Source organism: Podarcis gaigeae, assembly GCF_964106915.1.
Source record: "Podarcis gaigeae genome assembly, chromosome: 2".
Lineage (NCBI taxonomy): Eukaryota > Metazoa > Chordata > Lepidosauria > Squamata > Lacertidae > Podarcis > Podarcis gaigeae.
Window position 1 is genome coordinate 85,405,940 of NC_139679.1, and position 71,849 is coordinate 85,477,788.

General features: G+C 45.4%; 1 protein-coding gene and 1 long non-coding RNA gene across 7 annotated transcripts; one reads left to right on the forward strand and one right to left on the reverse strand.

Annotated features, from left to right (window-relative positions):
- Positions 1-4,765: 4,765 nt before the first annotated feature.
- LOC310839039 lies at positions 4,766-27,868 on the reverse strand. 5 transcript variants are annotated; one of them, XR_014561297.1, is made up of 4 exons: positions 27,738-27,868; positions 25,561-25,625; positions 19,358-19,479; positions 4,766-5,784 (listed from the first exon to the last, which is right to left on the reverse strand). It is a non-coding gene; the product is annotated as an uncharacterized lncRNA (long non-coding RNA). The 5 variants fall into 5 exon arrangements; XR_014561298.1 differs by lacking the exon at positions 27,738-27,868 and adding an exon at positions 27,627-27,716; XR_014561299.1 differs by lacking the exon at positions 27,738-27,868 and adding an exon at positions 27,251-27,390.
- On the forward strand, positions 25,778-42,321 carry GATA2 (GATA binding protein 2; the record flags this gene model as incomplete). Of its 2 annotated transcripts, none has more annotated exons than XM_083727179.1 (5): positions 25,778-26,006; positions 27,241-27,858; positions 31,126-31,304; positions 37,471-37,596; positions 38,473-42,321. In XM_083727179.1, 5 exons carry the CDS (start codon positions 25,778-25,780, stop codon positions 38,770-38,772), a joined length of 1,452 nt encoding a protein of 483 aa, XP_083583305.1. In that variant the 3' UTR covers positions 38,773-42,321. The 2 variants fall into 2 exon arrangements, with proteins under 2 accessions (XP_083583305.1, XP_083583306.1); XM_083727180.1 differs by having other exon boundaries at positions 31,159-31,304.
- Positions 42,322-71,849: the final 29,528 nt, after the last annotated feature.

Consider the following 71,849-nt stretch of genomic DNA (forward strand, 5'->3'; position numbering starts at 1 on the left):
GAGCCTTTGGAACAATCATGCTACAAATCAAAGGCTGAAACATACACAGGGGCTACTGTGAGCCCGGAGACTTGTGAAGCTCAGATGCCCTGAATTACTGCATCATAGGGGGTTGGACTAGATGACCCTCTGGAAACCTTCCAACTCTGTAGTTCTATGGTTCTATGCTCCGGTGGGGCTCTTATGTGTCTGTATCCGCTGCATTTAACAGCACCCAAAATCTGCCTGCTAAGGCAGGCTCTGAAAACTAAGACCCCTTTGAGGCAGTGGTTTTCATCCAGTGTGCCATGGCACTCTGGGGTGCTTTGAATGAAGGTCAGGAGTACCGCAGGCAACACTGGCCTCTGTCCCTCTCTCCTTCCCTCCCTCCTCTGATGCCCTCTCGCATCTCTGCCTCCTAAAAGCTTGCACAGCTGTTTGTTGCAGCAGCCCTGGCTACAAGCTCCCCAGGAGAATGGTCTTCTGGGGCTGGCCAGGGGGTGCTGGTTGCCAGGAGCTGAGGTAGTCTTGGAGCAATCAGGCCAGGAAGCCCAGCCAGACAGTCCACCAGCCTGTTGGGAATGGACAGACAAGTCCCAGGCCCCTGTGGGGCAGTGTGATAAGGCACCTCTCTTTGGGGCAGGGAAAGCAGCTCAAAGACCAGGGGCATCAGCTGCGGCTGCCCAGAGGACTCCCAAGGAGAGGGGAGAGGAGAGGAGGCTGAGGGAAAACTCCACAAGGGAAGGTGTTCAAAAAAGGGTGAGAGGCTGCCAGCTCTGCAGGCAAGGGGTGACACAACTGGGCTCCTGAGCCCCACAGGGGTGCCGCAGAAGGAATGCAGTTGGTCAAGGGAGCCATGGACTCAAAAACGTTGAAGACCTCTGCTTTAAGGATACAAAGATGCCACATAACTCATCTTTCAAACCAAGACTGCAGAGCCACATTTGTAGAGCACACATCAACTTGCTGTCATCGTTTGTTGTCTTTTTGCAAGTGAGTAAATTGCAGCTCGAGTGGTGCTGTGGGTTAAACCACAGAGCCTAGGACTTGCCGATCAGAAGGTTGGCGGTTTGAATCCCCGCGACGGAGTGAGCGCCCGTTGCTCGGTCCCTGCTCCTGCCAACCTAGCAGTTCGAAAGTACGTCAAAGTGCAAGTAGATAAATAGGTACCGCTCCGGCGGGAAGGTAAATGGCATTTCCATGTGCTGCTCTGGTTTGCCAGAAGCGGCTTAGTCATGCTGGCCACATGACCCGGAAGTTGTACGCCGGCTCCCTCGGTCAATAAAGTGAGATGAGCGCCGCAACCCCAGAGTCGGTCACGAATGGACCTAATGGTCAGGGGTCCCTTTACCTTTAACCCAGATTACCTTTGTTATCTTAGCTCCATATTAAAACTAAAACAAAACAACAAACAAATGAAAACCCATCCCAAACAAACCCCATGTTTTGGAAAACGCCAGTATCTTTTCCAAAGACTGACCAGTAGGTGGCGCTCCCCACCAGGAAATCAAACTGAAACCAATTATATGTTCAATATCACTAGAAATCATTGCTGTTGATAGAGATAAATGGGTAATGCACTACCTGTGTAACAATAGTTTTTTTTTTTAAGGAAAAAGAAAAAAGAAAAATTGAACTTTTCATCAGCTGCTAATCATGATTTTTTAATGCTTTGCTTTGCATTTTCTGGGGAATAAAACCTCCAGGGAGCCCACTCTTTTGTGGGAAATGAAAGGGCATTACAAAAAATGAATGTACATGGATTCTAAATATTTCAGGTTGTATGACTTTGTGTTTGACCTTAGCAGAAGATGAACTAATCCTGCAATATAATAGACTTTCATAGAGATATGGAAAATGGCTGCTTTTTTATCTCAGTTGCCATGGGAACCATCAGGGAGAAGGCCTAGCTGAGATGCAATAGAAGGTTATTAAATGTGCGCTTGTGTATATTGGAAAAATACAGCTTTTTGTCATCCTGTGTCACTCATAGGTCTTTAATACGTAATGTTTAGGTTATTAATAAACGAACACAGGTCCATTTTTAGAGGGAACAACTGTGAATGTAGCTGTAAAAAAAAGTACAAGTTGAACATTTGCAAAAAAGAAAAAAGAAAACCTCTTTAATAGAGGCAGAAGTGTGCAGTTGGCTTCCCCCCCCCCAACCTCCTTTTTTTTTTTTTTAGCTGTTGCAATTTTACTCCAATTCCCCCTGAAGTTTTTATGCTTCTCTGTAACTAAAGTAAAGAAAGATGCCACAGCAAGCCAGTCCCACTATTTAAAATAAAACTAAAACCTTTCTTTATTTCTTGGGGGGGGGGTGTTAAGATCTACAATGGACTGATTTTACACATCTCCTTCCCTGTCTTTGAACTTGCCAATGGTATTATTTACATAACACTTTTACCCGGCCTTGATGCATCTGTGTGTGCTTGAGCTTTGCTGGGAAATGGAGGAAGAAAACATCTATGGGAATATTTTTCAGCGCCAATGTTCCGTATTACAGCTTAGCTTTCCTTTCTCTCCCCTCCTCATTTTCTTTTCTTTTTTCTTCTTCTTGTAAGCACCAGATCAAGCTGATCCAAATAGTGATACATTCTTGGGGTGTGTGGGGTTTGGCATAAAACGTCTTTCTCCAGAAGACACAAGGGGTGCCATAATCTTCACCTTTCCTCTAAAATCGTGACTGTGTAGAAGGGACAAGCAAAATCCGGGTCCGTCCATCCCTGATTTATGAACAGCAGTGATGAATCTCCAACTTTAAACGTGGGTTACTGAAACTTCTAGCGAAGGACTCCGTTCAACCTTAAAGGAATTTTCTGTTTCTTTGCTCAGGAGCAACAACGTGCAGATAAAGATGCTAGGCCTCCAATGTGTACACATTTCGACACAGCTAGTATACAAGGAATTGCTTGTTGGGCTGAACCGGGAGCCTGAGTGAAAAGAGCCAGGAAGCATCGAAAGCCCAGCTTACTGCAACAACAGATCTCGTGCAATGAATAGCTTGCCTTCCACCATTGGGAGAGAAAGAGCAGCGAAGGAAACTGGGCAAGAGGACTCAGATGCGCACGATGTGCATCGTTCCCCTCTGTTAAAAGACCAAAACATTGAAAGCAAATAAAAAAACAACGGGGATAATGAAAAGTGAGGAAAGCCAAACAGGGGTCCTTCCTGTCCCCCAGGTCTGACTCTTGGTCCGGCGCCAGGGTTAATCCTGACGCAAAGCGAGCTCCGCAGGTCCCAGCAAATAGAGGGAGCCTTGAGAGATCAAGGGGGAACGAGTTCGACCCCCCAGCTCCCCAAGTGGCGTCTGCAAAACAGTGAGCTGGAAGGGATCGAGTGACCCCCTCCTGGGAGATCTTTCCAACCTGCAGACCTCTTCCCCTCCCGCTACCAAACCTGCTCTTCGCCGTGCGCCTGTATGAAACCAGAAAGGGGCTTGCCACGGGTTTGGTATCCGCACCGGCCTCCTGCGAATTTGGATTCTCACAGGCTTGCTAGCTTTTCCCTCCCAGGGGCTGATCAGATCCCATCACCTAAGCAGCCCGAGGTGGGGGTGGTGAACTCTTCTGCTTCCAGAATGACCGGGGGGAGGGGCTAGGGATAAATTTGGGGCTTCTCTGCCAACTCGGACAAGAAGAGGTGAAGAGAAGAGAAGGCTTAAGGTGGGAGTAGAAGGTGACCCACAGCAGAGTCGAGGGTTAGTAAGGCCAATGGGTGCCAATGCAGCGTGCATGGCTCTGGCGCCAAAATGTGTGGGTGCCCAGACCCTTTATGGGGAATTTTGTGGGTGCTCCGGCACCCAGGGAGCCGGTACCTATGCACTGCTGAAAGACCAAAAAGAAAAAGCTCTGCGCGCTTTATGGAGCTTCCTGGTGTCCCGTCCACAAATCTCTGGCCGGGCAGACCCCCCCCCCCCCGGGGCACCGTCTGGCTGCTGAGCAGGAGCCTAGCAGTCCCTTGCAAAGAGTGCAGGATCCATTTATTTGTTTTCCCGGGTCTTTTTTTCCTTCCCCCTTTCCCTGCATGACCCGGCAAGCAGCAAACGCCTCCTCTCCCCAGGCGATCCATCACTGCTCGGATTTCTATGAACACCCAGGAGCGGCCAGGATCAATATTTCCTGGCGAGGTTTCCTAAGAAGATCGACCTTACGGGTCTTGAGGGCAGTTCGGTGTGTGGTTTTGTGTTTTTTGTTTAATTCTGCTTACAAAAAAGAAAGATTAAAAAATCCCTCATCTTCCTCCTTTCGTTCTCTGAGAAAACTGCCTGTCGGCCTCGCCTCATCCAGTCCAGGAACCCATGGCAGTTAAGAGGAGATATATGTATATAATATAAATAAATATACGTGGCTATCCCCTCCGGAGCGCAACGAGGAGGAGACTCCGATGGAGAAGGCGGCTGAAACTGTCAGCCTCACATAGCGCGTCTCCACGGCAGGATCCCCGCAATGCCACTCCGCACGTGTGCACGCGCTGTCCCGCGGTATACGCGCACACGCGCGCTTCTTTGAAAAAGAGGCACCGTTCGTGAATGCGATTAAGGGGGGGCAGGCATCCACCCTGAGATTTTTTTTTATTTTTGACTGTTGCTTATTCCCGCTGCACCCCCACCTCCTTATTTTTCTCTCTCTTTTTCTCAACCCCCCTCCCCACCCTTTTTATTTTTTTTATTTTTTTTTGCCTATCTGCCGATCAAACGCGCGGGGATCTGCTCTGGTAAATGATGCATTAGATGCGGTGGCTGTATTTGTTGTGCGAGTTTTGAAAGGGTCCCGATAATCTGGAAGCGAGAGATAAGGAACAGCATTTATTCAGCAGCACTTTGGAACCAATTTTCAACCCTGTTCAACCCCATTCTCCTGCAGCCTCCAGGAGCCCAGGAGATAAGGATTGGACTATTCATTATCTTCACAAGGAACAAAGATTAGCTAGCAGAGATGAAAAATTACTCCTGGATAGTAATAATAAGGGAGAGAACCTCGGGAGCTGCTGAGCCCAGAGTCTCCAGGCTTTGGGAATACACACACACACTTACACAAATATATTTTTAAAAAATCAGTTTCGAAAATATTGGGCTGCCCATAATAATAATAAAAAACCTGGCATCATCATCATCATCATCATTAAGCAACTTAATGTTTATCATGTTTTCATATGTAGAAAAAGATTGTTACCGCGCGATGAGAGGGAGAAAGAGGTGGGGTTTTTCTTTTCTAGTCCCCTTACCAACACCCCACGTCTTCTTCTCTCTCTTTTTCTTTTCATAGTTTAAAGACTACATCTTCAGTAGGAAATCTCACCAGGGCAGTCCAGAGAGAGCGAAACACCATCATTTCATAATCATGGGAGAATCGTGGCGGGTGGGGATGGAAATATAGGCGGAGGGAAGACAGGGGCGGCATGGAAAGTTGGGCGATTGTTGAATTTTGAGGAGTAAGGTTGTGTGTGTGTGTGTGTGTGTGTGTGTGTGTGTGTGTGTGTGTGTGTGTTTACTGACCCCTATAAGCTTCCATACCGCTCAGAAAGTACAGACTATTACGATGGGGCAGAATATCAATAACAGCAGGGTATTAGTACTGGTATTGTTACACCACAACACATTAACCCACCCCCACCCCCCATAAGCCACTGTATCTCCCCGCAAGGTCTCCAGGCTCCAGTCCCACTATGAATTGGCAACACACACGTCCGACTTAACCCTTTCCCCGCCCAAGCTTTGCAAATGATTCCATTCACACCAGTTTGTTCAGTGGAGAGCATTTGCTGTTCTTTCCATCTCTCAGATTCCCAGTACTGTACCTGGAACTGCAAAAAAAACATGGCGGGGGGGGGGAGAGAGGGAGGAGATTTAAAACATACTTGAATAAATCTAGTTATGTATCTCATCTCCTAGAATGAAGAGTGATACAGGAGGGTAATTAAACCAGTTACTTTGGCAATGGGCTGCTTCGGACTGATAAGAATTATCTGCAGCATATCAAGGGGCCCTTTCCCCTCCTGAACCATATCACAAAGACAGACAGAAAATGCCAGCAAAATAGGATTCCACCCCCTTCTCCTTGCTATTGCTCTGGGGTGTGTGTGAGTGTTTGTATGTTTATATATATATATATATATATATATATATATATATATATATATATCCCACATACCATTATGATGATAATTCTTTTCCATTGAAACTCTCTCTCTCTCTCTCTCTCTCTCTCTCTCTCTCACACACACACACACACACACACACACACACTCCTTCTTTTACCATACATGTGAAGTTTTCCTGTTCCTTACTATGAACATAAAAATATTAAGCAGCCGTGGCGACGGTTTTTAACTTGTGGGGGACTTCAGATTCGAGAATGTAGACGCAAACCCGAGACATCCAAGGCGTCGTCCCTTAAGCCCCATTGAAAGAAAGGGGAGTTAAGACTGCAGGCTATACAGCCGGTCGTCAATCGCACCGTGGTCACCGAAGAAACACGGCCAGGAAAGGACTGGGCTGTTGGGCATTTGACTTTCTCTTATGGCTGCTTCAACTTGTTGTTCACACACACACACACACACACACACACTCCTTTTGCTTTGTCCATCCCTCATACGCTTTTTTTCACCCTCATCCTCTGCCACGCAAAGAACAGAAGTGCCCTTTTTTGCGAAAGGGACAAAACAAATTATTTGATTGGCTGCGATCTGGCAAGGTGATGGAGGAGTGTGTGTGTGTGTGTGTGCGCGCGCGCGCGCGTGTGTGTGTTAGCTAGTAAATGTGGAATAACAAACAAACAAGCCAACAAACCAGAAGAAGATCCCTAGCTAGCCCAAGATATTTGTAGGCCAAACAAGGAAATAAAAAGCTCACGATTTCGCCAACCCCTTAAAAGCGGTGGCGTCTTTGACTTCCAACCATTTCCCAACCTATTAGTTCCGGCTGACTAGCCTAATGGGCCAAGAATTTATGAATTTCAAGATCTTTTCTTCCTTTCCTTTCCTCTTCCTGCAACAATGGCTGAAGGGCGGCTCTCGCTGCCTTTTCCAAGCGTCCCTGCGCGCTCTCACACACCTAGACACAAAACACTTTCCCAGCTAGGTCTATGAAGTCCAGTTCAGAAGAAGTTAGGACCAAAAGCTTGGGCGATGGGCGGGGGGGGGGGCAGAGAGAGAAGTCAACGTGATAAAACAGGTGAGAGGGTTCGATCGAAGACTTTTCTCCCCAGCCCACGTAAGACCAAGGAGCTGAGAACTGCGGGGAGGGAGGTTGGCAACCCCCCTCCTCCCCGCACCCACCCCCGGTTTAAATCAATAGGAATAATTTTTAAAAGAGGTCTGGAATGCAGGTGATGGGCTGGGGATGTTGGTGGCTTTTTTGCTGGGGCGTACAGACTTTTGAGCTCCGACCCCCCCCCCCTCACCCCTCTTCCTTGGGACGGGGAGACTTTCGTTTGTGCGACTCCCTGCGCCCCGGAGTGGGTTGGGGGGGGGCGTGCAGAGAGGTGGCGACGGCGGCGGGTGCGCGTCTCTGGAATAATATCAGTTCATTGGGAAATATGAAAGTCAAGTCGCGTCGCCTGTGACAGGGAAGGCAACAAAAGGTGCAAGCCGCAGACAATGCGAGGCGCTTGTACAGATATTGTAATGATGCAAATGAAGGCGAGGGGCCGAGCTGGCTGATTATGTACATAAATGCGCGCAGAGGACGCGCGCACGGGCTCGCCGTGCCATCTCTGAGCGCGGGAGGAGGAGCGGAGGGGGAAGCCGGAGGAGGAGAGAAATTCGCTGCCAGGTTTTGAGCTGACTTCTCTCTCCCCCCCCCTCCTCCCCACACCCACCCCAATTCCTGGCAACCGATCTCGCTCGCCTTGCCTCCTGCCCATTCATCAGCCGCTCCTTGCCCCCTGGCGCTCCTTCTTTATTCAGATCCGCCGAGGGGAGCGTCGGGGCAGAGGCGAAAGGGTGGTCGTCGTCGTCGTCGCTCTTTGCGCGCGCTCTCCCCGCCTGTCTCTCTCAGCGAATCCAGATGTGCCAGCTGCGGAGCCCAAGTCCTCCTCGGGAAGGGAGTCTCGGTTAAAGCTGCTCTCCTCCACCCACCCCAACGGCAGAGAAAGTGTGGGGGGTGAAAGGCAAGAGAGAGACAGACAGAGAGAGACTGGGTGGTGGTGGTGGGGAACCCACACAATCCCAAAGGAGGAGAAAGAAAAGGGGCTCAGGAGCTACAGGAGCGCGCGGAGAGGAAGCACCTCGGAAGAGAGCAAAGGTAAGCGCGTGATTCCAAGGCCAGCAACGAAAAAGAGGAAATGAGAGACAGAGAGAGAGAGAGAGAGAGAGAGAGAGAGAGAGAGAGAGAGGAAACACTGGATGGCGCGCAGGGAGGAGGGCCGTATCTCAGTAGCGAAGCACCTGCTTGGCATGCAGAAGGGTTGAATCCTGGAGCTGCCTGAAATCCCGGGGAGACGCTGCCGACCAGTGCAGACAGAACTGACTTGGTATAAGCGATGCCAGAGGGGTTCCGGGCTGACCCACTCCGAGTTGGGCAGCGCAGGGAGAGGGGCTTGGGGTAAGCTGGCGGCAGAGATCCCCCCCCATCGAGGCCACCTGGAGAGGCACCTGGTGGGGGGGGGAGGGGGCGCGCTTTTTTGTTCCTGCCATGCACACTTGGAAGGAAAGCAGAGGACATGTTGGGCGCGGGGGGTGGGGTGGGGTGGGGCGCGGAGATGGACACCGGCTTCTCCCAACTCCACCCTGGGGACTTGTCTTTTTCAAGAGGGGCTAATGCCCGGTGACAACGAACGAAGCAGCTCCGGGGGCCCGAGAGAAAGAGTTGTCGCCGAGTAAGCGGAATAAAGCCAGCCTTTTTTCTTTGCTTGAAAGGGGCATTCAGTGGCGCGCTTTTTGCTAACCCTTTCGGAAAACAAATAAACAAACAAGTCCCGGGGCTGTGATTTTAAAAGGGGTTTTTAATCAGACGTGGTTTTGGGATGCCGGGGGTGGGGGGAGGGCAGATCAGCCAGGTTGGGTTATGCTACCAAAGCACGGGCTACATGCAGGAACCTCTCTCATGTATTTATAAAGGACACATTTTCTTACCTGTATAAATATGAGCATGTTGGTGTAATACGTATATGGAATCTATATTAAATAAGGGACAAAGGTGCTGCATTAAAAAGAAAAGAAAAATAAGTGGCTAAGAGCTCTCTAGAAAACAGACTTGCTGTTGGTACCTGCGAGAAGTAAATAATTTTCTTCTGCTAAAATAGCGATTTTTAGACACGAGGACGATTCACGGAAGGTGGAATTATGGGCTGGGACTCCCGGCCATCGTGTAGTTTGTGCTGTTAAGTGTGCCTGATGAAAGACACCCAGATGAAAGTGCTTTTGGCTTTATGGAGCGGCTTGAAATGAGTTTCTAATTAACAGCGTCTTAAAATCATAGGGGAAATAAAATGTCGCTTCTGTCCAGAAACCGAAGCGCATTTTACAGGCTGAGGACCCTTCTAACAGGAAGGGGAGAAAAAAAGATCCTCTTTCTTTATAGTTACACATGAGAATTTTACTAGGGAGTTCTGGAAACCAAAACACGCTCTTCTCAGCCCACCGAGCCACCCCTCCGATGGGAGAGGTGCGCAAGGATTTGTTTTATTCTATTTTATTTGTCACGGGCCAAAGCACAGAAAACAGCCAGAAGGCATCGCAGGGCGACAAGTCCTTTCAGAAACCAATCTTATGAGACCGTGTATGTTTGTGCATTATTAAAAAAAGACACACACACAAACTCGACCTTCCCACTTGGGGAGGGGGGGAGGAGAGAGAAAAAAATCAGCAAAGAGAGAAGTGGAGGGGGGTGGGAAAGAAAGTTTTAAAAAATAAAATACCCCCTGCCCTGTTTCATCTCTTCCCTCCCTCCTCCACAATCACACGCGCGCGGGCACACTTTCTCCAACCTATTGTTCTGAGATTTGTGTGCGTGTTTTAAGAGGACGGGTTCTTTTGAAGGGGGGTTGAGGGTTTTTTCTTTTTCCCTGGAAACCCCCGCAGTTCCGAGGATTCCCCCCCCACCCTCTCCCGTTTCTGGTCTTTCTGCACCTGCTTGCCCAGGGAGCTTTCTCAGTCCCGGTCCCGTGCAGAAGATTTGCACAGCTTTGCATGTTTTAGAACTATCCAACTCTAGGCGACCAGCCTCTTCCCGATTCCCTCCCCCCCATCCCCCCTTTTTGTTTCTTTTTCTTTTTTCCTGCTGGGATCAGCTTTAAAAATAATTCTTTCTTCTCTCACCGACCCTTCCTCCTCTTCTTCCTCCTGCACACTACCCTCACTTTCCTCCGTTGTCGGGATTCAAAGTCGCGGCGAATCCCCCGCCAGCGCATTGCAGGAGCTGGGTCCCTTGGAGAGGATTTCAGCAGGCAGAGGGCAAGGCTGTGATGGGAGTAGGTTTGGTCCGCAAGACGAGAAGAAGCTAAGCGGAGAGTAACCTATATATCAATGGTAAGGCTGAGGGTGTGTTTGTGTGTCTCTGCGTCTGTAAATAGCCATTTCCTATGAGACGGATGCGAGACTCCGGGCATCACACGTGCGTATGTGTGGCTAGGCAAATAGTTAGCGTATACATCTTTTACATAAATAAATATTAAAATAACAACTTTCCTCTCAAGTGTAGTTAAAAAGAAAACCCACTTACAAGCTGACTACAAAGACAAAAAATAAATTAACTAAAACGCACTAAACGCAGATAAAAAAACCGACTCAAATTGTATGCATTCAAATAGCGATGATGATGATGAGAATAATAATAATAATAATAATAATAATAATAATAATAATAATAATAATGAAAGCACCAGTGAGCAGAATGTATTATTACTATTATTTTCCTTACTGTCTTAGCTGACATTTCTAAGTCTTACCAATTTGGCTGTATCCCACAAATTACTCATAAAAGGCAACCCTGCGTCGACTCTCCTTTAGCAGCAACTAACATTTGTATGCAGACTGGAGCAGGATCCCTTCCTTATTTACGGATGCAAGTCCTAAACGCACTTACTAGGGAGTAAGTCCCGTTGAAAGAGTGCGGCTTACCTCCCAGTGTCACGCACGGGGGCTGTGGCGGCTCATTTATTTCTTGCATCTTTTATATAACCCAGGAAAGGTTGTCTCTGGGCCCATCAACGGTATCTTAAAGCAAGTCATTTTAAAAGAAAAGAAAAGAAAATGACCCGCCCATTTCTCGCTCCCCAAAGGATCCATGAATTCACTTTGATGAATAGTCCTCTGGACAAATGATGCATCTCCGTGCTGCAAAATGGCAGGATCCCATTTTGCAAAACACTCGTGGCCTGTTTCTGAAACGGACCAAATTTCCGTCTCCCGCTTGGCTCTCTTTTACAGCCTCCACCCCGAAGCGTTTTTCTCTTGGAGAAACGAGTCCGGGGCTTTGCGTGGGAAAGGAAGGCGGGCGGGCACCGCTGAACCGATGTCAACACGCATTAAAAAAAAATATTAATTCAGGACATCGATCCCTCCCAGGTTGCAAGAGCCCTTTCAAGGGGGCATTGCACGACCCTTTATGAACCCCCAGGTATGTGGGTCTGAGTTCAAGCCAACCTCGCCTTTCCTTTTTTTGTTTTGTTTTGTTTTGCAAAGTGATATTTGTAAAACTATTTTTCGATTCTAAATGGTGTGGAATGAAGCGGGGAGCTGGCGAAGCGGCAGAGGGGCGGACAGAGGAGATGGGTTGCGGGGAGAGGGGCGGGTGGCTGGTGCTTAGTGGCTGACAAATTGCAGGTTAATAAAATGTATTTGCAGGCTGAGCGTCAGGTGCATCTGGTGGTCAGGATTTGAAAGGGGAAAAGAGAGAAGACTAGGAAGGTGATACGAGAAGCAGGCTCAAAAGGGGGAGAATATCCCGTACAAATTAACAGATTGAAGGAAATGGTGGGAGGCAACGAGGACTTGGAAATACAGGAGGCTTTCCCAACATATACATACATACATACACGTATGTATATGTATATATGTGTATGTTGTCGTTTTTAACGAAGCTTAATCGGACCTGGTAGTTAAGTGGTTGATAGTTTAATTGTACAACCCCTTAGCACCCATTCAAAAGCACTGGTATCATTGGCCGTATTTGAAGAGAAACAAAAGGGAGGACAGAAGAAAATGAATAATCGTGGGTTTTTTTGGGGGGTTTTTTTAAAAACCCACTAGGGCCCGTGAAAGGGGGTGAGGAAGCAGGAAGCCTGCCTCTAGGAAGCGGGTTGCCCTGGGAAATGGGGCTAGTGAGGAATTTTGGGTGGCTCTATAGGCAGACGTGAGAGCTCTCTGGCCCCAGCTGGGCGCTGCTGGCTTTTCCCTTCGCTCGCCCTGGAAGACAGATTCACTCCTTGCCATTCTCAAGAACCCCAACCCGGAGCTAGATGTGCGCGCCTGATCCCCACCTATATGGCTCATGAGAGGCTGAGGTGTGTGTGTGCGGGGGGGGAGACGGCATCTGGGCTGGGAAAGAGGCCCCGAGTTTGCTTTCGGAACTTCCCCCTCCGTTTTCAGTCAGTCTCTCCGGCCAAGTCCGAATATGAGCCCGTGATGGCTCAACGAAACAAAGAGCCAGCAATCGGAGAGAGAGAGAGAGAGAGAGAGAGAGAGAGAGAGAGAGAGAGAGAGAGAGATGGTGCTGGACATTCCCGGATCCAGCCCTGGAGGAGAGGACTGCCAATACCTTGCCCCCCCCCCCCGCCTCCAACTGCAAACCGACGCTCTCTCTCACTGGGCGCAGCGAGGCTTACTCCCGAGTAAATACGCGCCGCGAGGGAGCGGGGGGGGGGGTCTTCCTGGCTGCTCCGCTCGGAGGGATTTACTTCCGAGAAAACGTACAAGAGGATTGGGCTGAACGAAACTGAACAGGGAGAGGCGGGGGAGGAGAAAAAGTCTGGAATGCATTGATGGGGAAACAAAACAAAACAAAAATTCTACGGGGTGTGCAGCGTGTGTGTCCCCCTCCCCGCTCTAAAGCAGCCCGCCCTTTATCTACAGCCCCCCCCCTTCCGCGCTAGTCGTTTGCAGCAGCAGAGGAGACCTTTGGAGAGGCGAGAGGCTCTTTGGCTCTCTCGCTACCTGCAGCTGCAGCGCGACTAACGCTGGGGTGCCTGCCTGCCTGGACGGCTAACCCGGAAGACGAGAGAGTGGAGTGTGTGTGTGTGTGTGTGTGTGTGTGTGAGAGAGAGAGAGAGAGAGAGAGAGAGAGAGAGAGAGAGGGAGAGAGAGAGAGTGAGTCTGACGCCACTTGTACGTGCTTCTATTTCTGTACCTGCCCTAGCCGGCTTGTTGGAGCGCTGAGCGGGGCTGGGGCTGCTGCAGCCTCCGCCTGGCCGTCGGCTCAGCCTGCGGCTCCCCCTCCCCTCCCCAGACCAGCGTTGCTCCTGGCTGCCCCTCCTCCCTCCCTCCCGCGGCTCCTCCGCCCCCTCCCGGCCGCCACCAATATCTTTCCCTTCAACCCCCTGCTGGCACTGAGGAGCTGTCTGGGATGCGGCGTCCGGGGAGACCACCCTTGCTCGCCACTGCTGGGTGAGTAGCTCTAGATTTCCCTTTTTTTGCTTCGGCGGCCCGAGGAAGCCCGTTCCTTTCTCCAGCGCTGCCCGCTGCCCTGGATGTGGAGCCGCCTTTTCATTAGGGGTTATATATATTGGCTGCTCCCTCCCTCTCTCTTTCTCTCGGAACCACTTTGCTCTGGTGACTTGGTTACATACAGGCAGGGAGGAAGGAAGGGAGAAATGGTGACTGTTGCGGCTGGAAAGGGCGAGTTTGGCGTGTGCGTAAAAGGCAGCGAGAGCTGAGCGCTGCCGCCTGCGGAGTTTGCCGTCGAGATCCGTACGGATCTCCACACAAAAGGTCTGAAGAGACGGCGGTTCAAAGGGTGACCCGCCCCGTCGTGTAGAAGATCCTAAGGCACAGAAGCGAGGCAGGTCTCAGCCCGGGTTCCCCGCTACGACGGAGAAACGTGGCGGCAGCACCCTTGGGTGCTGTGAGCCGCCTTGTGCGGAAAGGGCGCGCGGGAGCGTTAGGAGAGGTCGCTTGCTTTTATTTGCAGCGAGGTGCAAATAACTGGAATGAAATCAGACTCGAAAGTGTCGGAGCTGGAGAGAAGACCCGGTCAGCTTGTGTGGCGAAAGTTGAGGAGTGTTTGGGGTCAGGAGGAGCCACGGAGTGACACGTAGTGTCCTGGAGAGAAGCAGCAGCGAATTTAGAGGCAATTGTGGACGTGGATGAGACTGCTGTTGGTGAATAGCCAGCACAGGGAAATGCTCTCTGGGGTCAGAGCTCGTGGTGACTATGGGAATGGCTCCCTTCCTATTATTTCCTTTTTTAAAAGTCTCTTAAACTAAGATAAATTAGGAAGGGGTGGAAACCCAGTCTGGGGTGAGGAGAGAGAGGGAGGGAGAAAACGAGCAGCGCGTGTAAATAAACAGTCTTTGTTATGTCTGTTCACAATGGGGGTCTCCCCCTGCTCTTATCACTGGCACAGGTGCCTGCCTACCTTGAAAGACACAATTAACAGCTGCTTTTGTGCGCGCGCGTGTGTGTTGCGAGTGCAAACATGGTGGGAGTCATCTCAGCGAGATGGCATCGCGTGTCCCTTCAGATAAAACCACGGAGTAAAATCTGGGGAATCTCCCGTCAAAAGCAAAACTGAATGCGAGGGATAGGGAGCAGATGTGCATCTATAGCAGTACATCATTCCCTAACCGGAAATACATTTATAGCATATTAAAAAGGAGGCGGGTTGTTGTTTTTAATCCCAGGGAAGAATTTACCTAGACCAAAACTTTTGCAACTTAAAAACAAAAGGGAACCAAAAAAGGCAAAGAAGCTAGTTTGCCCAGGCGATCTCTGTCCTCGAATTATATACATTGACTAGATTAATACCTCCCTGTCCATTGGTAGGAGGCAGCTGCCAGCCTTTTCCTGGGACGAAATATAACCACCCGCGTTCCCTCTGCCTGTCTCGAACCTGCTGCTGTTGTATAAAATGCATCCCATTACTGCATCTGTAAGGAAAACAACGCGGGGTGTCTTAAAACTGTCTTCCCTTTCTGAATCTGGCGTTCCCCGCATAGAGTTCACCAAACAACCGATCGCCCCCCGAAATCCTGATGGGAGGCTCGGGGAGAGACGGCGCAGGCTGCTTCTTCGGCCCACGCAGAGATTTGTCAGGGATTGGAGCCGGCTGGCTGCTGCAGTGCCGCCGCAGTCCGCTGCCCATTCAAGCAGATTCTCTCCAGAGAGGACTTTAATAAAATTGACAGAATAGTTGTTTAACCAGCCGTGTGAAGCGGGCTGAATCTCAGCCCCAGAAAATTAGTTAAGCTGCTGCACCCGTGGTCCTTGTGCGGGTTAGTTGATGTTCCGATGAGTGAATTAATTAAATAAGAGGCCCCAACACACGATCACACGCGCGCGCGCGCGCGCATGCCTTGCTCTCCTTCGTTTCCTTACTCGGAGTAGTCGGCTGCAGCGATGCATTTAATAGCAACGCGACCTCAGAAAGCGCAGATAGAGTTGCTAGCTAGCGGAGAGGGCTGCTTTTTTGCCTTTGCCTTTTTTTTTTAAAAGAAACTGGAGACGCGCTGCTCGCTCAAGGAAGAAGGAGCCGAGAGAAACGAGTTAAGGGGGAAGAATTCACAGCTTTCACCCTCGTTACAACGAGGCACGGAGGGAGGCGGAATCCGATCTCGAGTAAATGATCCGGGGGAGTCTCTGCTGGGCAGTCGGGCGCCCTTGCTCCCTTCGCTGCGAGCAAGGATCCAGGAACAACCCCACACTTCGTCCCCAATGAAACCGCCGCAGAAAAGGCAACATTTAAAACAGTGGCGGGGGCTCCTCTATGTGCTGGATTTGAAATAAAGATTTAGAGATCTGAGTCGAAGCAGGGAAAAGAGACGAAGCGCAAGGCAAAATCACAAAACAAAAGCCATTCCTAAAACCCCAAATTTAGCCATGCTAGTGGCAGGCACTAATAATAATGCAGAGGATCTGAGGAGAAAGGGGAAGCAAGTTGCCTTTTGTGCAAAAGCCACGAGAGAATGGTAACGGGGAGGTGGAGAGGAGGAACGCGGCCGCTGGGAATGTTGCCGCGTCGCTGTTTTTGCGCGCTTCTCGGTCTGCGAAGGATGCGCGGCGGGGCGAGGCTCCCTCGGCGCGGGCGGTGGGCCGGCTGGCTCTCTCGCGGTGGGGAAGTGGCAGGAGCCGGCTGCAGGGTAACCTGACACGCGGGGCTTCAGGGGAGTTTCCTGGGCAGCCTTAGGGTCTCTCGCTCGCCATAAATCAAGCAGCTTGATTAATCTTTACAATTTGTCTTTTAAAACAAACAAGGCGAATTATCAGCTCGTTAACTGCGATTTTATCACCTGTCTAAAACAAACAGCTTCCCTTAACACCCCCCTCGGAAAAAGGGGGGAAACACCCGCAGCTTTGCTGAGTGCGGGAAAGGGCAATATTTAAAACTGTGGTTTGAACGCACAGCGCATCATTATGTATGCATTTATGTCAGCATTTCAGAGAGGTACAGGAGCGCATCTAGGGGAGCAGACAATGAAATTACCTTTTTATCCCACAATGCCTCAGCGGAGGGTCTCCATTGGGCCTCTGGGGTTTTGGAAATTTGGAAAATGTTTGCTCATTTATTAATTAAAAACATGCCCCACCTACACACACATATCGACAGGGCACGCGGGGCGGGGAAGGCTCTCAGGTAAATCCAAATGTGTCCAACTTTGTTCCCGAGTAACAAAATCGAAGCTTTTCTTTGCGTCTCTTGTCACTGGGGCTGGGGAGTGAAATAATTCTGCATGTTGCATGTCACTTTAAAATATCGTTTTGTGGTGAAGGCAAAGCTAATATTAGAACAGGAGAAAAGGTTCAGATCACAAACGAGGGGGGGGGAGCAAGCTGGTCTCTCCCTCGCTCCCTCCCTCCCTCCCTCCCTCCCGGCTGCCAGTCCTGGTGGAGCCGGAAACCCTTCACAACGCGATATTGGGCGAATATCATATTTTCTAGCACTGGCTTGACACTGAACCCCCCACGACCCCTTGACCTTCCTTTGATTTGGGAAGGTCCCCTCCGCGTTCCAGGGTTTCTTCTGTGCTTGGAGGGATCTCTCGCTGCTGCTGCTTCTCCTCCCTCCCCAGAATTTTTACCTGGGGAAGGAACACGTCCGGCAGGAGACAGAGGAGAGCCCGCGCTTTCTGGTTGCTGCTGTTTTGTTTAGATTACGCACTGTGTGCGTGTAGGAAAGGCTTTAGGTTGTGGCGAGAAACAGCAGCTTCTCTTGAAAACAAAACCACGCAAACAAAAACGAAGCGGGTTGAAGATCTGAAAAGGCCAGCAGCATCTGGGACCGGCCTGATCCGGGCGCACACTCCTGGTGGAGATGGGCTGCTTGCCCCGGTCACCTCTCGTCTCTCCGGGCGCACACTGAGCCTGAAGGACATGGGGCGCCTCCCAGAGCTCACGTCTGGCTGGGCCAGGGTCTGCTCGCGGTGCGTGTGTGCTGGGGAGAATGGCAAAGGCAGTGGGTGGGTCGATCGGCCTTGGCTCCCTGACAAGCCCACCATCTCAGCCCACCCTCCGGCCACAGGAGCAGAGCGGGAGGAGCCGTGCTGCCCGGGCCGGCTGCCCCCGCTTCTCCTCTTTCTTACCCGGATCGCCATGGCTCCCCTTCTGCTTTGGAAGAGGGTGGGCTGGGGGTCTCTCTCTCCGTCTCTCTCCTCGCAACTAAGCTGAAGAGGAAGCCGAGGACTCCCGGAAGGCATCCGGGAGAAAACAAAGACCAAACGAGCGAGAGAAGCAGCACAAGCTGGAGGGCGGAAAAGGGGGCATTGCAAGGGAGCATCGTCCTAACCTCCAGGGCCCACGGGCTGGGATGGGATCCCCGCCAGAGCCGACGCAAAGAGGGGGCAGCAGGGAGAAGGAGAGAGGGGGGAGAGGGCTCTGGGCTGCGCCTTCCCGCCCGCCTTGTTTGGGAATCTGGAATTGTTTTGTCTGGCTCGGAAGGTGACAGGGAGGCGAGGGCCGGGGGGAGAGAAGGAGAGGGGCGCAGGAGGGTGCCTCCAGCTCCCCAGAGAGCCCGCGGGGGCTCGGATGGGGGCAACGAGGGGCTGAGCAGGGTGGGCTCTGCCCACCCCCTTTGGGGCATATTATTAAAAAGTTCATTTCCTGGCGAATTTGGCAGCGGCGGGTGACGTCAGAGCCCCGGCGTCTCGGCGACGGCCCGCCTGGCTGGGTAGAAGGAGCCTCCTCTGGCCCAATTACGGGCTGTCAATCTTCCCCCTCCCCCGCCCTTCAGGAAAGTGGCCTGGCCTCCCCCTCCCCCTTCATATGGGGCGGGGGAGCAAGGCGAGGAGGCAGAGAAGCCACCCACCCACCCAGATCCCCACCGAGGGTGCTGCATCTGACCTCCGTGCCATTTTGCTCCCCTTGCAGCCTAGCCTTCTTCGCCTGTAAGGTGAGGAGGCGGCGGAATTGTCTCCCCAGCTAGGATGCTGCAAGCGCGTCTCTTTCTCCCTAACCCACCCTAACAGGTATTCACGCTCTGTGCTGTCATTTGCACCCGCCAACAACCCACGAAGAGCGATGATGCAATTTGATCGCGCACACACTAAAGTCTTGCTTTGACGCTGGAAATTCAATTTATATCTCCAGCACTCTAGGAATGACAGTCTGCTCATTATTTTTTATCTCCTCCCTCTCCTCACACAGCGCATAAGGTATATAGTTCCTTGGGCTGGAATGTGTGTGTACGTGGCAGTATTGTCTTATAAGTTGGTGCCAACACCAATTCCAAAAAATCCCTATTAGGGCAATCCCTTTATTAGGCTAACCAGAACGTCACAAAGCAAGGTGCAGACTTTCTTGTCCCCCAGAACTCTTGCCTGATGAAGAGTTCTGAAGCACCCGAAAGCTTGCTTATTGTTTTGTGTAGCATTTTGGTTGGCCTAGCAAGGGCATTGCCCTAATATGGATTTTAGATTATGGGCCGACAAAGCTACCTTCACTTCTTTTTCAAGAGCACCTAGAAGTGTATTTAGAATTCTGGTCCTATACAAGGCAGGTGTGGTTCAGGTGGTATTTTGATTGCATCAAGCATGTATGCAGCACAGCACCTTTCCCAGTTTTACAGAACCTTTTGAAGGAAAACAATGTGGGTGGGGCTTCTGCACAGCTCTAAAGCTTGCACTTTTTTGTTAGCAAAATAAATAGGTATGTTATCACTTGAAACTTTGGGGAACTTTCTTATTTGTCTTCCTGTTTCACCTACACTGCTTGCACATTATAAATAGGGATCCTTCACAAGCAACAATGACACACACAAAGGATGCCCTCCTGTCCATGCTTACAGTACCTGGCTTTACAAGTGGATCACAATTCCTCCAGGATGCTCTGCCAACTGAAGTGCCATCATCTATTCTGTTCTGTGGCCTGGATCCCGGGAAGTGTCAGGAGAAGCAAAACAACAACAAACACCTGGAACATAATAGCACCTGGGTCAGTCACAGAGGCACTCCTATATTTTCCATCCCAGTAAATTTCACTTTTGGAACTGGAAAGAAGATCTTTCCTTCCGACTCACATTTGGTTGATTGCATCCATTCTTCCATTAAATGGCATGATTTTATTTTTATTTTTAAATCTCTCTCTCTCTGTTTGTGTATATATATATATATATATATATATATATATATATATATATATATATACACACTGGAGACAGTATTATACCTTGTGGAAGAGGAGAACAGGGACATCTGGTTCCATTACCTTAGTTAATTAAACAAACAAACAAACAAACAGCCACCCTACCCTCACAACCAGGTACTTTAAAAGAAAGGAAAACTCCCATATCTTAAGTTCTTCTTGGCTAAAGTTTTCCTAAGGTGCAGGTAGCTGGAGACGGAACCTTCAAAATGTGATGACTGAATTAACGCCATGAATGAAAAGTCCTGTTGACTTGTTCCTATAGCCTTAGAACAGGGGCTTGAAAGGCAAGGGTCCACCTGGAGGAAGAGACGCTCCCCACCAGAGGCGGAAGAGCCCATGCTGCTGAACACTTGGAGAGGCTCCTTCTGCCTTGGTGGCGTCCTTAGCAAGGGCTTGTAACTGGCTCCATTCTCCCGCCGACTTCTCTAACGCTTTGCAGGGACACAGAGCCCCTTTTGGAAAAGGGGGAGTTTCTTACCCCAACTCTACCTTGGGGGCTTGTCGTTTCCAAGAGGGGCTAATGCCCAGTGACAGCTGAACAGCTCAGGGTGTCAAAGGAAGGAAGATCTTCTGGGCGTTTGAAATAAACCATCCTTGCCTTGTTGACGGGGAACATTAGTCAGAGGGGGTTGCCTTTATTTCCATCCCTTCCGAATACTATAAGATAGATTTAGCAGCGTTTGGGGAAAGGGGGGGGGGGGACGGGACAAAACGGCGTTTCGAGACGGGTTTATAATGTTTCCCGCGCACCTAGGATAACACAGTGGGCTCTGCGTAAACGTGCTTTAGGATTGTGGACACTAACCTCTCTCGCCTAAGAATCTGAGGTGAATTTAGGACCAAATTTGTCCTAAATGTATCCATCCAAGGGGCTGACCTGTATTACGTGACTAAGGTAAAAAGTACGCAAGGGCCTAAAGAGAAAAATAAATAAAATGTCTTTGGGTGTCTTTGAGAAATACTTCTTTCCCCCCATGCCCAACCTCCACCCCTCAAAAAAAGTGACATTAGAGGTGAATAATCGTTTGAGGAGACTGGAAAGAAGAGGCGGGATGCCCTTTCGCGGGTTCCATTGTCAGCCTGCGCGTTTGTGTGCGTGCGCGTTATTAAAGACCCAGAGATGAAAGTGCCTTGACTTTGTAGAAAGGTTTCTCATTAACTGCGCCTTAAAACTGAGAAGGAAAATGACGCCTCTGCTGTTCCAGAACTGATGCAGGCTGGACAGGCTGCTGTACCTTCCAAATAGGAAGAGAATTGATGGCTAAATTACGGGAGCGTGTCTCCCATCCTTCCCCACCCCCACCCCCATTCTGCAGAAAGGGCTGGGTCTGGGTCAGGGGTTGAGGATCGGTGAGGTCTCTTAGCATCCGTGCAAGCGCCTTGGAAGTCCTGGGCGGCTGTGAAGAGGAACGAATAAGGAAGAAGGTCGAAGGAAAGCATAACAATGCGAGAATCCACCAGAGCGAAAGCAGACCGCTTGGGTGTTGAGCAAAAGGGCAGGAAGGGTGGCTGCTTAGCAAGCCTGGCCCTCGGCGCAGCGGAGTTTAGGAAAGTTTAAGACGCGACGCTTGCCTGCCCTGCAACCGCAGTCGCCATCTCTCCTGTTTGTATCTGGACGCGTGCGCCCGATCCATACCTTGGGGGGGGGGGGTGTCGGGGAAAAGATCACACAGGGCAGCAATATAGTATTAGGGGGGGGGGGTCCGGAGGGCTGAGGGAAGGGGGCGAGCTTGGCTTTCAGAACTTCCTTTATCTGGTCGGTTAAATCCGACGGCGATCCTGGCCTGATTGTGCAATGCGCAACGAAGAGCCAGAAATCACAGGCGGCAACTACAGCCCGTGGTCGCTTCGGCTTCAGGCTCTGGGAGGAAATGCAGGCCGAGAATGCGCGCAGCAGAGTCGGGAGGGCTTACTTCCGAGTAGGCACGCTGCAGCAAACTGAAGCGGGGTAGGGGGAGAGTCGGGACTGCATTCGTGGGCACCCCAAAGAGAGAGAGAGAGAGAGAGAGAGTGGTGTTCCCACCCTATCTTCGATGCCGTCATCTGCACCCCCGCCCGCAGATCAAATATTTGGAGAGACGTCACTTGTCTATAAACCTCCTTCTTTACCTGCGAGAGTAGCAAGAGGGGTCTGGGGCGGGCTCCTGCTGGAGTAGCGAACTCGAGGAGACAAAGTTGGTGAGTGTGTTTCTAATCTTAACGCCTCCATTGATTTCTCCACCTGGCTTGGCTAGTTATGGCAATTGCACAGGGCTGGCTTGTTTTCCTCCAACCAGCCAGGTCATTCTCTGGTGTTGTGTGTGTCTCCCCCAGATCAGAGACACAGGTGCCTGCCTCAAATGACACAAGTGAACCGATGCTAAGGCGTGCGCGCGTGTCGCCGCAACAACGGGGCATTTACCTGTCCATCAATTTAAAACAAGCTGGGGAGCGAGTCTCAAATCCGGCGAGGGGTGGGGAAATATCTCTTCAAAAGCAGGGTGGCAGAGGGAAAGGAGTAGTATCTACAAAGTAAGCATTTTTTTATTAAAAAAATCTACCTTATTATGAAAATAGCCTTACTCCCGAAAACAGATTTAGGGAGATCAAAACTTTTACCGCACAAAAGGCATGACTATATTTAAGAGGATTCTGCTCGGAGGAGAGCAATCCGCAAGAATATCTCTCTTATCTAGACGCCGTCCATGGCATTGAGAGTTTTCTAGAAACTAGAGACACGCAGCTCGCTCAAGGAAGAAGGAGTCGAGAGAAGCGAGTTAAGGGCGAAGAATTCACAGCTTTCACCCTCGTTACAACGAGGCACGGAGGGAGGCGGAATCCGATCTCGAGTAAATGATCCGGGGGAGTCTCTGCTGGGCAGTCGGGCGCCCTTGCTCCCTTCGCTGCGAGCAAGGATCCAGGAACAACCCCACACTTCGTCCCCAATTAAACCGCCGCAGAAAAGGCAACATTTAAAATAGTGGCAGGGGAGAGGAGAGCCTTTATTAGGCTCCTCTATGTGCTGGATTTGAAAGAAAGATTTAGAGTTCTGATCCGGAGCAGGGAAGGAACCAGGCACTAGAGCAGCAGCGTCTTTAGCAAACATTTCGAATATTAAAACTCTTAAGGTTAGTCAGGCTGGCGATGGGCAACGACAACAACGCACTTAATCTGAGGAAAGGGAAGGCTCGTCGAACTCGTGTGCAAAAGCGTAGTCCCTTGAAATGTTGCTGCTGCTGTTTTTATTAATGCGGAATGGTGGACGGAAGAATGTGTCCACTGAATAGTTTGTCTTCTAAGTCGTGGGCTTGATTTGGATGGTTTCTTTCCTTTTAGAAATGTTTTTGCTTGTGAGGGGGGCGTTCTTTCAGTCTGCCATCAATGTTTTCTGGGGCTGATTGGATAATTTTCCTTTTCCATTTTTATTTTTTGCTGGTTTTAAATGGGGAGTGAGAGTCGCTGAGCAAGCGGCTAGTTCTCTCCAGCCACCCACCTCGCTTGTGGCAGGAGCTGTTTCAGGCAGCAGGCTCGAAAGCTTCGGGGGCTTCAAACTATCAGAAAGCGGGTTATTAAAAAGTTTTTGAAAGCCCAAGCAGTATCATAGTCATGGTTTACATTCAGAGAGTTAAAAGCATATCAATATTCTTAACATGATTGAGAGCTGGTCCTGTTACATCGTTTCAATGCCCCATACGGAATGAAAAGAGAATACAATAACCTATGTGGTTTGCCTGGATTTTCCTGGAATTGTAAATGTCCAATAGTTATATTGGACACAAAGGGTTCTAAATATGGCCTTGGTTTGGGCGGGATTTTTCAGGCGATTACTTAGGAAGACTCATGACTTCCATGCAAAACCAGTGCTTTTGTATTCTTGCTTTAACCTAAATATCAGATTTAAGAAAATCCAGAGGGGTAGGAGACGATTGTAATGATCTGGCAGCTATATGATCACTAAATTATACTTCTACCCAGAATTATTTCCAAATTGCCATGCCCGTGGAGTATTAATGTAATTAATTCACTTCTACTAAAATGATTTACTATTTTAAACGAAGATTTTAAACTGATGTTAAAAGTGTGACTTGGAAAACGTATTTCTTTTTTTTATATAAAAAAATGCAAGTTGGGTATTGGTTTTGTTCATTTATTAAATGGTGAACAAAACAAGCTGCCTGAGAAAAATGCCACATGGACTACGATCCTGAATGTACTTACTGCTAAGAAGTTAAATCAGCTTAGGGGGCTGATCTACTGTGAAGTGAATAGACTGAGCACTAAAGTTATGGTGAAATAACAATTATGTAATAATAGAACCAAAACACTGAACTACGGGAAAGAAATAAGGCATGTAGTTAGAAATAAAATCATTGCCGGTTTTACATACGTTTGGATTCGAATTCGCTGGTACATTAACAGCCACTTCAGTTTTATTTGAGGTACTTCTGGTTTACTCTGCATGTGCCTGGGATCCAACCCACCTAACACTACTCTAATTACAACTGAATCAGCTTGAACAAAACAAAACAAATGCGGGCAATTGTTGCCCTTGTTTTAAAATGATGGGGAACCGGACTCTGGGCCTTGAGAAATAGGGTGAGGGTTCCCTAAAGCTGACCATATTTCGAAACCCCATGTCCCTGCCTACTCTGCTTTTAAGTACTTCTCTCCCCCCCCCCTTTCTCCCTATGTTATTTAGTGCCGTGTAGATTCCCAAATCCTAGGTATGGAGCATGCTTTACGCTGAGTAAAGTATACACTTTGCAACAAGAAAGCACGATCTCTGAGAGATAAGGAGCTTGCTTAATAATGGGAAAGCTGGAATGGGGCGAACAGAGAAGTTATGGGAGAGGTGGGGGGCAGCAAAAGTCTAAAAAGCAATGGAGGAGTGGAATGGCTCGTGGGGTGGGGGGGGAGGGAGTCTTTGGCGGGTTCAGCGCTTTTTAGCTGTTTGGAGTAAATGAGGGGAATGTGGATTTCCCGGGGCCAATCGCAAGGCTCGGCTGAGCGCCTGGCTGCTGATTGGCTGGTTCTTAGCCTGCGCGTCGCCCCTAGTTCATGTCTACTGAACTGAGTCCAGCTGGCGCCAGAGCTGACATAGGATGCTTTGGGGATGTTACAAAAAAGGCCAGAATAAGTGGAGCTTGCCATCTGAGTAAGAGCTTCTATCCAAGCCTCCTCTCTCTCTCTCTCTCTCTCTCTCTCTCTCTCTCTCTTCGCTCTCCTTCGCCTCTCCCTCGCTCACTCTTTTCTGCATTTCCATCCTCCAAACAATCATCTCCCCTCCCCCCCCCTTTACAGCCTCATAAAGAAACTTTTCAAACATTTGGAGTTAGATTCAGTCTGCTTGGAATTTCTCTCTGTAAGTATGTTTGTTAGTGGAGCCGAGAGGGTGGGCGGGGGGAGGAAAAGGAGACTGCGCTTATTTTGCAGAAAACGCGTTCGAATCGCTCTTTTTTGTTTTTAAAGCATTCATCACTCCGAGTTTTCTTTTCTTTTATCTCAGTTTGAACTACAAACAAACGCAGACCAAAGGGCTCTCTTCTTTCCCCCTTTTCTTACAGTTCGTTGCTTATTGACAACTGTAGAAAAGTATAAACTATTTTTTTTTGTACAGCGGAACATTAAAAACAAATGTTTTGATGTTAGCCTGGGGACGGTGTGGAAGAATGAATATTTTTGAACCGGGAGGGGGGCGGCGGCTACAGAGTGTGATGGTCAAAATAAGGACCCTCCTTCGCTCCCCTCTCTTCCCTCCCCCCCACCTCCATCCCGTGATTCAGAGGACAATTTTTACAGGACTGTGTCTGCCGGAATCTAACGCGTACTCTTTGGAGCACATCTTCAAAAGGCACGTAAGGTACTAACCGTTCCTTCCTTCCTTACAGGTGGTGATCCCAGGTGTGTGGCAGGAGCCTCTCTCCGCAACTTCCCTGTTTAAAAGAGGGACACACGGTTACCTTTGTCTGCCTTCCGAGATCAACCTAGCTCTCTACCGTTTCAAAACCAAAACCAACTCTAAACCAAAACGGTTTTGGGTTGGAGGGAGGGTTTTAGGGGGGGAGTGGGGGAGAAGCCCACAGGAATGGAGGTAGCCACGGACCAGCCGCGCTGGATGGCCCATCACGCCGTCCTGAACGGGCAGCACCCAGAGAGCCATCACCCGGGACTGGCTCATAACTATATGGAACCAGCGCAGCTCCTACCTCCGGACGAAGTGGATGTCTTCTTCAATCATCTGGACTCCCAAGGCAACCCGTACTATGCCAACTCGGCCCATGCCAGAGCCAGAGTTTCCTACAGCCAGGCGCACGGTAAATCCCCCCCCCCCTTGCTCCTTCCTCCCTCCACCCCCGGCCTCCCAGCTCTTCTTGCTTTCTGTTTCTGCCTCGGGCTCCTGCTGATCTTCATGGAGATGAGACTGGGAGGTTTCTGGCAAAGGAGCAATAGTAGATGAGGGCGATCGGGTTGGGTTTAATCCTAGAAAAAGGTTGGCGTGCCCTTTTTTTTTTAAGGGGGGGAATAGGAAAGGGAAGCGGCGTCTTCGCGTTGGGAGAGGGGGAAGGGGCTTGTTAACTACAGATATACAGTACTGTACTTCGCAGACACAAGACCGGGCCATTTCCCGGATATGAAATCTAATCCTATTTGAAATACTTTTGGATCAGCATGCATATAAAGGCGGGGTCGGGGAAAGATGAGATGATGCGCACCTTTTTCATGTGTGTGGAGAAAACTTTAAAAAGCATTGCAGTCACTGGGAGAAAAAAATCCTCCCAAAACCACCACCACCAATAACAAAAACAACTCGTTCTGCTTAATAGAGCTCTGTTGGGAGGTGTGCGTGTTGCTTTTAAGACTAGGAAAGGCCCAACTCCTTGACAGACACACACACACCCTGCCCTCTCCTCGTGTACTTTTAACGGTGGGGCTTTGCTCCCATGCCCGAAGTAGTTCAGCTGCTCGATTGCAGGAGGGAAAATCGCCTGCCTGGCGGTTGCCAAAATTCATTTGACCTGAGCAAAAGAGTGGAGAAGCTGTGGGGTACCTTCCTATCTGGATCCCCCCCCCCAAAAAAACCCCTGTTCCAAAGCACGCTATCCAGCATGCGGGCACTTTACTCCTGAATCCCCACCGATTTCCAAAAGAAGCCCCAAGTGTCCTTTTTCTTGCTGCTCACTGTTGATTCTGCAAGTTTTTATTTTATTTTGGGTAGGCGGCCTCGTTTGCGTTCCTTTAACGAGCTTTTGACCCTCCTCTGGGAGTCAAAAGCGCGTTTCCCTTGGAATGGTAGTTGAATCATGGCTGCTTGAAGCTGCTGGTATACTAATGTGCATGGCGTGAATTCCAGGCGCGGGCAAGGCTGACTCCATTTTGTGGCTCGAGTAGGGGCAAGGCCAAAGGGCGTACTATCTTCCTTGCATACAAGGCCTTGCCTAGGCGCAGCGGGGTGCGGGGGTCGGCAGCTGGGTGGCCGGGAGAGAAAAGCGCCCTTAGGCCTCCCCTGACCGTCTCACTGACTGACTGCCGCCCTTTCCCTGCCCGCAGCCCGCCTCACCGGGAGCCAAATGTGCCGGCCTCACTTGCTCCACAGCCCCGGCCTGCCCTGGCTGGACAGCAGCAAAGCGGCTCTGTCGGCGGCGCACCATCACAACCCGTGGACGGTGAACCCTTTCACCAAGGGGCCTTTGCACCCTTCGGCGGCCGGCGCGCCGCCCGGCGCCATCTCGGTGTACCCCGGCGGCGGCAGCTCGGCGTCGAGCGCGGCCTCCGCCTCGTCGCTCACGCCGGCCTCGCACTCGGGCTCGCACCTCTTCGGCTTCCCGCCCACGCCGCCCAAGGAAGTCTCCCCGGACCCCAACGCCGGCAGCAGCGCCGCCTCGCCCGCCTCGGCCTCGGCCGGCCGGCAAGACGACAAGGAGCCGCTCAAGTACCAGGTGTCCCTGGCCGACGGCATGAAGATGGAGAGCGCCAGCCCGCTGCGTAGCAGCCTCGCCGCCTCCATGGGCGCGCAGCCCTCCACGCACCACCCCATCCCCACCTACCCTTCCTACGTGCCCGCCGCCCACGACTACGGCGGCAGCCTCTTCCACCCGGGGAGCTTCCTCGGGGGGCCCGCCTCCAGCTTCACCCCCAAGCAGAGGAGCAAAGCCCGGTCCTGCTCAGGTAAGCCCCTGGTCCGCCCCACCCTCTTCTCACAGAATAATAATGATAAGAATAATAATAATGCACCCCTTTAGGAAGGGAAAATGGGTCGGTGGGCTGCATGTGCATGGATGGGGGTGTAAGAGGAGGCAGCCCGTATGAGTATTTGCTCAACTTTATGTCTTGTCTATATATTCTCAAAAGAGGATTTATAATGCTCCTGCCTTACTCCGATATAAGAACTGGAAACTGCTACCCTGGCCGCTGTTAATTAACACCTAATAGCAATAACGACATATATTTAAAATGCGGCCAATGGATTCCGAGGTGACTTGAGGCATGTATCCTTTGACCTCCTCTCTGAAATTCAGTGCTCGGGATTGAGGCAATTCATGTCATCCACCAGATAAGAGTTCAGAGATTTTGGTATAGTGGATACAACAAAAAAATGAAAACAAATGCTTAAGGCTTTTGTGTATTTTGCGGGGTGGTTTTCTCAGTACAAATTGCAAAGACCAAACCACCCACATTGAACTAACTATTTAAATTTAAATAGTAGCATTTACCAAAAAAAAGTTGAATGGATGCTGGAAGTTCTGGGCCACTTACATTCACATCCAGTTTATTAATTCAGTTTAAATTTACTGCTCCTTTGGTTTTGTAATTGCAATAATCAAGGCAGATTAGAATTGCTGTTGGTGTATTAACATATACTGAAAACTGGAACAATTGTTTTTTATTTTACAACTCTTTAAGCACCTTGACCTTGTGCAAAAAGAGTGGCTAAATGGGTTAAGGTATAGGTAAATAATCTGGATTAAGTGATTCTGTGTTTCATAGGACATGTTTTAAAATGCCCTGCTTCGACCTGAATGAATTCCCCTTGCTCAGTTTTAGTGAGAAAGTGTAACCAAATTGAACTTACTCATACATTTTATGAGGATGGGGGAGCAGCTTGGAACAGCAGGGGCATCTCTAGCTTTCAAAAGTTTAGTTTGTTATTGCTAATTGGTTGTAGGCAAGCTGTCTCTCCCTTCAAGTTCCTGCCGCTGGTCTCTGCAGCATTAGGTCACCGCTGGGCCCAAGGGATGCAGTAATCCGTTAAAAAACCCCCACAAAACTGGCAGATCTGAATTATGCAAATAAGGGTTTATATTGGAAAATCTCTTAACGCAGCAATATAAAGGCCCAGGCCAGCTGTATTCACTGGAAATGTCTGGCAAGATCCTGTATTCCCTTGCCTCTTTTTGCGGGATCTCCACTAAGTTGCTTTTGTTAACTTGTGATAAAAGTTCATCTTTATTAAGCAGTACATTTTGCAAGGAACTAGCTGTTCAGGCTTGAAATTTACAAGGCCATTTACTTAAAACTTCCAGAGGGCCTGATTTCCTTCAGATCATACAAGGAGCAAAAGTTCAAATATAGTTTACATACCAATGCTGGCTACTAAGGTACCTTGTAAATACTAATTTAAATGAATTCAATAAAACTGGGGGAGGGAAATAAGTGCCACTTATCATGTTAACTCCAGCTCATCCCTGTTTGTTAAAACAAGCAACTTAAAAAAAAATCCTATCTGTCATCACATATAAAATCTTTAAGCCAAAGAGACTCTCTTAACCTCTTTCTTTAAAAGCGTACTGTTTAATGAATAATATTCTCATGGATACAAAAGCTAATAATTTATATTCATATTGCTTCATTTATATTTTTTGCTTTCAAACCTTACCAGGCCATAGTATATACATATGGAGTTTAATGTGGCCAAAAATAAAAAATAAAACAGGATATATATGTCTATACACACATCTCTTTTCAAAGTGGCTAGTAATTCAGAAACATGATCTCTTTTATGAGCATTGCAACCCAAAATCACATGTTTTTACTGCTTCAGGATCTCCACTTCAAATTGCTCCCTTTCAAGAGCGAGAGAATTCACATTTTCCCCAGGACCCGAGATAGATTACTGTCTCCAGTACATAGAAACAGAATGCAATTTTTAAAATATCCCACACCACTGTTACTTTTCTAAAGTGCTCCAAACTAGATAAAACAGTCACCTTGGAAAATTAGGTCTCAGCCCCTCCTCCCCTCCTCTCTCAGCACAAGGCTTTTTATTAGATGTGAGTTTTCCTAAGTGTTGTAATGGAGACCCTGTCCTGTAGATGGAAGTGGGGAGAGTTCGTGACCATTTAATGTTTTTGTAGAAAAACCAAGACTCACGACAAGGCGACTCCTGCAGCTTCCTGCCCAAGGAGGGACAAAAGCGAGGAACTCAGCTTCACAGAGTTCCCTCATTTTTCACTCCAGCCTGTACTGTTTAAAAACCACCCACTCCATAGATTAAAGGAGACATAGATGCAGCAGAACTCAGCCTGCTCGAGTTACTGGCCAAAGTGTATTTCCTCTGCATTAAATACTGTATGATTTGCATAAACTGTGCTAAAAGAATTTCCTCTATTAACTAGACTTTTTCACAGACAAATGAACTTTTAGTAAATATCCTCCCCCCTCCTTTTCTTTTAGAGGAACAAGCATGCACATATCAGAATCTTTCAAGTTAGGTCAATCCTTAAACAGATAGCCAGTGAATATTTATGTATGATATGAACAAGCCAGCAACAAAGAGCATACTCAATCAATCAGAACTTCCTTATGAAATTGTAAACCGCAGGCTCAAAAAGTTAAATGTATACTCATTCATAGAATACATTTCAAGCTGTTTTCCCTCCCATATATTGAAAACCCTTATTGAACTATTTCAGATTTTTGTCCACTTTCAAACTCTGCTTAATTCCAGAGAGAGTAGTATTCACAGGAAAAATAGTTTGGATCCGCTGGTGGTGGGAGAGTTGCCATTCTGTTTAGATAACTATGCTAACTCGGCAATGCAATCCATACAATTGTTGATGTTCCTACTTTGCTTTTCTTGGGAGTTTTTTTGGAGGAGGGGGAGTGAGGGGAGGAAAGAACAGTCCCAAATATGCTGTGGCCATAGAGCTGCATTAGACGGGAGAAGCAAAGCAGGACATTTTCTGCCACATTGTGATTGATACCAATGCAAGTTCTACTAAATATAATTGCTTTCTGATCGCTGTGTACGAAATTGATGCTTGAAATTTGTGCAACTCTCCTGGATTTAGACCTTTATTGCATGCACTGTAGATGTTGCCATTCATGTCTTCTCTCTTGTTTTCCTCCCCTCTGTTTTGAATAATGTGCTGTTTTGATTTCTGGAATCTGCCTAAAAGGACAATGCAAAAAGCTTTTGTGAATTTGTTTTTAAAGAAAGAAATCCGGTTTCTTCGTGTTTCCATTTAGAAGGCAGAGAGTGTGTCAACTGTGGAGCTACTGCCACCCCTCTCTGGAGAAGAGACGGTACTGGGCATTACCTGTGTAACGCCTGTGGGCTCTACCACAAAATGAACGGTCAAAACCGACCTCTCATTAAACCTAAACGGAGACTGGTAGGTGTCTATTTCTCTATACCAGCTTTGAGGCTAAAATTATTTAATGGGACCACACACACACACACACACACACGGGCAACTTGACCCATCTCTGTGTGCTTCAGAGCCTGTATGGGATTTAGATATTGCACTGCACATGAGACCCATGTCACTCGGCGGTCACGGTGTCGCTTAGAGACATACTTTCTTTTTTGCAGGGGGTCCTGCCCGCAGAACTTTGCATGCCAAGTTACAGAACAATAGCAATTTTGTTTGTGGATATACATCACACATTTAGTATTTGAGCGGCTTCTCTCCCCCCCCCCCAATCCATTGTTTTATTGTAGCTCTTAAATCGATCCTGTAAGGTAGGTTAGTGCTATTATTTCCATTGTGCAGGGGTAAGGACAGAGGCCGAAAGAGGGTGGGTTGCCTAAGGCTACAGAGTTGAGTTCGCTGCAGAGGTGAGATTCAAACTCTGAAGCTGCCAATTTGTGGCTCAAAGACACTAGCCAGTGTGAAACTACCAGCTCACCTTCTCCTGTTCTGTCTGTATTTTCTGTAAATCTCTGGCTGTTGAAAGGTGTGTAACCAATTGTGCCTGCCTGTTTGTTCCTGTGGCTGTATTCTGTCCCTTTTATCCAGAAAGGACAGCCTTAATTCATTTGACCTCTTGGACAGTTCAGAAGTAGGCTGGAACTGAATGTGTTAGTCATGTATGCCCTTCCAACCCAAAAGTCCAAAAAGAGATCCAAAGCATAAAGTGTAAAGGGGGAAAAAAGAGAGATTGGGAAATCAGATGCGTCAAAGTTGTTGCTATCTGCTCAGTAATTATTTTGATAAAGTAATTTTTGTACTCAGAGATTCCATGGTAAAACTAACATTAGCTCTCTCTCTCTTTTCTCTCTCTCTCTCTTTGGGCAATTCTCTAATTGCCTTTTTAAAAGAACTGATTATTTTTCCATGGAGTCACCTATACTGTGTATTTTCATTTGAGTGATTAAAAAAAAAAAATTCTAGGCTCCTGGTAGTAGTTTCCTATCCGGATATCTGTACTCTGAAGATAAGGAAACTTTGTGTATCTGTTTCCTGACTCTAAAAGCTTTAAAGAGTTTCTATAGACAAGCCATGCCAGTCAGGCTGTCTGTTTTGAAATTGCGAATATGCTCCACTCTACAAATGCTTGTAAAAAAAATATGCTAAGAATAATAAATATTTTTCTTTTTTGGAGCAATGTGGTTTGTGGGGTTGGGTGGAGGTCCTAAAACTCTCCCTCATCATTTGGGGGGGGGGCATTTTTTGCCTCAGCAAGAACTAGGAGGAGACTGAAGGAGCGGCTCTAGTAATCTAAAGCTAGGATGGGCTACAGTGGGGGTCGGCTGTGAGTCAGAATTTCAACAGGGCGAGCTTCTTAATAGGCTTGCTTTCCTTCTGAAGTGAGTGACACGTCTAGAAAAATGTTAAGACAACAGTGTAACATTATCGTCTCTCGCAGGCTAAACTCCATGCCAGACTAAATGGGACAGGCCATAGAGTTAAGCGGCAGAGTCTAGTATCAATAAACTATCTCAAATATGCAAACATAGCTCTCTGCTTTCAAATGTTTGGTGGGAGACTGCAAGTCCTTAACTCGCTGCAAGTTTCTGGAGTTTGTGTTACTATATATTTTGTATTTGTTAGATCAAGGAGTGAGCCAGGACAATCCAAATTCTAAGAACTTTCCAATATTATAAACAATCGGTGTTGAAAAATCACCACTGTTGTCCCCTAACAATGATATTAATTTTAAAATACTGCACCACCTTTTTTTCCCCACTGAGACCTCCAAAAAGCATTGTAAAATTTGGAAGTCTGGATAAAAGATGAAAATGTTTATAAACTGTGCCAGAAAACTGTAGCCGTATAAGAGATAAGAAATAATCTTGATCCAGTGATAGGGATCTAAACATTGCTGCAATGAAAGCATGATGGGGCGGGGAAGGCTAGCTTCAATCATTCAGCCTGAACATCTAGCTCTATTTAAGGGTGGTGTTGTTGTTGTGTTTTTTTTGGGAAGGGGGGGGGTCTCTCAGTGCTCGCAGGCCAATAGCAGATTAGTGCTGTGATGGGCTTTTGAGTGAAGCCCTTCATGACACAAATGAGCCAATAGGCAGAGTAGGAACACTAGAAAGCGCAGGACTCAGTTTGAGAGCCTTTGCCACTATTCCCTCACCCCATCTTATCATCCAGAAGTCCCTTACAGTGCTGGGGCCTCAGCGGGGGACGGGAACACCTAAGCTATGCCCCAGGCATCCCCTTTCCCCAGCTCTGGTCCTACTTGTACTGATCACAGCTGTGAGAAGCTTCTACTCACCAGACTTCATCACTCTGAGAAACAGGGGCAGTTTCTTGGCCTTCTTTTGCACTCCTAGTTCTTTGAATGGGACTCAGTAAACTTGGAATAAGTCGGGAGGGGGGGCCTTAGCCCAGTGGCAGAGTATGTATGTGCTTTTCCTGCAGAAGCAATGGTAGTAATTCACTTTCTGGCAAGTAACAGGTTAGTTTATTACAGGATTTCCCAAACTTGGGGCTCCAGTTGTTTTTGGACTACAATTCCCATCATCCCTGGACACTGGTCCTGCTTGCTAGGGATGATGGGAGTTGTAGTCCAACAACAGCGGGAGACCCAAGTTTAGGAAACCCTGGTTTTGTACATTATTTGGATTAGGTGGTATAGGATGTGGAAGACTTGCTTTGACCCTGGGGAGCTATTACCAGTCGGAATGGACACTACTGGGCTAACTGAAAAACAGCCTGGTGTAACAGAAGGCTGTGTCTTATAAGGAGCTTCTGAAAACAACTTTGGTGAACAGAATAGTGTAATCGCAGTTGGCACATTACATTTTCATGCCTTACACAAAAAACTCCAATGGCACGCATTCTCCAATGGCACGCATTCTCCACTACCACACTTTTTCACATAGTTCCCATTCATTTCAATTGGTCTTGTAGAATAGAACTTCTTGGAGGATTATGAGATTATGATCCAGGGAGCAGATGTGCCTCTGCTGCACTTCAGGGCAACCAATTTCTACCACCTGAATTAGCCTCTTAATTTTGTCTCATGGTATGGTCAACTCCAGTTATAATGATTTTTTTTCAATAGTCCTTTTATAATATTGCTTTGTTTCTGAACGTGCTTTCCTTCCATTCATTTTGTAACTTTATGATTCAGATATATTTTTTTCTGCAGCTCCTAACACGTTCTTGGTGCCAAACGTAGCAATAGCAGCAGTTGTAAAAATAAATGTATGCTTCTCTCTCTTTCTCTTTCTCATTTCTCTACTCCTGAGAGCTGGCTATTAAAGACAAACATGCTTAGTTGTGAGACTCATGATGAAATTGTGAAAATTGGTAAACACAGTCATGAGCTTTTTAGTATACAGTGGTACCTTGGTTTACAAACTTAATCTGTTCCGGAAGTTCGTTCTTAAACCGAGGTGCGCTTTCCCTAATGAGGCCTCCCACCGCCAGTGCCCTTTCACTGTTCGGCTTCCATTCGTAGAATGAGGTAAAGTTTGCTAACTGGAACGCTACATCCAGTTTTGCAGAGTTCGTATACCAAATAGTTTGTAAACAGGGCTGTTCTTAAACCGAGGTACCACGGTACACTGAAAGGCTTGGGAGAATCGGTGGCGGTTGTGCACAGTCAAGATGGTTGGATCGTTTGTCCTCATGCATAAGACATTCCCAGCATTGCAGCTGAAATCAGATGGAATAAGAGCAGTGGTAGCACCCTATGTAGATAGGCACATTTTTTTTGTCTAAACTGGATCCAGAGTAGAGGTCTGTCCTATATTCTGCCATAGTGGGGTGCATACTAGTGGGGTGCACAGTTTGTGTCAGCTTCAGAAACTGGGCTTGTAGAAATTGGATCAGTGTCACAGGTTGAGCCATAAGGCGCTGTCGTTGTACACATTTCATTTGCTTGGATGGTGCAATAATGTTCATGGAGCTTTTGAGGATCAGCTCATCCATGCTTTTTACATATTTGTATATATTTCCCTGACACACTCATTAGGCTGCGCCGAACATAGTGTACTGAACATATTTCCTGGAGCAGAATACCTTTGAACCCTTTGTATGAAGGATTCTTTCCTAAAAGAGAGGGTGCATTTCCTCCCCCCACTCCTAAAATTTTCTGAAATGACCCCATTGTTTTCAGGGTTATGGGTCACTCAGCCAAGTGCCAATCTAGGGGGGAAAGAGTTTTTTTCCCCTGAATGTAAATCTTACTTAGGTTGCTTTCATGTTGAGGAGCTCCCTCCCTCCCTCCCCACTCCTTGGGGGCCCAAGCAACATTATAAAACAACAGTAAACACTAAACACAATCCACAGGAGCTTTTCAGTTCAGTCTGGTAGCCCTAGAGCTCATATCAGACTCTGTAGCAAGGCTGAAGTTTAGTATGTTTAGTGCTTAGCAAGTCAGAAATTCAAATTCAAACATCTTCAGAAGTGTATAGATGTGGTCATATATATTGGGTGCCAGTGCAGTATTGCACATCTTCATGTTACTGCCATGTCAAAGGCAGATTAATCAGCCCAGTTGTTTAGGGTCCGAGTGTTAATTAACTAGCTGCCTAAATACACCAAACCATCAGGTTACAAATTACAATCAAATGCATAGTTTTTGTCGTGGTTAGAACTAAATGCACTCCTGCTGCATTTAATACACAGACAAGAGAACGGTACAAACTCATTTTATTCAAGTGACCTGGATGATCAGAAATGTGGATAACTGCTGAATATACTTCATACTTCATGAGGGATGGGTGCATTCGTTAAAAGAGTTTGAGGGAAACATTGGTGGTGCTATACAATGTGTCATACAAAATGGCAATAAATATTCTTTTAAAATCAAGGAGTTTGAGATAATGAGAACAGGGAATTTTTTTTTAATTTTTTTTTTTACTGTTCCACAAAGTTCTGTATATGGGTAATGGGCTATAGCCAAATAACTTCTTCTCAGAGTAGATAAAGTTAATGAACCAAAGTTAGTTATATATGTTAGCTTTAATGGGTCTACTGAGTAGAACTAGCATGGGAAGTTGGGTCAAATTAAACACCGTGAGTAAAGCATCTGGGCAATCACTGCTTTTTTTCAGGGGGTGCTTAGTACTGGCATCTCTTTTTGTTGTTAAAAAGTGTGACACTTACTGTAACAACTTCACAGGGAGTACCGGCACCTATTTTTCTAGAAAAAAGCACTGCGTGCAAGAATGTGTGGGCAAAGGCTTCACATGGAAAGGTGCAAACCTTCTCTCCCCTGCTCCCCACCTTCCCTTTCGGTGCTCTTCTGTTTTAAGACACTTTCTCCCAGTTCTGGCTCAGGTGACGGAAGTGAAACAGCCTAGAAGAAAGTTGCTTAAAGTAGTGGAACACAGCAAGTTACGGGTTTGGGGTGATGTTCAGTCCGTTCTCCTGCTCCTCTCTTGCTTTACAGTTGTATCTCGGCTCCCGAGCGATCGAAACCCGGAAGTGAGTTTTCGAATGTTCTTTTAGAAGCCGAATATCTGACAGGGCTTCCACTGATTCCGATTGGCTGCTTTGGTTTTTGAACGTTTTGGAAATCGAACAGACTTCCAGAACAGATTCTGTTTGATTTCTGAGATACGACTGTATATACATGGTTAACATGACAATTCACATGCAGTTTTCCCACACAGTTCATACAGCCGAGAGCTCCAGGTGCATTTTTGCTGCACACATTAAGCTCTTGCACAGTTGGAATTTTCCATTTAGTTCTCTGGCGCAGAAGAATGAGAGGCCAAGCAGGTGGGCAAGGAACTACTAGACTGGTGCACTGATGCACATACATCCCCCCCCCTCAATTTTTGAGTTATGGGACCGAACACCTTCAGGCATCATATTATCCCAGGTTAGCTACCAAATACATTTGATAGAGTAATGTACCACCCATTAGCATTAGGTCCAGCTTTACATTTTCAAAATAAATCATTTAAATCCCAGAACTAATGGGGGGTGGGGGTGGAACATGGAAAGGGGTTTTCCCCCCTGCTGTGTGTGTGTGTGTGTCCTCATTTATTTCATTAAAATGCTTGCTTCTTAAAAATTAAATTATATTGCACATGAACCATTGAAAGAACAGATTGTTCAACATATTCTCCCCCCCCCCTTTAATTAGTCAGCAGCTAGGAGAGCAGGAACTTGTTGTGCCAACTGCCAAACAACCACCACCACCTTATGGCGACGTAATGCGAATGGGGACCCAGTGTGCAATGCCTGTGGACTGTACTATAAATTGCACAATGTGAGTATTTGCCTGCTATGTGTCGCCCTTTTGCTTGCTTAGCTGCGATTGATGCCGCAACTGCATGGCGTCCACCAGCCCCTGTGTATTCACTGCAGGGAGTCCTTTTATTTTTTTTATTTACAGAGAAAAGCTTTTTAGGGTTCCCCTGGGAAGTCACGGCCATTCTTTGTTGGCATAGTGATGTGGAATTCAGTGACATTACAATGTATTAGCTTGGCTTCTAATGCACACGGGTGATTTAAGCAAAATAGGGTTAAGAACCTTTGGTTATAACCCAAACACTGCATGGTTCTCTGCCTTTCCCAGAAATTCAGAGGACATTTCAAATGGATTCATGTAAAGTTTAATTCAATCGGGGTATCTTTATATAAGTTTGGCACTGCATGAAAGAAATTGTAGAATGCTCTGATCGGTTCCAAATTTTATATATCTGAACATAGAAATAGTGCAAACTTTATTCTTTTTAAAAATTGAAACACTCCAGCTTTAGAATCTGGTGCTGTGTGTGTGCCTCCCCCCTCCCTCCCGCTTTTTTTTTATTTTAAAGGAAATATTTTTTTCCTTCTTTTTTAAATTAGGAAATGAATGAAGGTTAAGGGCTAAGGCTAAGGAAAGGAGGGGTGGAAACTGCCAGTATTTGGTCCAACTTGATTTTTCATGTCTGAAGTTTTCCAGTGTGGTTTCATTAAACAAATCAAATTTTATAAACAAAATCTGCGGGGAGGAAGGAGGAGATGTAGGCTTTTCGTTTTGTTTTTTGGCCTGAAAATGATTTCTGTCCAGGAAACTCTCAGGGGCTGTTTAAATATTTTTATTTTTGTACACAAGAAGGTCATTTTGCTTGCATGAGCCTGATTTTCTCATTTCTTGCAGGTGAACAGGCCTCTGACTATGAAGAAGGAAGGAATTCAGACCAGAAATAGGAAAATGTCTAACAAGTCGAAGAAGAGCAAGAAAGGCTCTGAATGCTTTGAGGAACTTTCCAAGTGCATGCAGGAGAAATCTTCTCCGTTCAGTGCTGCTGCCCTTGCCAGTCACATGACACCGATGGGGCATTTGCCACCTTTCAGCCACTCTGGACATATCCTGCCAACGCCTACCCCCATTCACCCATCTTCCAGCATCTCATTTGGACATCCACATCCATCCAGCATGGTCACAGCCATGGGATAGAATCTGAAGATCCTAACAGAGAACTTGAAAACACTGGGCTTTGCCTATAAGACGACAGCGAGGAAAAAAATCTGCCCAGAGGAGAGAATGTAGGGAAGGAAGAGGAACGAAAGGGGATCTCATTCCAGTGTGGTTCGACTCCTAGCGCTAGACTAAAACTTTGCAGTGATGGGTCTTCTGCAGAAATGCTTAATGGTGCCTGTTATGCACTTTGCCCCCTCAGGTAAATGGAGAAAGAGGAACTCACCTGTCTGAAATGATACCTTCTGGTCCCAGCAGAAAGAAAAGGTGGCTGAAGCAGTCGAAGAAGCTGGAGCCAGCTTTCCTTTCTCTTTGTTAATTACTGTGAATATTGTAAAGAGATTAGCATCCTCCCAAGGCAAGAGGAAGCTCAGTGGTAGCCGCCCATGCTGGATTTCTATCACAGACTTTGTGTTCAGGGGAGGAAAAATGGACAACTTTATAAAAAAAAAAAAATCTACTTTTTAAGAAAAGAAATCAGATACAGGAAAAAAAAATCATTATTTATTTTGCTCTTGTGTTCCAGAAAGAGCTTCAAAACTCTTGCATGTTCTTGTGGATCTTATTTTATTTTTTTATTTTGTTTAAAGAAACGTCCACCCAGGTAAAGGTTTTTTTTAAATATCTTCTTATTCCTTTAATGGCCACTCTTGATTCTCTTCATCGCTGTTAGACTTTTAAAAAATCTACTAGGAAGGGGCTGTGTACGTGAAAGAGGGAGACATTTGGCGCTGACCTAGGTTCCAACAGCCTCAAGGTGCAGATTATTTTGACATAATTTCTGTATTCATTTTTGTCAATGTGAAGGTCTTTTTTTAAAAAGCATGGCAGCCTACAAGAAGACCAAGATACACTGGACAAATGGCTAAAAGGTTTTTCCATACCGAACAGTCCTGCATTGGCCGGAGGGCTAAAATGCACAAATTTGGCATTTCTTCCCCATCATACCTCTCTGAGCATCTAGTTGGTTGTAGAAAGTGATAACAGGTATACTCGCATCCCAGGCTGCCCTTCTCTCTTGCTCCTTCCCAACAGCAGGTATGAACTGCATCTCTTCCAGTCATGGATTGTGTTGTTTTAGATAGATCACACCAGCCCACTAAGTTCCATTATTTGCTCCATCCGCCTAGCTTGGGGATTGCCAACTTTTTTTGGGAACCCATGGGCACATTCAGAAAATGGGAACAACACACACACACCACAGCCAAGCATACATTGCAATCCATTCTATTGACCAAAATAGAATGCTTCTTTCGTTGTCTGACATCAGCGGTAGGAGGGGACCCCATGGGTGCCAAGGGAGACTTCTGTGGGCACATCTGTGCCTGCAGGCAATCTGCGATCTAACTCCACAACCTCTGTGCCCTATCCGCTCTCAACCTCCCGGTCGGTGCAGGGCTGCCACACTGTTTCTATCACTCCTGTTATCTGTGCCTTCTTTCCCTGTTCCCCCGTCTGCACAAAGTCATGGCCTTCGCACCAAAAAGCCCTACTAACTCCTGGCACTAGGAGCCCCCAGAACCTAAAAACGTCCCTCATTGACGCACCACCTTTATGCATTGCTCTTGTTCAGTCTCCAGTCGCTCTGATGGTTTTGTGTAGAGTTCTTGTTCCATATGAACCTAGGAAGCTGCCTTATACCAAGTCAGATGATTGGTCAGTCTAGCTCAGTATTACCTACAGAGACCTATGGCAACAACTCTGCCATCTTTCCTAGCCCCACCTTGAGGATGGGAGGGGGGCTGCCCTGTTTGTGCTGCAGCACAGACAGTTTGGTATAGTGAGCCGCCCTAACACGGATTCAGACCCTCCTTGTATCCTTCTCAGTACAGTCTGCTGAGATTGGAGGTATGGCAGGTGGTCTCCCAGGTCTCAGGCAAGAGTGTTTCTTTTCTGAGATGGTGATGCCAGATGCTGAACCTTTGACACATAAAACCCTGGAGCTGTAGCCCTTGCTTTAGTGGTCTGTGCCCCTGGATCTAACACGCAACCCTTAATTCAGAGCAAGGGAAAGAAAACCATATTAAGGATCTGCCATGATGCTTTTGTTTTGTCTGTTTGATTAGCAGACCTTGCCCAAGATACTAAGAAATGTTACGGTAGCTAATTCCCTACTAGATGTTTTAAATAATGTGTCCAGAGGTGGAGTTTGCCATCTGTAGGCATGCATGTCACACAGCACCTTTCCTAGCTGTGAAACTGGTGAAGGGCGGAAAATAGGTGACGTTCTATAAGGGAGAGTGGTGGAAGAGAGAGAGAGAGACCTGTTTTCAGATTCGTCCAGTAGTTCAGACATAGCAACAGCTACTGAGTGATGGGAAAGTGATCTGCTACTGGGGAGCATAGACGGGTATCCTGGCCGTTTTCTATACGACATATATGTTTGTTTTTTGTAAGGAAAATCACAAATGTTGAGAAACAGAAAAAAAGTTATATCCCATTCTGAAACCATATTGTACGTAAACAACCGAAAAATAAAGCTCTTTCCAGTGTGAAGTGTATTCTCCTAATTGTTATGATCTGATGACTTTCATGATCACAAGGTCCAGTATAACATATGATGTACATATTTAGCTATATTTCTGATGAGAAAAAAGCCCCTGTGAGCAAAGGGGTTTGATAATGTAAACCGCATAAGCTTAATTCTGTGACGAGCTTTTTCTTGTTTGTTTTTTTAATGGTTGTTTTTTTTTAATCAAGCCAATTGTATCTTAACTGCAAAAGTCTGCTTAAAACAAAAAACAAAGGTGTACGTTGGTTTTGGTTTCTCTTTCCTACCCCCCCCCCAATATATAATTCAGCTGTTTTATAAAGAACGAAGGACCAAGCATCCAAAGTGAAAAGTTACTTTCCTCCCTTTTCTGGTTGGTGTGGGCATATATAGCTGCACTTTGTGAAGAAATAGAAATAATCGCCAAAACAAGTGGAAGAGAAATTCTGTCTGGGAGAAATGGCATCTTCAATTGACAAACTGGGAAATTAAACTACCTTTTATATTTAAGGGAGGCGGGGGGCTTTAAAAAAAATGGTACAGTTATACACAATTTGTAACTCAATTCAAATTCTTTAGGGGTGGGAGTGGCTGGGTGAGAGCATGAGAGGCTTCATGACATTGGGGGAGAATAGCCACCCAGTGCTGCTGCTGCTGCTCCACAATCTTCCTTTGTCTCTGTGGGGTGAGCCCTCGACAAGCCCCACTTTGGTGAATGGAGATTGTGCAGCAGGAGTGCTTGCTGGGCAGGGTCCACACAGTCGACAAAGTGCAATATATTGTCAGTCACTGCAGCGTATAAGAACCGCAGTCAGGATTTAAATTATTTTGTACTTGTATCAGCATAAAGATTTGGCAGTATTTTCTGTTTTGTTTTTTAATTTTGGCTTAATTTTTGGTTTAGTGAACTAAGTTATTGTTAATTATGTACAACATGTTTATATATTGTCTGTAAAAAAAAGTGTATGCTTCCCTCATATTCCTTCAAGGTGAATACTGCTAAGAATAATAATAAAAAATACCCCCTTTTTGTGAAAGCAAGTTTTTGCTCTCTCTCTACTTTAGGTCTCTGACTTTTTCAGATCTGGGACCCACTTTGAACCCAAATGTGCATTTGGGGACCTGCTTCTTAATCTTTTACTGTATATTTGCATGCTGGTAGTGCCATTGTTGGGATCCACTTTGGATCAGGCTGTGACGCTAGGGGGTCCTGACACACACCAGTTGAAGAGCACTGGTCTCTAGATGATGTTGCTTCATAGGGCAGTGTGGTGAAAGGATGATACCTAAGCTATGAGTTTCTGGAGTCGTCATGATGGGGCTTGGATGTTTGTGACAGTATTGGAAGAGAAGCCATGGGAATTTTTTCTTCTGCAGCAAGCATTAGGCACAAAAGCATATCTCCTGAGCACACAAGCTGCCCTGGAATTTCCCCACACAGACATAAGTTCCTTATGCTATAAGCAGATGTTCCAAAGAATCTTTTGAGTTTGGGGAGTAGCTTTTTGAATGCACAGGCTGCTGCTGCAATTTGGACCAGGTGGGTCAGAAGATCCACTTCCCATTCAATGTTATCAGTGCTTTTTTTCTGGTGGTATTCAAAGGTATGAAGACAGTGCAGCTTGATTGGGAAGAGGGAGGTGGTAGAAAGAATTGCCATAACAGGTAACTTGAGAATTTAGATTTAAGGCCATTTTCATTTGTAATGCCAAAAAGTGCCCTTGAGCTGCTTCCCTATTTTTGTCAGAAGTGAAGGATGGAAATGCAAGACAGAAGATGAAGGGCAGTCAGTTTTAAATTTGATAACATTCCACCCAATGTAGGTTTCACAATACAGACCTAACAGTTTCAATTTCCTGTGTGAAAACTCACTTTGTTTACACACACACACACTCCAGTTTTGGGGCACTGAGCAATAACCTGGGTCAGAATTCAACATGCAATGTCTGTTGCTCTACCAACAATGCCAGATTTTATATTGTAACACATTTTAATACAGATTTTTTCACTGTTAATAAGTTTTAGCAACTATTAAATGAGAGCAGAAATAAATCCCTGTTGCAGTAACATTCATCTGGCACAGTGTCTCTGATAGCTAGACCTGATTTGGTGGGTTTCATTACACTGGTTTCAGTAGCACTTAAAAGCATGCTTAACTTCCTCTGGATTGTGTCTATAGGGTGATACGCAATGAAATGGAAGTGAGCCTGGGGCTTAGAATGCATACGTATGGTTTGGTTATAGGATAGAGCATCAATTCTCCCCAACCTCCAGTTGCCCACATCACAGTTGCATACTGGGATGATGAGGACAAAGCCAATTCAGCATTCCCACTGTTGCATTTGCACTGTGCTGCCCTCGCTGCTGCCATTTCCCTCTCCATCCCAGAATGCAGCAGTGATGCAGTTGAGCTTGAGCGGAGGTCTGGTTAGGACCCACAACACCACCATCTGCTATTGCTGTTATGTTAGCAAAACATACTTCCCCTTGTGCTTCTGCTTGTGCAACAGGATGTCAGAACTGACTGGGTCACCCACCCAGACTGTGACCATTAGACCTTTCTGGGCAGGAAAGAGTAAAAAGGGCTTCTTTTTCCAGATAAGCCATACTTGAGCAACAAGGTCTCTTTGGACACTATTCTGCAGCCGCCTTTGGTCTGTGCTCCTGCTTTGTCCTCTAGTTCTGCCATGCTCCCTGGTCCTGTCTCCTAGCTTATTTCTTGAGCCTGATGCCTGGTTTGTCCTTAAGTCTTGCTATACCCAAGGGTTCTCATCTTTGGCCTGTCTCCCCAGCTTTTGGCTCACTTCAGACTGTTGCCCACAGCGTAGCCCTAACACTCTGGAACATGTTAAGTAATAGCTGGGTGCCTCTGCAGAATATCTTTTCCTCACCACTGAATAACCGCAAGTAGTTACCACATATAGAAATAGGAATAAGGCAGATCCCCATCTCGAAGGGAATCTCTTCTGGTCCAGCTTGAGTCCTGGTAACATCCACAATACACAAAATGTCCCACAGCTCCACTAGAGGCATTTGATTGTTACAACCACTACATAAAATATAACTATATTGTTTACATAGTTTTATTATCTGTAAAAAAAAAAATCAAGCTGAATATTATGTGTGTCTGCAGATACTGTCGTACAGCATCTGAAAAATCAACCAGAATAACACTTGGGGCAATGTCTGTCCTTAATTGCAATGATAAAGCACAGAGGATATCTCAAACAGTATTATTTATTTAAAGCAGGTGCAGGGGACCTCCTTAATTAAGACTGAGGGCCACATTCCCTTCTGGGTGACCTTCCAGGGACCACATGCCATTGGTGGCCAGAGCTGGGCCAAAAGTGGCAAAGTAACAAAAGTGAATGTTATTTTGTGTACAGTAGGTTTGTTTCATCAAACTCAGATTTTCTATTCTTTATCCAGACAAGCAAGAAGCATTATCGGAGTTCACTTACACATTCTGGGAAGGCAAAAGCAGTTGAGGAGGGTGCAAATCAGGGCTGCTAAGGCTCTGGAGAAATTGTGGCCAGGGAAGACTCCTAAAAGCCAGCCAAGCAGGCCTGGAAGATCACATTTGGGTGCTGGGCCTAAGGTTCCCCATTCCTGATTTAAAGCCTGCATGCAGCTTTGTTTAAACGAACATGTTGCTTTTCTCAGTACAGTGGTACCTCGGGTTACATATGCTTCAGGTTAGATATGCTTCAGGTTACAGACTCCGCTAACCCAGAAATATTACCTCAGGCTAAGAACTTTGCTTCAGGATGAGAACAGAAATTGTGCTCCGGCGGTGCGGCGGCAGCAGGAGGCCCCATTAGCTAAAGTGGTGCTTCAGGTTAAGAATAATTTCAGGTTAAGAACGGATCTCCGGAATGAATTAAGTACTTAACCCGAGGTACCACTGTACAAAGAAGAACAGCTGCCTTTCTTTTATTGGTAATATAAGTAGCAGTGGATGGTGGGGTGGGGCAGTGGTACTCATCTGCCTGCCCCCTGTTCACCCATGCTGCTGCATCCTGGGACAGAAAGGGCTGAGCCAGTGGAGAGGACAGTATGGTGCAAATGCAGCAGCAGAACCAAACCAACTCTCCTGCCAGTGTGTTTGCACCATGCCAACCTCATTGCCACCTCACTCTTCCCTCTCTCTGTCTCTGGTATGCAGCAGTGGTGTGGACAACCAGAAGTCAGGCGAGCACCACCACCGCACTCCACCAAACACAACACTAAAACTAATGAAACATCATGCGCTTGACACAACTGGCAAAATTAATAGTAAAAATGCAGAGATATGGACAACCAGTCTAATAAAAAGTCTGGACGAAGAGGTGATACAGATTTCAATCAAGCATCTCAAGATTGCAATAGAGCATGCCTGGTGGATTTCTTTAGAGAAGGCATTCCACAGCACTCATCCACCACTGGACATGCTCTCCTCTTAGTAGGGGACAAGTTCACTGCCAGCAGCAGTGAGTCTTGAAATACAGTAGTGACTCCTCATCACCCTAATCCAAAGGATGGGGACTGACCCATATACGGGAAGGTGATCCCCAAGGGATTCTGAACCCAGGCCACTTAGGGTGTTCTAGGTGCCTAAATTCATTTGCAACTCATTTTCTCCACAAACGCTGAGAGAGTTTCTCGCTGGTGGAGAGTCCTGACATTACTTGTCTTTGGATTCTGTTGTTAGGATTAATGTTTTAAGCCATGCTTAATTGTCATGTCTCTAAGGCCACATCAAACACCTAGAAGATTAGGTTACAGGCAGCGTTTGATGTCAAAATACAGGGGAAAAATAGATTAAGAGCAAAAGAAAATAGTCTACCTTTTTAGATTTATTTATTTTTTTGCCGAGCTTTTTGACTGGCACATAAAAAGAATGCTTTTTAAAAGGGTAGTTCCCTCCCCCCAAAAAACCCAAATCTCTTTCATCCCCCACCCCCCCACCAGCAAAATGCCATGGTTTTACCTATTGTGGCTTGAAAGAGTTAATGCACTCCCTCTTGGGTAGTAAACACAGCATAATTAATGCAAACTTCTTAAGCTATCTGGGTGACCTGCAGATGGCCCTTGAGAATTTTGTCATTTACTCCCTTGCCAAATATGTACCACTTACAGCTTGAAAAGTAGACAAAAGACGGCAAGCCACAACAACAGAAATAGCTCTGTAACACAATTACAGAATATACAAATCTAGGATGGGGATATACATGATTCTGCTTCTCCTTCCCTCTTGTTTCTTAAATGATGAAAGGTGACAGATTTTGTTAGTCTTGCAATATATATATATATATATATATAGGGGCGGGGGGAGAGAGAATCATTGTAGGATGGCCAATAGTCAGACCAACTTCCTGTGAACAGTGACCCTGACCTGGAGTGTTGGAAAGGAATGTAGACACTCAGTTCCTGGCCTTTCCTCAGTCTCAGAGTATTAAGGAGGGGGCCCATTAGAGCTGACCTTATGGAGTAGCTTTGGGGAGATGAAAAAAGAAAGTTAGCGCCTCTGTTCATGCATTCAGACAAACAGCTAAAATGGTGAAGTGCAATTTATGCATGTCAGTATATTTAGCAAAGGAAAAAACGATAAACGGAAAGTTAATCTTCACAGCTTTCCGGTAGGAATGCTGCCCACAAAAAAAGAAACTTCAGAATTCTGAAATGTGTTGGGCACAATAAAACATTTTGGCACTTTGAGAGCCTGTTCTCCCTGGATTTTCCCCGAGTCCAGTGCCTTCCGCACTCACCCCCCTATTTCTTTGGGTTTGCGAAAATGTGCACAATGGCAGTGATTTAAAAAGGGTGCCACCATCACACAAATCATGGCTGCCTGCAAGGTGAATTCTCACATGTTCTGTTGCATTGGACTATATATATGAATGCATGCTGAATTCACATCATTGCAGGATTCTATACTTAGTAATTAAGCACTCCAGAAATCCTATTAATCTGTTGAAGTAGGTCCTGTATTGCCAGATTTCTTTAAATTTACCAGGGGTGGCCAACTCCCAAGAGACTGCGATCTACTCACAGTGATCTACCCCCTTTTTGGGGTAAGGTTGTTAAGCTTTTTTTAGGGTGGAGGAAAGCCCTGTTTTTTAGGAGGGCAGGGCAAAGCTTTTTTTTTAGGGAAGCCAAAGTTGTTGAGGTTCTTTGGGGTGAGCCAGTGATCTACCAGTGATCTACCACAGACGTCCAGTGATCTGCTGGTAGATCATGATCTACCTGTTGGACATGCCTGAAATATACTATCAAACACTCAAGGAAATGAAGAGATAAAATTTACAGAAGGGAGGAAGGGCTGGCTTCTAAATTCAAGGACTGTTCATTGCTATGTGGTAAATACCTTTACCTTGCAAATAGCCCCTCCAGCTGTGAGTAAATAGCAGGGCTGTTGTGTAATTCCTTGATAATAGATAGGATAAGCAGAGGTTGCCCTGCAGTAAGAGTGTCATGTGAACAGGGCTAAGAAGCAAGAAGGAGTGAGTCATCAAGTGACAGTATGCCTTGATCTTCAACCTAGGCTGGATCAGGATGGGGGATCTTAAAGTGAAATGCTTCATTATCCCAAAGGTCCAAGGCATCCAGACCCTGTATGCGGCAGTGATTTCTTAAGTGGTATTAAATTATCACCATTAAATAGAAACAAGGTTGTATCTTAGCTGAACAACAGTTCTGCTGTTTTTAATCCATTTATAAACTTGATTCACATTATGTTTCCTTGTGTTGGATTCTAATGCCAGACACACAGCTATTAAAATGATGTGCTACTGGGTCTGTAGTGGGTTTAGGGGAAGCGGTGTGGGAGAAATCAAATGTCGGAACCACAAGTTTATTCAGGGTATTTACGTATTATGTGCTTTTACAGTCCAGAATTGCTCAAAATAATGAAGGATCATCAATAAAAATGGACCCAATCCTCATACTTTTTGAATGCATAAAGTTCTGTACATTACCTCAGTAACCCAGGTGACAATCTTTCGAGGTAGGAACCTATTTTGGCCACCATTTTACAAATGGGGGTGGTGAGGGTCAGAAATAGTCGCTTGCTTCAGGACCCCTAGTGAGTTCATGGCTGAGGTTAGATCTTATCTGGACACTTCCTGCCTCATAATTCTTGTCCACTATCTTACTTCAGCTTAAAAGAAACAAAAAATACCTCCTACCCAAAGTACTTGAGAACAAGGCACCTTTTCTTTCCTCCTTCATCTTAGCAACTCCAACCCATCCTGGCAGCCTCAAACAAATAACATATCCAAAGGTTCTTTAATATTATAATTGTCATTATAACTGAGGGAAAGCTCATTAGTGGAGCATCTTCTTTGCACATAGAAGGTTCCAGGTTCAATGCTGGCATATCCAGGTCAGGCTGTGAGAGGCTCCTTGTCTGAAACCCTGGAGAGCCACTGCCAGTCAGTGGAGACAGTACCAAGATAGATGGACACTTGGTCTGACTTGGTATAAGGCAGCTTCCTATGTTCTTATGTTCCTATCCTTTCTGAGGTGAGGCGACCAGAGCTATACACAGTATTCCAAGGGTGGTTGCCCCATTGATGTGTATAACGCCATTAAGCTATTGGTAGTTATATTTTCAACCCCTTTCCGAATGATCCCTAGTATGGCACTCACCTTTTCCACAGCTACCATACACTGGGGGGGTGACATCTTAACGTAAGAACATAAGAGCCTGCTGGATCAGGCCAATGGCCCATCTAGTCCAGCATCCTGTTCTCACTGTGGTCAACCAGATGCGTGTGAGAAACGGAAAATGAGCACAAGGGCACTCTCCCCTCCTGTGGCTTCCAGAAACTGGTATTGAGAAGCATTGCTGCCTCTTCACTGAGCTATCCACTACAACCCCAAGGTCCTGCTCCCAGCCAGTCCCTACCAGTCCAGATCCCATGAGTGTATCATGTTGGGAAACAGTTTTCAGGGTAATAAGGTTGAATGATGGAAGTTATAATAAATCTGGATGGGTACCACTTTGGCTACCCTTGCCTTGTTTTAGCCCACTACACTGCGGCATCTAAGACAGATACAGACTTAGCAACGGTCCCAGAGTGGTCATGAAGAGGAAAGCAGCTACTGCACTGTTCTTCTTGACCAAAATAAGCTCTATTATCAAGAGGAGCAAGAGGCTGAATTCAGCTTGACTTGCAGCTTTGTCTGTTTCAGCTTGTCATCAGAAATGTTCTTCTGATGGTTTAATAAATCCTGCCCCATGCATCGTTTTATGATTCTTGGCAGCGCTGGAACTGCAGCATAGCTGTGGTAATGAATTGGTTTTATATTTGACCATATAGAGTCAGCAATAGAATTCAGTTAGCTGGTTAAGCTTATGTTTTTTTATTTCAACCAAGTCTAATGTTGATTTCAACTCACAATGCACTGCGCTTGACAAAAACCGACATTCAGAGGCCACACTCAGGAGTAGTCTTATTGTTGTTGTTGTTATTTAATAATTTATTTAATTATTGAATGGATTTTGTGCACTGTCCTTCATCCATAGATCTCAGGGCCGTTCAGAGCATAAAAAATACAAGATAAAAATACAAAATACATAATAAAAATAAGAACAACAGCAGAACAAACCAATAACTCCCCTCCTCCAAAACAAAAGGGCATAGGATGTTAAACAGCCCAAGGCTTAGTTGAAGTGGAACATGTTCACCTTGCACCTAAAGGCATCAGCCGAGCCTCCCTAGGGAGAGCATTCCACAAGCGGGGAGCCACCACAGAAAAGGCCCATTCTTGTGTTGCCACGCTCTGGACCTCTTGTGGAGGAGGCACATGAAGAAGGGCCCTAGAAGATGATCTCAGGGGTCCCAGTAGGTTCATATGGAAAGAGATGGTCCTTGAGGTGTTCCTGAGCCGTTTAAGCCTTCCCAAAAGGCAAACACAACCTTTGTGCCCCTTTATGAGAAGCAGTTCTGGGCCAGCTCTTCAAAACTGAAGCACTCTGGAACACAGGAGGCAGTTTAAGCTTGGCCCATCTATATTGTCTGCATTGTCTGCAGTGACTGGCAGAAATTCTCCAGGGCTACTGAGACAAAGGAACATTCCCAATTCTACTGGGAGGTGATATAAATTGAACCACACAAGATATCCATAATGTAACAACAGACACATTAATACGGAAACAAGGAACCTTTTCTACGAGATGCGACCAAACTCCTATGCTTCTGAAATTTTGTAAGTCTTGCAGTACAAAATGACTCACCAGTTCACAAAATGCTTTTAGGGTTGCCATTTGTTGTTGTTTAGTCGTTTAGTCGTGTCCAATTCTTCGTGATCCCATGGACCAGAGCACGCCAGGCACTCCTGTCTTCCACTGCCTCCCGCAGTTTGGTCAAACTCATGTTGGTAGCTTCGAGAACACTGTCCAACCATCTCATCCTCTGTCGTCCCCTTCTCCTTGTGCCCTCCATCTTTCCCAACATCAGGGTCTTTTCCAAGGAGTCTTCTCTTCTCATGAGGTGGCCAAAGTATTGGAGCCTCAGCTTCTCGATCTGTCCTTCCAGTGAGCACTCCGGGCTGATTTCCTTAAGAATGGATAGGTTTGATCTTCTTGCAGTCCATGGGACTCTCAAGAGTCTCCTCCAGCACCATAATTCAAAAGCATCAATTCTTTGGCGATCAGCCTTCTTTATGGTCCAGCTCTCACTTCCATACCTCACTACTGGGAAAACCATAGGTTTAACTATACTGACCTTTGTTGGCAAAGGTCTCTGCTTTTTAAGATGCTGTCTAGGTTTGTCATTGCTTTTCTCCCAAGAAGCAGGCATCTTTTAATTTTTTAATATGGGTTGCCATATTTCCCCCCGATAAGGCTTTAGGGCCTTTAACATTTGCACAGCACCCGGAACTGCAACTGATGCAGAATCGCTGCATCCTTATGCTGACTTGTTTTTCTTTTTGGCTACCTGGTGGGGTTTCCATGACAGCCACAGACCCCAATAGTGACTGCGGGCACTGCAGCTCCTTCCTCACACAGCAAACAGCTAGCTGAGGGACTTGCTTGCTAGGACCCCTTTTAGGGGAATATTTATTATATTTAATGCAGACGTCTTGCACAAAAGTTATCTTGTGCAAGAGCACAAGAGTGCTATTGCCCAAGACCTCTGTATTTTATTTTATTTATTTCAGGCTGATATATACTATGGTTCCGACATGCAAGCAGCACACGGCAATTGGTGGAAATAGGCATTGTCACATTGTTTGAGCTGGCAGAAACAAAATAGCTAGACTGTGCTCGTTTGAAGAGCAAACAGAAATAGGGGTTGTGGCAATAGGGAACACCCACCAAAATGCCGCCACACACGTGACAAACCATTCAAACAATGTGATATTGCAGGAGGTTGGACTAGATGACCCTCATGGTCTTTTCCAACCCTACAATTTTATAATTATGTGCACCTTGACAGGAACAGTGACTGCAAATGTATCACAGTCCATTTTTACCAATTGGGTTATTTGGGGTAAAGCTCAAGGGTGCTCAGGGGTATGCAATACTGGCACCTCTCTTTTTTTAGAAGAAGAAAAGCACTGGCTAAAAGTGTGGCACTTACAACTTCATGGTGAGTACTACCATCATTTTTTCTATAAGAAAAACACCAGGTACAGGGAAATCTGGATTTAATGGGATTAAAAATAGACCTTGGCATTTTGATGACCATGTGTGGGTGGTGTGAAAACCTTGTATTATTGAGCAGCACAGATCCAGAATAAACCCCAGTCTAGAAACTCCTTTAATATGCCTCAAATTTCTCCTCCTCACCCCATTTTGTTAACACTTAGACTAAAGTGTACAGCAAATCGAATCAAAGCCTCCCCAGAACACAGATTGTCTAAATACAGAAAACAGGAAGTGAGTAACTTCTGACGGAAATAGTTTGCCTAGTGGAAGCTGAGACCCAAGGTCCAGTGCCTTTGAGAACTCCCTGGAACGAAGCCAGGCAGTGAGAGAAATCCTAGCAGAATGGATAGATCAGATTTCACAAGAAGCAATTGTTTGTGGAAATGTTGCTTCTCTCTGTCAGGGTGCATTAAAGGGGTAATGGATGATTTTAATATTGAGATTCATTTCAAAAATGAAGAAAGGTGTCTCTTATTAACCAAGGAGGTGAGAAAAGAGAGAGAGAAAGATAGCTTTGATAGGACTAAGAGGTTATTGCTTCCTATAGAGGTAATAAAAGCCAAAACAATAGGGACAGCTTTGGTAGGATGTTTCCAGGATGCAATGGTGGAAAGTCTGGATTTTTTTTTAAACAAAACTCAAGACTGAACATCTAATTCTAAGGTAGATATATAACAGCTTCCCCCACCCCTTTCATTAGGACCTACACAGACAAAAGCTACATCCTGAAAGTGCAGACCACTGGAATGGAACACAGCACCTCCATAGCAACAGGAAACACCATGCTAATAAAACACCCATGATGCTTCCCCTGGCTTGGACCAGAATTATTTGAGCTGAAGTTGGGTTTACATCAATATTCTGGCCTTCTTCAGCTCTAGAAAGTGACCAAGAGAAACATTCATAATGGTCCATTTCTTCTCTCCTATCCCTACCCCTGAAGACACCTGGACACGCTTTGAAATATATTATAAAACCATACTGTGACATTACTCAGTAATGGCATGCTGGCTGTGAAACACCCCCCCCCCCAGGTTCCTCAGGCACCAGGGTGCAGCTGTCCCCTCCCCCCCAAATCAAGTAAATAAACAAAAATACTTAACTAACTGACCAATTGCATCACAGATAACTTGGTTCTGCCCCCCAACATAAAGTCTGTCCCCCCCCCAATAAATCCTGGCTATGCCCATGTCAGGCATTGCATCTGGTGATCTTCCAGTGCCTGTTAACCTGTTGTTGGTGGAGATATTGCATGCCTGCCCCATTGGATCTATGTGTTTTAATACTGGTGATGGGTCTGGCGACCTTCAGATGTTGTTGGACTACAACTCTCAACACAAACCACTGACCATGCAGATGGGAGCTGCAGTGCAACATCAGGAGAGCATATACATTGTATTGCCCTCTTCCTCTTCCCCATAGCTAGGTTCCTGTGCCTTCAGCAGCTATATGACAGGCAAAAAAGCAACAAGTGTGCCTTTTCCTGGTATGGATCTGTTCCAGGATTCAGCCCTGGCACTGGAACTAAGTTGTTCCAGGGCTGAGCACCTGGCTCAAATTAAGCAGGTATAATCACCATCATTGGGTTATCGCCACTTGCATCTTTAGTAATTTCAGCACAAATCATTTCGGCTTATGTGACTGGAATTAGAGAATAAAAACTGGTCTTTGTTCTTTTTTGTTGTCGTTCAATAGATTGCTTTTTTGAAAATAAACTGCTGGTTATAGTTATACTTTCCCCCTTTTTTTAAGCACTGCAGAATCTAGTGTGCAAGAAAGGAGGGATTATCTCATCAGAAACCCTTTCTTGGGGGGTGGGAAGAATCTACCCATCCCTATCATTGTAACTTTCCCCATTGTTCTTAAGTAGGCAGGGCTAGTCCCATCACTGAACCGGAGGACGGGCCCTGATCTCATTAAAGCTGTCTGATCACTGAAAACGCACATGCGGACAAGCTTCCTTGCACTCTGGGATAGTATGTTTGTCTTGATTCACTGGCGAGTGAATAACAGAACTGGTTATCACCAGCAGATCCGGGATTTCGAACAAGGAAGATGCAACTGCCAGGAGCTGCAGCTGGCCTTGCAACAATATGACTGCCAAGACGGCAAGGCCTACCTCTGAGTGATGCTTGATGTATGGCTCAGATGCCCTTCTCGGTCTGCAGACAGTACCTACCTGCAGCTTTTCTCAGTGACCCCCTTTTTCATTCTCTGTTGTCGTTGGAAATGTTATTTCCACCTGCATTTTGTACAGAAACAAGCTGACAACAAAGCGTGGCTGGACTGGATTCCCCTTCCTTTTTTGTTTTGCTTTCAGGCCCGTTGCCAGAAAGGCAAGGGGGCAAGGCTGAGGTTGTTTTTCATTCGCTCTTGCCCTTCAGTCTTTCCTTTTCTTTCTGTCGCTGTATGTACACCTTATGCAAATAGTCTTTGCCCTTCCTAATTCTTCCCTGAATCTGCCAAAAAAAAATTAATGATGGGCTCTCTCCCTCCCTTCACCTCTGGACCTGATCTGGGCTTTGTTCCCAGGCCATGGCCGGTTACAAGTTTTGTTTTCAAGAGCTGGCAACTCTAATTTTTGGCCCCTCCAGACATCCTTTCTATTGTGCATCCCTGAGGATTTGTGCTGGAGCTGATATAGGGCCTTTGTTTGATTTGATTGACATCCTCTGCATTTTTAAAATGTGGAGTGTTTTGGGGAGGGGGTGATTGGGTTGTTGTTGTTTTTATTTTGATTATGTATTTTGTGGTTTTTATATTTTTGATTTTATTCTGTGAACCGCCCTAAGACCTCCAGGTATAGGGCGGTGTATAAATTCAATTAATATGCTAATAATAATAATAATAATAATAATAATATGGTGGTCACGTGCAATCCTGCTTTCTGTACTTTTTGCACCTTCAAAAATGTTGGGGTGCTTCATATCGCATAACATCCTGCTGAAATCCTGTACTTTTAAAAACATTATTATTTTATTATTTATTACATTTGTATACCGCCCTTCATGTGTAGATCTCAGGGCAGTTCACAACATAAAAATACAAGTTAAAAAACACAAAATACTGTACATAATAAAAACAAGCATAGAAACAAACCAGTAAATCCCCCCCACTCCCCCCCCCCACAAATGTTCTATCCAGCACAAATGTCCTGGTTTATTTTTCTCCTGCATTTATTGTACTATAGCTCCTTCAGATAGTGATAATGTGGTAGCATGAGGGAAGCTTCACAGAACAATTGAAAGTAGAAAAAATCCACCAAAAATGCAAATAATAATAATAAAAAATTGTGCTGCAGAATACATCTGCAAGAAAACACCATCTGGAGGGGCCCATTTATGTGGACAGCTGAATTCAGACCAGCACCAGTGCCTGTACCACTATGGAATAAGGACCGTAGGGTTTTCGTTAATGGTTATTTACAACCAGCCTACCCATCCTATGGAAACGTCTGTTTTCCTCCAGCCACCTCAGTCTAACCTTTCTGGAAATGGGGGGGGGGGCAGAAGGGAGACCTGGAGGCATCCAGAACTTTTGTAAATAATTAAATAAATAAACTAACATGAAGGAATGCAGAATTTGGTCAGGCAAAAATCGGAGTTTAACAGAGTACCTGCAGGGTTGTGGGGGCCTCTTTACATGGCTTTGTGGGTCACAAGTTGTGTAGGCCTAGTTCAAGAGCACATGACTGTTTTGACACCACATTTTCCTTCCAGCACTCCAGTTCAGCGCACCGGGTCTTGCAGACCAGCCAGCTGCTAGCTTTATTGTTGTTAGCTGCCCTGAGCCCGGCTTCGGCTGGGGAGGGCGGGATATAAATAAAATTTATTATTATTATTATTATTATTATTATTATTATTATTATTATTAAGCTCTCTGATGCTAAGCCATCATACCAATACAGTAACATATTATGCCTAGCCAGACCTAGAACAAATGGCAACAGAGACAAGGAGCTTCTTTGGTGCCACCCCTCCATTTGTTCAAGTTTTGCATACCTGTTTTCACTGCCTTTGTAGGCTCTTCATGACTTTGATGCATAATTTTCCTGTGTGGTTTAACCCTATCCTAAACGGGAATAAATTGGTACACATTGATTTGACGATTATCACTCCTGTGCATACTATTTGTTCAGTGGGCGCTGATGATGTAATTTGTCCTGTGAACAACAACAACACATTAACAATACAATGGTGTAGTCAGCACTGAAGGTTTATACAAGTTGTTTCAACTGCTGAGAGGATAGCTGAGTAGATAACCCCGAATACTCAGTAAGAATCAGGAGCAAATAAGACAAATTATGTACAGTCGATAAGGGTTTGCCAACCCTCTGGGAATTTTGAGAAGGGCTTTGGTGCCAGTCACAAAATGGCTGCCACATCTGAAAGAGCAGAAAAAGAGACAGGGCCACAAAAGGTGCAGGCATACCCATCAGCCACCCCATCAATGAGACAAACGGCAGTTGCTTCTACATTTGCTCATGGAGAGAAGGACCTTGAAACTCTCTTTCGTTCAGAATGGATGAGAATGTGTTCAGTCCTATCAACCAATGGAAGCTGGGCGTATTTAAGGAGGTGTGTTCAATGCAGGAGAATATGAGCCAGTGCAAAGAGGAAATGAGCAGGAAGAGCAAACAGTCTTTCATGGATTTTGAGAGGGTATTTATTAAGACCTTCCTTTGGCATCATTGCAGGTACTTGCGGGCACACCAGAATATATAATCCCAATGCTCACACTGGAAAACACATCTGTAGGTGGTAATTGAATATTTAAAAGTAGGAGCTGAGTTGACCTCCTGGTTTGACATGGTGGGGGGGGTATCACAACAGGAAAGGCACTTATCATTACAATGTTCAGAGATATAGGTTCACCTCCACCCACAAATATAGCCCTGCTTTCCTCCTTATGCACACTTACTTGGGAGGAAACTCCACTGAAAAACTACAACACTAACTTTTGAATAGAGATATACATAATTGTACTGCTAAACATCCCATTGGAGAACGATTCTGTTTTCATAGCAACTAGAACCCTGTTTACTTGCCGGGTCCAAGGCCACCAAATGTGTAGCCTGTGCCTCTTGCTGCCTTTGTCTGGAGATGTACAGCATCATTTGAGAGACAGTAGTACATATTCAGTCATAAAGCTCATCCTCTCTCACCCTCACAGTGTCCAAGAGAGCAGCTATGCCTAGGAAACCCCATTTCAGCTCCCAAGGCTGACTTGTGGTACTGACTGCCCTGTTTCCCTCCATTCGTATTTGAAATGGGCTCAGTGCCCAGAACGAAGTGAAATAATTAGATTTACGGGGATGGGGAGAGAGAGGAAAGATGGCAATTTTATTTCTCTTTCTTTGCAGTCCAGAATTCTGAAATTATTCTCTTTTTTGTATGACGGTCCAATGTACAAGGCAAAATGGGGAGAGAAGTCAGAACAAGGAACAAGGTGGGTGGACCACATCTGCTGCTTTCTGGGGATTCAGCAAGATGTATCCCCTTCCTTTCACATGACAGCAACCTGATCTGCTCACCAGGCTAAAACTCTTGACAGGATTAGTCTACCAAAAATTAAGGAAACACACAGTGGTAAAATGCTTATTTGCAGTTTACCTGTCAGGCCTTTTCAGCCTTTGTTACCAAAATAATGTGGACAAAGAACTGGGGTCTTTATTGCCATCACAACCCACCCAATTACCTCATGGACCTGTAGGGGCTTTGCTGCTCCCCTGATCACATTAAAGCAGCAGAAGGGGAAAGATGAGAAGCAGGAGGAGCCCTGACCCGGGGATGTAGAAAATGATCCAATTTGCTTGCCTATCTCTCTAGTTGCAAACGTGAAAACAAACAAACAAATAAACACCCAAACCACTCGTCCCATGGACACAGAAATTCATAGAAGCAGTAAGGAGGACAGATTCTTCTGCCTTTTTTAAAATGGAGATTCACTTAGTCATGCAAAACATAGTGGTGTTTCTCTGCCAGTCTGGTCAGAATGCTGGACTGGGATCTGGGAAGCTCAAGGTTCAAATCTCTACTCTGCCATGAAGTTCACAGATGACCTTGGGCCAGTCAGGGTTTCTGCGAGGATAAAATAGGGAGTGGGCAAACTCCTTGGAGGAAAGGTGGAATAGGAATGCAATTGAATTTAAATAATACATTTGCCCTGATCCAATGGAACATGCAGCTATGCTTGGAGGGGGGGGGGAGCAGCTAAAACACAACCAGTCAGCTGTTTGGGAAAATAGTGAGGGAGGGTATGAGCCCTGAAATATCAGCATGAATGCCCCCCAAAGCTGAGATATTCCAGACCTCCTAAATCCTTACTTTGATATGCCTGTTGTCTTTAGTGTCTGCAACAGTGTTGTTGTGAAAATGAAATGGGCTAACTCCAATATGTGCTGCTCCTTGACTCAAAGCTAAAACAAGTCCTTAATAAAATGAGTAAATAAATAATAGTGAGCAAGAAGAAGAGAAAACCAGGAATCTTAAATGATGGAGTAGTTAAGTAAAATGGAGAAAGGTGGAGGATGAAGAGAGGAAGATAAAGGGGGTGGGTGAGAGAGTACAAGAATGAAGAATTCACAAGAGACTGCTCCAGGATCTAAGAAGATCAAAAAGAAAACTTGCCCTGGAAATGAAGAACAGGAGATGCAAGTAAACAGGAATATTCAGTCAGTTGGGGCTTGCAGGGGGAGATAAGGGCAGGGGAAAATGCAGAGTTAGCTAATTATAGCCAAAGGGATTAAAAGGAATAAGTGGCCTTTCACAAATATATCTGGGGTGGGTTGGGTGGGGTGAAGAACTTGGCTGAAGGGTAGTGTTGGTTGGAAGTAAGGGATGAAAAGGAGACAAGATGGACATGGGAGTCTCAGTGTAACATGGCTATCTCTTCCTGTACCGGAACTCCTTGGATGAAGGCTGGGACAAACATATTCTGGGAATAAACGAATACATGCATGCATGCATGCATGCATAAACAAGAAAGAAAGAAAGAAAGAAAGAAAGAAAGAAAGAAAGAAAGAAAGAAAACTTGTCCGAACTTCCAAATAAATTATGAATAGCAAATATGGGGGGGGGGGGGGGAGATTCAAGCCTGCTTCAGAACTGGAACTAGTTTCAATGCATTCACTTGCCTTAATGGCAGAATGGTTTTCCCTTCAGTTTCAACCAAGTATGTGGTGCCTCCATATACAGTGGTACCTCGGTTTAAGAACAGTTCGGTTTAAGAACGTTTCGGTATATGAACTCTGCAAAACCAGAAGTAGTGTTCCGGTTAGCGAACTTTACCTTGGTCTACGAATGGAAGCCGAACGGTGGAAGGGCACCAGCGGCGGGAGGCCTCATTAGGGAAAGCGCACCTCGGTTTAAGAATGGTTTTGATTTAAGAACGGACTTCTGGAATGGATTAAGTTCATAAACTGAGGTACCACTGTAGATAGGTATGTGCAGGGAAATCAGATTTTTCCTGCACTTGGACAGCAATATCTATTTATTGTTAAGTCACATTGGGATGTTTTACTAGAAGCAATTAATAAATGAATCAAGAATATATAAATAATATTTTACTTCTAGACAATGGAAACATGCCCTCCAGCGGGCATGTCAATTGCAGCTTGAAAAAGCTTCATGGGCAACTGTTAACTAGCAATCATGACATCAATGGAGCTGTGCAGCACTGTCCTCACAACATTCGTGTGGCATACTGAGAAATTTGTACAACAGTTTTTAAATGTTCTTTATTTTCAGCTCCTTTGAACTCCCTGCTGTGGTATTGCAATGAAATCCTTTTTTAATATCATGCGGCTCATCTTACCAACTGCTTTTCTTGCTTCTTTTTTCTCCCTGATTCCAATATCCTCATGTCTCTTGCCCCTTCCCCATTCCTTACTTGGGGCCAGGATATTGCACTACTATAACTCCACCATGTTAAGGATTACCTTAAAATGTAGGACAAAAGGATACTGATTTGGGTTTGCAGTGTTTTGACACCTGGAAGAGCCGAAAATATGTGTGATGCACATCCACGGTTTGCTCACACATTTACATATAGGTCCATAAATGCATATGCAGATTACTTCCACCTCTACATAATTATCTATATCTATATATATCTATACATATAGATATATATAGAGAGAGAGAACCAGGCAGAGGGCCTTCTTGGTAGTGGTGCCCACCCTGTGGAACGCCCTCCCATCGGATGTCAAGGAGATGAGTAACTATATAACCTTTAGAACAGTGTTTCCCAACCTTGTGCCTCCAGCTGTTTTTGGACTACAATTCCCATCATCCCTTGCCACTGGTCTTGCTAGTCAGGGATGATGGGAGTTGTAGTTCAAAAACAGCTGGAGGCCCAAGGTTGGGAAACACTGCTTTAGAAGACATCCGAAGGCAGCCCTATATAGGGAAATTTTTTAAGGTTTAAGGTTTGATTATGTTTTTATATATGTTGGAAGCCGCCCAGAGTGGCTTGGGCAATTCAGTCAGATGGGTGAGGTACAAATTGTTGTTGTTGTTGTATAAATAAAGAAGATTGATAACCTAGAATAGCATATAGGATTTTCTAAAGCAGGAATTGGGAATTTATGGCCCTTCAAACGTAACTGAACTCCAGCTCCCATCAGCCCCAGCCAACATGGCCAATGCTCATGAATAATGGGAGTTTTAGTTCAGTAGTATCTGGAGGCTGGCAGGTTCCTCATCCAAAGCATTATAATTATGAAGTCAAGCATGCGTCTTTATTACTCTGGAGCTAAATAGCATGATTGCTCTGGTGTAGCGCCTTTCAATATGAGTAAAAAGGGGGTTGTTGCCTATTATTATTATTATTATTATTATTATTATTATTATTATTATTATTATTATTATTATATTATCTCCATTTCTTCTTCCTCTCCCTCCTATTCCTCTACTTGATTGGAACTTAGTGCCTAACAGTGCAATCCTTTGCATGTCTATTCAAAAGTTAGCACATTTGGCGGTATTCAATAAGGTTTTACTCAGAGTAGACCTATTGAAATTAATAGATCTGGCAGCTATGTTTATTCATTTTAGTGCTTTATTCTGGGTAAACCTTAGCTCAAGACCACCCATGGAGTTCCATGGGGCCTACTACTAGGAAAATGTGTATTATATTGCAGCTTATAGACAATTACCCTGGAGTAGGTTCCACTGATTTACTTCTGAGCACACATATCTAGGATCACACTGCCATTCCTACCCACTCCAAGTTTTTTGGGGGGATTTTTCAAAACAGAAAAAAGGTGTTAAAAGATGGAAATTTTAGCAATGCAAAAATCAGCTTGAAAATGTGACTCATTAGGTTTGATCCTCTGGTAATATGTTTTATGATGATTAATTTGTTGATTTCTAGGAAATCAGTATGTTGATTCCTAAGAAACTTACACAAATGTATCTCAGAAAAGGAGACTAGGAAACCAGGAAGTTTAATGTGAGAGACTATAAAGTGCCTTCTCACATCCATCTATGTACCACGTAGAAGCTGTTGACCTTAAATGTAATTCAACTCAGTATGCTGTGGAGGATTTGGGTTAAGTGGTGTATAGCATTCTCCCTGTAAGTCAGCACAGCTTCATTGAAATGTATGGGCTCTGAGTGGACGTGTGCTGCTGAGATTGCTTTTCTGGGAAAGCATACTCAGACCAACACACCTGGAATGTAACCTTCTGCAGTTAAATTATTCTCCTAGCACACATATTTCTCACAGAGGACATCCTCTGGTTATCCGGTTTATAAAGAGCTGCAGAACTAACTTTGCCACCTCAGAGACACCCCTTCAGCTCCATCCCGTTTATTCTAAGGGTTTTGTATTATGCTTGCTTTGGCAATTATGTGAGAATTACCAGCTAATCTAACCTTGGGGGGAGGGGGGAATTCCTTTCTACTCCTGAATATGTTGATTTGTTAGATGCTCAGCATGTAAATGAGTCTTGTCTGATGATTCTCCCAGGAATGATTTTCTTTAGCAATTTAAGGCAGGGATGGGGGACCATTGGCCCTTCCCAACATTCTTGGGCTCTGAATCTCATCAAGGCCCAGCCAGGATGGCCAAAGGTCAGGGATGAAAGGGGTTGGAATCCAACCACATCTGGAGGGTGACAGATTCCCCATCCCTGATTTAAGTTCAATGTCAGTGTGTAGTTATGGTCAGTTTAAGAGGAAGAGGAGGGGCTCTTGGAATCTTAGGCTGTGGGGGCTTCTTAAATCACTATTGACGCATCATATTAAATTCCAGGGTTAAAAAAAGAAATTCTATATACACATGGATGGTGTTGAATAAATGAGATTCCTTCCTTCCTTCCTTCCTTCCTTCCTTCCTTCCTTCCTTCCTCTCTCTCTTTCTTTCTTTCTTTCTTTCTTTCTTTCTTTCTTTCTTTCTTTCTTTCATCTATCTAAACTCCTCCTGTTCCTGCCCTGCCCTGCAACAAAGCTATTGTTTATAAAATTTGAAGGTCTTAAACCACCCATTACTGAAATAACCAATTTGTGATTTCATTTCGGTGGCTTACTTTGTTTCAGTATTGGCACCCTTGCTGGTGTCAGGGAGTTTAATCTGCATAATCCCATCTTCTCTTGAACCCACACCTCAGGCCACTCCCTGCATGTCTGGGCCACAGCAAGGTAAAGGTGACTATTGTCATGCAACTCTGGTGCCAGTGCCTAGCAGTCTGTCTCTGTATAGCAGATGGGATAATGTTACGCCTTGAAGTGACAATGAGGCTTGGGGGACATTTCTGGGCAGAAGGTCTTTTGTTCTCCCTTTCTACCTGAAGATGTGTCTGTATTCACATTCGCCAGCTTCTTTGTCATCCCCAGCCTTTCTTTATTTCTCTCTCTAGAGCTCCAATAAAACCGAACCGTACTGTTTTATCTTCCATTGAAATGTGTTGCTCCACCCCAAGAATGGTTGCAAGATAGTTTCATTTACACAGGGAAATAGGTAAAAAAAAGACAAAACTAAAACTGGGTAGCAACATCCATTCGATAAATTTTCAACCCACCCTTCCTCCTGAAAGAACACAGGGTGACAAATATGTCAATAATATATTACAATTCAAACTTTTAAAAACAACCTCCTAAAAACAATTCAAAACATCCAACATCACCAATTCACAGCAGCTAATGTGGACCTCCCCAGGTATGGAATTGTCAACAATAAATTCCCATTAGCGCTGCCCTCTCTTATCATAGGTGTTGGATAAATAAAAGGTAAAGGTACCCCTGCCCGTACGGGCCCATCGTGTCCGACTCTAGGGTTGTGCGCCCATCTCACTTAAGAGGCCGGGAGCCAGCGCTGTCCGCAGACACTTCCGGGTCACGTGGCCAGCGTGACGAAGCTGCTCCGGCGAACCGGCACCAGCGCAGCACACGGAAACGCTGTTTACCTTCCCGCTATAACGCGGTACCTATTTATCTACTTGCACTTAAGGGTGCTTTCGAAATACAGGACAATATTAATGATATGTAGCATTTAAATAGCTCTTCTGAGTGTTTAGTGTGCTTTGCTTACATTTCCCCACTAAACCTTATGGCAACTCTGTAAGGCAGTCAGGATTGTTACTTCTACTGTAAATAGGAGGCAAAGAAGTTAAAATTTGCTTAAGGCTACCTCATGAGATGATGGCAGAAGCAGAACTTCCTGCTTCATAGCTCAGCCACTCTAGCTCTATGGGACGTTTATCTACTTGATGTTAGTCAATGCTGGTGTCCAGGGTGATATTTTGCCATGAGAGACTCCTTGCTGCCTCTGTCTGCTCACCTGTCTTCTCCAAGCATGCAAGCAGCAACAAGAGGCAGAAGGCGGGGGAACAAGAGCAGTGACAATGGCAATATGGAGGTGAGCACACTCCTAGAGGGAGGCCCATCTTGCTCAAGGGCTCCCACAGAAAACTGATGCCAGCAGTGCCTTTGCATCTCCCTCAAGCCCCCGTGTTGCTCAGAAAACCCTGACAAGGGCTTTCTGTGCTTCCTTGCTGTCCGCGACCCAAACCGGAAGCCCCCCCCCCCCCAAACCAAAACTGACGCCAGCATTGGCAATTGTACATATTATTTCACTGTGTGTGTTGGTTACCACTGTGAATGTTGAATCTCAGCTGTCAACTCTAACAGAAGATTCCTGCTCATGTTAGACATAAGAATCAGGCCAAAGGCCCTTCTAGTCTAACATTGTGTTCTCACAGTGGCCAATGAATGCCTAAGGGAGGCCTGCGATTTGGGATTCCCAGCAAATGGTATTAAGAGACATGTTCCTTCTGACTGCGGAGTGTCTATTTTATCTGGCAAAACTCTGTTTGGATTAGGAAGTGGTTTCTGACAACCATGCAAGTGTGTACTGAAATTTGAAAATTTAAATATCTGAAATACTTGGGCTGGGCTGTGTCTATAAAGAAATAGACAACATCTATCTGTGATAATGTGCACTGTGACATACGTTTTAAAATCAAGAGTGGAAAAGTTGAGAGATGAGAGCTGGAATCCAGCAATGTCCAGAGAGCCACAGGCCTCTCACTCCCGTGCTATATTCTTCAGTGTGGTCCTGTTCTTTACAGGAGAATTCCACAAGCCCCTTTGCTTTCTCATTCTCTAGATGACACCTGTCATGTAGAGCCTTAAAAGCTCTCACAGCTTCTCCCCTTTAATCCCCCCCCCCAGGATCATTACAAGAGCTGGCTGATATTTCTCGTCTCATTTGATCATGGCCTTTATTTCTGCTCTCCAAGGAGCAGGTTTGTGACTATGACAATAAGAGGTGGCGTTGGGAAGAAGCTGAAAGGACCCAAGCCAAGAACCATCAAAGCTCCAAGCAGCAGCAGCAACAACAACAAGGGAAAGCAGTGCTTTGAATAATCTCATGAATCAAGCATGACATTATCTAGAGTGAAATGCCTGGGAAGGGGTTTCCCATGTACTGCTCTGGCCTGAAAGGTTGAATCCATGGGGACCTTTAAAGCTTTTTTAAAATGCAAAAGACAAAAGCTAAATCAGAAGGAAATGATATTTTATTTAACCTTGGGTGTCTGGGGAGCTAGTGACAGGATCACAAGAGATAATGCCATGGGACTGAGAATAGATAACTCAGCAACATATGGGGCTTTCGCCTAAGCAGCGTTATGTACCACAAAGAAGCCAATTCCACACACACACACACACACACACACACACACACACACACACACACACCCCACTCTGCCAGGCTTTTGAAATGCTGTCACTCACTTCCAAGGCGTGAGAGCAGAGAATCTTGCAGAATACACACTGCTAGAGGAATGAGTCTGTTTAAAAAATGATAGTGGAACTGCATTGCTTTGAGGGAACAAGGAATTTGCCTTTGGGAAAGCAGTGCTTCCCACTAATGTATTTACAAATTAGGAGCCGCAAAGCCTGAGTTCCTTTAGGGCACTCGGTTGCAAGTGATAAAGTTCCTTATTGGAGAAATAATCACACCTTGCAGATCTTCTATAACTTGTTGCATACCCTGCAGCAGAGGGTGCGACCACAAGGCATCTGACCTTAGACCCAGTCTACACATACATTTTTTTTATCTTGCCCTTCCTCCAAAGAGCTAGTGGGATAGAAATGGTTTATCCTCACAACAATCTTGTGAGGTAGGTTAATAAACTATAATTGCACATACCTGAATGCAGGTATGTGATTGAATCCCATCCCCAAATAGCAACAGTCTGGACGCATCCTAAAGGCCTCTTGGAACAGAAAAAAATTAACCTTGTCTGAAACAACATCAAGAAGAGAGTGAGACAAATCTCTCAGGGCTATGGGGTAGCCAAGCCTCAGGTGCCCATGAGACTTACTACAGGGCCTCTCTAGATAATATTGGATACAGACTTATGATCTGTCATTGGACAGTCTCTTAGGTATCCTGGTCCTAAGTCTGGCCTAGGTATTATGTGCAAATATGTGTGGTGATGCCCCAAATGATTTGTTTCTATTTTTGTGATGAGCAGCTTCAGGATGCTTTAGGTTTCTCACAGGTGTGAGAAACCAACAGTTTTGTACCAATTGCATTGGCTGCCTATAAGTTACTGAGCACAATTCAAAGTGCTGTTTATGACTTATGAAGCCCTACATGACTTGCGAATGGGTTATCTGATTATCTGATTGTTCCTTATAATCCTGACACTTGAGATCTTCCACAGAGGCCCTTCTTGCTGTCCCTTTATAAGGTGTCAACATGTGATTTTTTTTGTGGCAGCCTCCCTCCTCTGGAATTCGCTCCCTCGGGAGATCTAGACAACTCAGTTGCTTCACTGAATCGCCATCTTGGAACTGAGGCTCCATCTGCACTATACATTTTAGGCAGGATCATACCACTTTAAATCGCCATGGATTCCCCCCAAGAATCCTGGGAGCTGTAGTTTGTTAAGAGTGCTGAGAGTTGATAGGAGACCTCCTGTGCACCCCTTACAAAGCTACAATTTTCAAAGTTCCCTGGGAAGAGAGATTGACTGCAAAAATACTATGAGGATTGTAGCTCTGTGAGGGAAATAGGGGATTTCCTAACAACTCGCAGCACCCTTAACATACTACAGCTCCCAGGATTCTTGGGAGGGGGGGAGCCTTGGCTGTTTAAAGTGATATGATCCTGCTTTAAATGTATAACGCAGATGGGACACAAGTCTACAAGCATGGCTACGGCAGCCCAATATTTGTACTTTTTTCTTCATGCCTCTCACCCCTGCTTTGTGCAGCATCCTGCCTGCAAACTTGCTATGTTTTTGTGACATTTTGGTTGTTGCTAATAAAGGTATTACCCATCTGTGGATTTCAAAGTTTTCACTGCTTGTGAAGAAAGTAAAAAACTTTTAATTCTGACCAGGCTTTTGAGTTATTTGGGTTGCTGTGAGTTTTACTGGGGTTTTTTAATGTTGTGTTTACTGTAACTGTATGCCGCTCTGTTTGTCTTAGGGAGGGAGAGCAGGATATAAATGGTTTCAAAGAAATGAAGTAAGTTTGAACAGAGAAGTGGCAAGGTGTGTTGGTGCTTAACTCTCTTGCTGTGCACCATTTCCCAAAGCCATTTTGGCTGCCTACACATGACACTTTATTCTAGAGCCAATGGAGACCGAGTTCTTGCATTTTCTACACAGTCCACATGCCATCTAGATCTGTTGCATTTTTCTCAGCCTGACCTACCTCATAGGGTTGTTGTGGGGTTAATGAAGAGGCAGAGAACTATGTATACCACACAGAACTGCTTGGAGGAAACGAGAGCTATAAATGTAATAATAAACAAATAATGGAAGAAACACACAATACTATTTTACTTGAAACTTCACCCTGTGGCAGATGATGATGATGATGTGTGTGTGTGTGGTTTCATGATGAGATATTTGTTTCATATTTCTATTTTGGTTTTAATACAGTTCATAAGGCAAGTTGCCTGAGGAAAACAAGGGATAAGTAAAACTGCAACTAGCTGGGGGTGAGACCATTCTGGATGGCCTCGGCAACTGTTGCCAAGGGAATCAGCATGCTGAAAAAGTGACAGTTGGGGCAGTGTGGCCGGAGAGAGAGAAAAGGGAAGAAATGGAGAATAAAAATTGTTTTAACAAAAGTGCTTGTGTTGTACAGTGGTATCTCGGGTTATTTACTTAATTCGTTCCGGAGGTCCGTTCTTAACCTGAAACTGTTCTTAACCTGAAGCACCACTTTAGCTAATGGGGGCCTCCTGCTGCTGCCGCGCCGCTGGAGCACAATTTCTGTTCTCATCCTGAAGCAAAGTTCTTAACCCGAGGTACTATTTCTGGGTTAGTGGAGTCTGTAACCTGAAGCGTATGTAACCTGAAACGTATGTAACCCGAGGTACCACTATAGACACAAATTGTGAAGCTGGAGTGTGGTCTTCCTCCTGCCATATGCCTTTTTCCATTCTCCAGTGTCCTGACTGTGATCCTGTTTGAGCACCTGAGGGACAACAACCACTGTCTGATACACCTTTTCAACAATTTCTGGCTGTGCAGTGCTTCTTAGCAGTTTCCCTGTTCCTGACACCAACTTCTGCTACTGCTTCAACAGATCTCTCTCTCTCTCTCTCTCCTCCACCCCCCAGTGTTGAATCAACTCTTTTATCAATTTCTCTCCCAATCCCCCTAGAGCCTAACCATCTTTTCCCCCAGGCAATATCTCCATTCTGGTTTTGCATATCTACCTACCCTTTCTCTACTTCTAGGTTCATGTGGCTTCTTCTTCTGCTTCCCAGGTCATTTTTATTAGGGTTTCAAAAGAACAGAGTTAGAAAACAGAAAAATACTACAGGCAAATAAAATTGTCACAGCTTGGAGAAACTGATGAAGGTAATTCACAATGCCATATCAAATGGGGTTTTTTTGTCATTAAGAGAAAAGTGATCTGGGGTAAATAAAGTGTGTTGCAGCCTGTGTGACTCTTGGGCTGGTCACTCCCTTTGTAGTCTAACCTACTTCACAAGAAGGTTGTGATGGTAATGTTGGAAAATGAGAAAGAACCATAGAGGCTGCATTGAACACCTCAGTGGGAAGCTGTGCAGGGTATGTGTGTAAAATTAATAATAGATTTTTTTAAAAAAAACTTTTGTGTTGAATTAAATTTATTTCTATTCTTATTTGTGGGCTGCCTTGTGCATTGTATAGTAGTGGCTAGGCAAGATAGAAAAATATATTTTTAATTCAAAGTTATAACAAAACATATTATCCAAAAACATATCCTTATTCCCCCCCATTTTTCCTTCCCCCCCCCGCAGAACCCATCCCCCCACTCCACCCCCCGATTTCCCTCAGTTCCAGTCTTTGGTTTCTCCAATAATGCTATTTTCTGCATGTTACAAAATGGTATAGATCCTCAAACTGTTTAGCTGATTATTATCAGTAAAAAAATTGTGAATGTTTATTCAAAACCTGCCAAGGAGTCCAGTTCGCTTTGTTGCATCTTCAGATACTTTGTGAAAGTTTCCCATTCATCCTTAATGTCACAGTTATCCTTGTCCCGTAGCTTATATGTCAATTTTGCCAGTTCTGCATAGTCCATCAATTTTTCTTGCCATGATTTTTTAGTTGAGATTTCTTCAGTCTTCCATCCTTGTGCTACCAGAACTCTCGCTGCCGTTGTCGCATATATGAAAATGTTTTTCAACTTTTTGGCAGTTCTTTCCCTATGATCCCCAACAAAAATGCCTCAGGTTTTTTAACAAATGTTAAATGGAACATTTTCTTCAATTCATTGTATATCATTTCCCAAATTTTTAAAATTACCCTACAATCCCACCACATATGATAAAATGTTCCCTCCTTTTCCTTACACTTCCAACATATATTTGAACTAGTTTTATACATTTTCCCTAACTGCACTGGTGTTGTGTACCATCTGTACATCATCTTCATGTAATTCTCCTTCAATAGGGAACAATCTGTAAATTTTAAGTCAGTTTTCCATAATTTAACCCAATCTTCCATCATAATGTTGTGACCTACATCTTGTGCCCATTTAATCATAACTGATTTTACCTCTTCATCTTTCGTCTCCCATTCTAATAGCATGCTGCATGCGGCCTTCAGTTAAAATCTTAATAAGTAAAGTAAAGATAAAGGGGGACCCCGGCCATTAGGGGTTGCGGCGCTCATCTCACTTTACTGGCCGCGGGAGCTGGCGTACAGCTTCTGGGACATGTGGCCAGCATGACTAAGCCACTTCTGATGAACCAGAGCAGCGCACGGAAATGCCGTTTACCTTCCTGCTGGAGTGGTACCTACCTATTTATTTACTTCCACTTTGACATGCTTCTGAACTGCTAGGTTAGCAGGAGCAGGGACCAAGCAACGGGAGCTCTGATCGGCAAGCCCTAGGCTCTGTGGTTTAACCCACAGCGCCACCTGCATCCCTAATAGGTAGGTAGTGACAAAATCAATTCAATAGTCTTACATATGCTTTAAATGTATTGAGCAAATCTACAAGCAATAGAATATAACTGTTTTGTCTTGGCTTTTGCATATTACATGTGTGGCTGGTAATGGTTTATGGGTACCTCTGTAATATATCCACTTCTGTAATCTGCTGCTAACATGCACATGCAGAAAAAGCATTTCACAGCATTTCCCACCATCTGATCCTGGAAACTTACAATCCATTTTCAGGACTGAGCAGATAAGTGATTATGTGTCCACTCTTGCGTGCCACCGATCTTGAATACTTGGAGACTTGTGCAGGGCATGACCCTTGATGCCCGTACAGGCCTTTCAGATTTTCCACTGCCACCAAACCTGTTTGACTGAATTGCAGGTTAAAAAGGCATTGCATCTGTAATTCTTGAGCTTTAAGGAGCATGTCCTTTCCCTTAATGAAATACCCTGCCTGTTCCATTTGTAAAGAAACCAAAGACTCCTAAGGTTTATGATCAAGTTGTAAAGATTTTATTTACCCCATATTTCCTGCTGGGTTATTTATGACGCATTTTGTCAGACCTCATAAAGCTGCCTAGTAAAACATATTTTCTTACAACAAAAATAAAGTCATTTGTGCAAAACATCTTGGGACCACAGAGGGCAGACCTGATGGGATACACACACGTTCAGACATCATGAACAGGGGGTACCCCCACTGAACTTTGTTGAGTCCTATTATTTAATTATAGTTTTCAAAGACTAAAACTTAGTAACTAAATCATGGTATGATGGATTTTTTTGGGGAAATGATCTGTAAAATGGAAAAGAATCATCTAATTAACTAGTGCAAAAATTGGGACTGACGTTATGGAAAACTTTAGTTCATATTGGTGTCTAAAATCTATGCTAACATGTCAAATCTAATCTATGCCCTTTTTTCTACTTCTTCTCAATCTTCAAGATTTCTTGGTACATCTACAGTTATTAAAAGAACCAGAATAGAAGCCCTCATATATCTGAGGACTGAAAACTTAACAATACTTTCCTGGGAGTAAGTTCACTGAACTTTAGTCTCTGGATAAACATACATATATGACTGAGCTGCTAATGCAGTAATCGCCAGACTTGGGCTGCATACATAACATACATTTTAAGTGCCTTTAAAGCACATTGCTCCACAAAAAAATCCTAGGAACTCTAGTTTGTTAAGGGCGCTGTGGATTGCACCTCTGTGAGGGGTAAACTACAGTTCCCAAGAACCAGATGTGTGTGTGTGTGCAGGCATCTTGGATTTAAAAAAGTAAAACTCTATTGAATATGTTTAGTTGAAAGTAAGTTCTATTGATTTCAGTGGGAGTTATTTTCAAGCTAAGCATGCTTAACATTACAGTCCTTGTCCCACTGACTTCAAACTAGTGACTATTTGTTCTCAGAGAGAGGTTTTTAGGAGGGCAGAGGAGGGAATGTCCCATTCTGATGTCTAACTAAAAGTTGTGATCTTCTTCTTTCACTTTAGTCTCTTGAGAGGGCTAGTGTAAAATTCTCTACTGTATATCTGAATGCTTGCAAATCTCACTGGCCTGTCACTCTTCAGAACAGCTGGCTCCTCCGTTCCAAATTTGGCATCAATCCTGTGTCAGGAGTAGAAGAAGGGAGCTTCGACTGAGGGTGATAAGCAAATCAAAGAAGTCAAGTGTAAGTAATGACTTGCAGTGGGTCTCTTCAAACTGCCAGAAGTCAAATTACTCCCATCAGAGGAGCAAAATATAAAGGGGGGGGGGGGAGGAAAAAGAGACAAAGCTGAGCATTAGTCTTTTTCTGTAGCAGAATGTGCTGTTTTACTACTCTTAGCCTCCCTGCCAAGTGGCATCAACAGCCAAATCATTCCCATTGACACAAAGATGCCAGTTGTTGTGAAGCCAGATAAAGACCTTCTGCTGGGCAAGGTCCTCCAGTGATATTTCATTTGAAAAACCAGTGTAAGGCCTTGGGCCTTCCCACTGCAATAGGAGAAGATGAACGGCAAGGACTGTTCT